Source organism: Callospermophilus lateralis, chromosome 2, assembly GCF_048772815.1.
Source record: "Callospermophilus lateralis isolate mCalLat2 chromosome 2, mCalLat2.hap1, whole genome shotgun sequence".
In the NCBI taxonomy this organism is placed as follows: Eukaryota; Metazoa; Chordata; class Mammalia; order Rodentia; family Sciuridae; genus Callospermophilus; species Callospermophilus lateralis.
In genome coordinates this window covers 109,768,721-109,840,136 of record NC_135306.1, presented here as the reverse complement: position 1 = coordinate 109,840,136, position 71,416 = coordinate 109,768,721, and the positions used below count along the sequence as shown (strand labels likewise).

Sequence of the window (71,416 nt, the reverse complement as noted above, 5' to 3'; positions counted from 1 at the left end):
CAGAGTTGGGAAACCATGGCCATGATCAATTTTAGAACTTTCCCATCACCCTCAGAAGAAACACCCTACTCATTAGCAAAAGAAAGAAAACAAACACAAAAGACCACACACTATCAGATTCTATTTAAAAGAAAGGTCCAGAACAGGCAAATCTATTGACACAGAAGGGTAGGTTAAAGGTTGCCTGTGGCTGGCAGAAGGATATTAGGGGTAAGTGGGAAGTGATTTAATGAGTTCTGTGTCATTTGAGTACAATGAAATTTGCCTTTTTAAAGTATGCAGTTTGATGAGCTTTGATAAACACTTCCAGTTACGTAGCTACTGTGTGGCAAGCACAAGATATATTATTTCCATCGCCCTAAAAAGTCCTCACATGTCTTCTCAGTCAGCCCTCTGTGCACACTCTCAGGCCCTGGCATGGATCCTTCCCGCCCTCCATTTGTAGAATGTTACATGACACATTTATAATCATAAAGATGTATTCCTTGGCGTGTGGCCTCTTTCAGAGGGCACAATGCTTTTGAGATTAATTCATGTTGGTGTATTCCATGGTGTTTTTCATTGCTAATGGCATTTCATTTTATGGATATGTCATCCTCTGTTATGCTCATGTTAGCTGATTGTTTGGGAGGGGGTTATTTCCAGTTTAGGACTATTAGGAATAAAACTTTTATGAATATTCACATATATCTTTGTATGGACATATATGTTCATTTCTCCTTGGGCATACATTCTAGGAGTGAAATTACTGGGCCATATGGTAAGTGTTTGTTCAACTTTAGAAGAAACACTGAATTGTTTTCTAGGGTATTTGGACTATTTGCATACCCACCAGCAGTGTGGGAGAGTTCCGGTAGCTCTATGTCTTCACCAGTACTGAGATTATCATTCTTTTTAATGTTACCTCTTCTAGTGGATGGTTTTTAATGTGCATTTCTCTGATACTTAATGATGTGGAACATCTCTTTCTGTAGGTACGTCATTTCCATATCTCCAGTGATGTGCTAGTTCAAACTTTGCCCTCTTCTTCTTCTCTTTTTTTTTAATTGAGTTCTCTCTTTATTTTTGAGATGTAGAATTCTTTATATATTCTGAATACTCTTTGCACATTCCAAGTGTATGTTTGCAAATATTTTTCCAATTTATGGGTGTTTTTTTAAAATTTTCTTAACAATGCCTTTTAAAGATTTGTTTTCTTTTTGATGAAATCCAAAATATCGAAAATTTCCTTCATGATTTATTGAACTTACCTAAAAATATTTGCTTAACTAAAAGAATTTTCCTTGTTTTATCCCCTGGAATTTTTATAGTTCTAGTTTTTCTTTCTTTCTTTCTTTCTTTCTTTCTTTCTTTCTTTCTTTCTTTCTTTCTTTTTTTTTTTTTTAGTTCTGGGGATTGAATCTAGAGCCTTATGAATGCCAGGCAATCACTCCAATGCTGAGCTACACCTCCAACCCTTTTTCATTTTATTTTGAAAGAGGGTCTCAGTTGCCCATGGCCACTGGCCTTGAAGTCACTCACCCCCAGCAGCTGGGATTACAGGAGTGTGGCACCACTAACATTAGCCTGTATTCTTAGATCTATGATCCATTTCGAGTTCATGTTTATATATGGTGTGAGGTAAGGGTCAATGTCTATGTTTTCATTGTGGACATCCTAATTATTCTAATATCATTTACTGAAGAATGCCTTTTTCCATTGAACCTTACTATCTTTGTCAATCATTAGTTGACCGTATACATGTGGGTCTATTTCTGTATTCCCTATTCTGTTCCATTGATCTATATATCTGTCTGTATGATAACATCACACTAACATGATTATTGTAGGTTCCCCCCACCCCGGTACTGGGGATTGAAAATAGGGTGCTCTATCACCAGGTACATCCCTACCCTTTTAAAAACTTTCTCAAAATTGCAAGATCAGATCTCACTGAGTTGCCCATGCCAGCCCCAAACTTGAGCTTCAGCTTTAGCTTCCCAAGTAGCTGGGATGACAGGTATGTGCCCCCACACCAGACCATTGAATAGTATATTTTAATTTCTATTTTCAATTATTAATTTCCAGAAATACAGTTATACCCGAACTTTGTACATTAACTTTGAATACTGCACGCTTGCCAAAATCACACATTGGATTTTTTTAAATTCCTTGTAGTTTTTTTTTTTTTTTTATGTAGGTGATCATGTTGGTTGTTAATAATAATCGTTTTATGTGTCCTTTCCCATATGCATGCCTTTTTTCTTTATTGTTGCAGTATAATGCTGAATAAAAATGGTGCAAGTAGACATCTTTGCCTTGTTCCTGAGCTTTAAGAGAAAGAATTCAGTCTCTTTTCATTAACATACCAGTTCTAGATTTATTCTAGAAGTCCCTTATTAAGTTGAGGATATTCTTAGTTTTCTAAGAGTTTTTAATCATAAATAGAAGCTACAATACATCAAATGTTTTTTCTGCACCCATTGAGATAATCATGGTTTTTTGTTGTTGTTGTTTTTACTTTTTAGTATGTTGATATGATGAATTACATGGACAGCATGATCTAATTTATGTTGTTAAATATCACTTTTAGGGGTGAATCAGAGAAGAGCAGCGAGACCAGTTTGGAAGTTCCTGTCATTGTCTAGATAAAGGACGAGGCAGTTTGGGCCAAGCTGGTACTAGTGGGTATGTTTTAGAAGGAGCACTGGCTTGATAAAAGATTGCATGTGTGGAGTGAAGTTAATGTTTCTCCACAAAGTTTTCCCTGGATAATTGACTGGATGGAGGTGCCATTTTCGGTCTCATGTAAAGGAGGTCATCAGCCAGGTATGGAAGCTTGGGGGAGGGGGGCCCTGAAGCACTGGGAACATTCTTCCTCACACGGAGCCCCTTTGCCACTAGCACAGAGGTGGTTTACAGACGGTATCCCGGAATGTTGGGTAGAGCCGAAGCTGGCGTGGGTTGGGCCAACCTCCAGGAGTGAGTGAAGCAGGAAGCCGTGTACCAGACTCTGATCCCAGTGCAGGAATGAAAGCAGGGCCTCCAAGCAGCCACTTGGCCCCCGAGTTATCCCAGAACCTACACGGGAGGAGCACATACTGGAAATGAGAAGAGGGACAGGGAGGGACTCCTGGGCACAGCACCTGGCTCTGTCCCCAGAGAGCTGTTTCACCTCCTTTAAATGAGGAGTCAGAGAAGCTGGGGAAGGGGAAACCCAGCCGGAGGCAGGACAGAGGAGGAGATGACATTGATTGATCCAAGTCTAGGAAGCACAGCAGGGGGGAATCAGTGTTAGGCACTCAGGCAGTCACAGGTAGAAAGAACAAGAGAGGGGCAAAGGAGAGAAAGAGGGAGAGAGGAGAAAACTATGCAGGGTCGCCAGTAGGAATAACAGTGTCAAGAAGGGTCAGTCTGGGAGATTGGGGATAAATGAACTAGTGGGTTTATAACAAACCCTGGATGAGCATAAAGAGATCAACTAGAACAATGGTTCTCAGCCTCATGCAGCACCATCTGGGAAGCTTTTAAAATTCACTGACACCTGCCCCAACTAAATCTCTGGGGAGGGAACCTGGGCCTTGGTGCTTTTTAAGAGCCTCCTCAGTGGTTCTCATTTGCAGCCAGGCCTGGGAACCCTGTTCTAGTCCAACTTCATCTTAACAGAGGAGGAAGCTGAGGAAGTTGGGCAGTCACTAGAACAAGGGTGGCTGACTATCCTGGCTTGCTCTGGACTCAGGGGCTTCCCAGGAGGTGAAACTTTCAGTTTTAAAACAAGGACAGCCCCAGAGGATGGGACTTTCAGTGATAAAACTGGGAAAGTCCTGGGAAAATGGGGCCAGTCAGTCACCCTATTTGCCTCTCTCATCACCGTGTTATTATCGGCTCTTGCCACTCAGAATGATGATAGACTGGGTGACTGGTGAGTCCTGCACAGCCAACTGGGTATCTTCCTACTGCATCAAACCCATCACGTGGTAGAGCTCTCTTGTGCAGCCGCCACTCAGGTCACAACAGCCCCCAGATTCAGCTGCAAGCAGTTGGCCAATTCGCCTGTCAGGGGGCAGGAGTCAGGTGACCTCAGAAGAGGCCACATCTGGCCTGGCTTGGATATGTTTCCAGTCTCTATGGGGTAGAGAAGGGACTTTTTTTCTGGCTAAATCCTCCTATGACATGCTCTCATGTCACCATGTACCTCTCTTGTGGAACACATGTTGCAGTGGTAATTTTATATTTGTGAGATCATTTGTTGCCAAGATTTCAAACTCAGCAAGAACAGGGGCTGTGTCTGTTTCAGCTCTTTACTGCATTACGTAGAACAGTAAGGGACACATAGGAAGTGCTCAATAAATGAATGAATGTGTGCTTGTGCCAACGAACGAGAAATGAATATCATTATCCATTATTGTGCCCAGGGGATAATATTGCCTTGTATCCTTCTATCACCAGATTTCAAGCGAGTATGAGATGAGTGTCAAGTCTTTGTTCAGTGGGACCCTCACTGTTATGATAAAATTAGTCTTTTTCACATAAAATATAAAAGCCAGGAATGGTAATGAAGGTAACAATGGCCTTGCTGCGAGGCCTCTCTCTGCCAGGTGCCGCCTGCTATCTGGAGCATGGCTGCTTCTGGCAAGAGAGCTGCTGACTACTTCATGCCCAGCCCAGGCACCTCCCTGCCTCAGTGACCTCTGACATTGTTATTAACCTCTGTGATGCTTGGGGCCTGCCAGGCTGGGCCGGCAGCCTCACGGCAGATGGCCTCTGGATTTATCAAGCTCAGCAGATCTTTACTGAATGTGCCTGTGCTCGGGTACCGTCCTGAATGCTGGGGAGCAGGGGCTGGGTGGAAAGCTGGTGAGATAACAGTATGAATCAGATATGACCGGCATGTGCTACGGTGCAGCAGTTGGGGAGATAAGATACATACTTAGAAAAAGCTTATCAGACTCTAGGGCAGTTTGTAATAAATGCCACAGACATGGTACAGAAATGGTATCTCATTTCAGAGGAGGCAGAGAATGAGAAAGGACTGTGTTCTGGGCCGGGCTGGTTTGGGGTGTTCTCCACGGTGTCATCCATATGGCCCATTTTCTGTGTCCAGATGTCATTCCTTGGCCCTGGTTCCCATCCTCCCACTTCACTGGCCAAACAAAAGGAACAAGGCGGCAGTCTCTGAGGAAATGCTGGCAACATCTCTCTGGACCTGCTGCAGGGCCTCTCACTCCGAGGTCAACTCCTTAGAAAGTTAATCCATGTAGCAGAGTGAGTAAGTAAATCAATGAGTCAAGAAGACTACCCCAACTCTACCCACCACCCTGAGAACAGCACAGCTGGAAAGGGGCGATACAGCACCCTGGGTCTCTGCCACTGATCCTAAAGAAGAACACCCAACTGATGATGACGTCAGCCCGCTGAGTCATTTCCTGAGAAGTGCAGTGAGAAACAGCTCCTTCCCTCTTTGCACACACCCAGCCTTCCAGGGCTTGGCTTAGGGCGCCACCTGGGGACACCTCTAGGAAAGGCTGTCCTGTTCATGCCACCTCCTTCCCCAGGCTGGGTAGCCTCAGATCCCTTCCTACTGGGAACCACCTGTAATCACAGTCCCAAGGTACAGGACAGTGGCACCAACCCTCTTCCAAGTTCCCCTCCCTGTGACTATAATCCCACTATGTGGCCTCAGCCATAAACATCCTCTTGAGGAAAAATGTCACTCATATGTCAGCTTCTTAGATGTCCCCGAGGCATCCAGGTGGTTACCCACTGGCTTACCCAGTGGTTCGCAGCCCAGGTATGGCGGAAGCAGGGTCACTCTCCAATCTCCAAGGACTCTGGAGGGCAGCTGATGCTCCCCAGGGTTGTCTCTAGATCTGCTCCTATTCATGCTGTTTCTTCTCTGGACCATGCACCCTACTGAACCATGCTCCTGACCTTTTACTTCCCAAAGGGCCACCAGCCAAAGGCTGTACCTATGGAACACTTTTTTGTAGATCTGGAGTCAGATGGGAGGGATCAAATGGTGGAGGTGGTGGGGGGACTTGCTGGCAAATAAAGCCAAGGGTCAGACATTCTGCTCAACACTGTCAGGAAGGGGAGCTTAGGCGAACACGATGCCATCTGCATACCTGACCTTTTGGTGGGGAGACTGGCTCCCCCGCAGCTCAGGTCTGTTTAGGGTACAGAGTGCTGGGGTGTGCAGGTGGACAAGAGTCCTGCTCTCAAGAAGTTTGTATTTGGGGAGGCAATAGGCAACTGGCTGCTTTCCTTAGTAATGAGTATTATAAAGACAAGAAAATGAAGTTAAGTGATAGTAAGAGGCCAGTAGGAAAGGAGGGAGATGCCTCAAAAATGACATCAGTGATCAAGAAGGTGACCTAAACCAGCACCCGAAGGGTGTCAAAAGATTCAGAGAGATGCAGGAGAGCATTGAGGGAGGAAGGAAGAGAGGGCAAAGGAGCCAGGAAATGGCTCTTCATTTGTGCAGCAAAGCATCAGCAAGAGACCCCCCAAAAGCAAAGTGACCAACAAAACTTTAAAGGCATCAATATCACTGTGCACAGCCAATTGTGTTTCCAACAAGGGGGCACAGCGTGGCCCCTCCTCTGAGCTCTGCGTGAATTGATCATATGCCTGGGCATTTCACACAAGGGAGTTTTCACTTTTTAGTTTGGTTTCTGTCTTGGTTTTGGTGGAAATCAAAGGAAGAACCGAGATTGTCACCCATGGAGCACAGCAGAAAACACATGTTGAAAAACAGAAGCTGGAGGGAAAGGCAGCGTGAGCTCACATGCTGTCCTGGAAATTCCTCCTGAGCAGGGCTCAGATCATACCAGGTCTGGGGCTTGAGCTCCACTCATCTTATCCAGATCTCAAGGAGCAGAGAGCACACGATTCCTAGGAAGAATCCTCATCTGCATCGGGTATTTCCAAGGATTTGCTTTATGAGACCTCATTTCATTCTCGCCCATAGATACTGCTGTTATTCCCACTTAGATGAGCAGACTAAGACCATGAGAAGTTAAGAAACTTGCAAAGATCAGGTCTGACCTGAAGTCAGGTCTGACCACATCTAAATCACACTCTATGTGAAATATATGGATGAATTTAAAGATGGTTGCTTCCCCTGTCCCCTTGCACCAACATTCAGGTGTGCAAGGAAAAAAGCATTTTCTCACTCCTTCAATTTGCCTTAGTGGTTGTTCTGTGCTGAAACCGAGAAGCTTTGACTACATAAAATGGAGGTTCTCAAGCAGGGCACATTTTGCAGTGCCTGGGGACATATTGAGTTGTCATAACTTATGATGGGGAATGCTGCCAAAATGCTGCTATAGCCACAGTGCACGAGACAGTCACCTGCAGCCAAGAATTACCCAGAGTGTCACGAGTGCTGAGACTGAGAACCCTGATGTACAGGATGTCACCAGGAAGGTCCCTGGCAGGATGGCCTGATATTATCTTGATGATTTAAGCTCGATCTTGGGTCTGTTTCTCAGTTTTTCAAACTCTAAAATTTGATTTTGTGAATTCTTTGAGATGATAAAATCCTCAAGAAATGATTCACATCAAACGGGGGAGGGGGGAGGGAGAAACTGACTTAATTTGTTTCTTTTCTCTTTTTTTTTGGTGCTGGGGGTTGAACCAGGGCCTCACATGTGTTAAGCAAGTGTTCTACCACTAAACTATATCCCCGGCTCTTTTATTTTATCTTGAAACGGTTTTGCTAAGTTGCCCAGGCTGACCTCTAACTTGTGATCCTTTGCCCATAGAAGAAAGGATGGTTGTGTGGTGAGGTGGAGTCAGAGGCCTGGATGCCAACCTTATGAGCTGTTCCACCCAGCAGGTGACTTAACCACTCAGTTTCCTCATCTGTGAAGTGGGGTGGATAGCAACACCTACCTTCTATGCCAGCACCACTCAATGGGAGTGCCACACAAGCCGCAAATGCAAGCCACATATGGAATTTTTAAGAATTCAGTTATACACATTGCAAGAAGTTTTTAAAAATGAAATTAATTTTAATAATATATTTTATTGCAATGATAATATCATTTTGACATGACATCAACTTAAAAAACAAACAAAATGTGTGTGTGTATATATATATATAGTACAGTCTTTGAAATACAGCATGTTTGATACATACTGTGCATTTGCATTCAAACTAGCCATTTGTCAGGTACTAGCAGCCACATGTAAAGTAGCTACCATATTGGACTATGCAGTACAATCGGTTGTCAAAATTAAGTGAACTAATAGAGGTAAACTAGTAGTCCCAATAGGTATGTGGCAAAGGTGGGAATTATGAACATAATGCAGGCCAGACCGAATAGAAAGTGACAATACTTTTTTAAATACTTGTGTTTTCACATTAGGGATATAATATGTAGTATGGTATGGAAGCTAAGCACCAGCCTCTGAAAGCAACCTGCCATGGCTGGGTCCTCCCTCTGCTACCTGCTAGCCATGTAGCCTGGGCTAATGACTCAACATCTCTGTGCCTCAGTTTACTAATCTGTAAAATGGGGTTAAACAGTGCTTACATCATAGGGAGTTGTGAGGATGAAATGAGTTAATTCATTAAAGTGTTTAGTGCCTGGTACATAGTAAGCACACAATAAATGTCAGGTATTATCATTCTGTGTTGTTAAAGAAAGTACAGAATAGTTGGAGGAAATATTGATCTACCAACCCGGGTCTTTTCCATCCAAAAAAACCACAGATGACATTTTTCTTTAGTGGTTACTTGGGCCCCACCTATTTCCTCTCTCGATAACTTATTAAGTACAAATCCCTCCTTCCTTTACTCCTCCCCCACTCTCTTTTCTGCCCTTTTAATCTCTGGCCACAGAACATGACCCAGAAGCCTGGTGAGGGTCCAAGAACATTCCTATGAACCAGAAGAACAAGCAAATCAGTGGGCTTGAACTTGGAACCAGCAGCATTCTCTGGCCTGGTGTCCAGTGGTCACGTCACTGATGATAAGCATGTGAGGTCTTGCTTCTGATGGACGTCCATGGGGCCCAGGGTATGGCACCATCACATGTAATTGGCCCAGGACCCTCTCTCAGTCACACTGGATCATCTCCACATGCCTTGGTGACCCAAATGAGAGCAGGGAATGCCTGTCCCTCATTACAAGCCTGAGTCTGCTGCTCTGACCATTGCCCTTCCTTCTAAGACAATGGTGCTCAAACTTGAGGGTGCCCTTATGAGAATCGCTTGGTGGAATTGTTCAAATGCAGTTTCTGGTTTCAATTCTTAGAAAATATTATTTAATAGTCCTCGAGATACCCAGGAATGCCCATTTTTATACAGGCTACAGGGAACCCTGGTTCATGTCTCAAGCCTATTCTTTCAGAATCTGTTAATAGAGGGGCTGTAATTCTCTTTTAGCCTCACTGGCACCTACAATTACAAGTGCTGAGATATAGATAGTGATAATAATTGCACCCGAGCAAGAAAGAAGGAGAGAGGCCTGAATCAGCTCCCTGGGTGTTTGACCCACAGTTCTTAGATGTGAGGCTCAAAGTCTGTTTCCAACTCTAGCACAGATAGCACCAATCACTATTTTTGAAAATGGTGTGACTTCCATGTCAAAGGATACTATGGTATTGAACATCTCAATGTAATGGGAAGAAATACTGGATCTGGAGTCCAATGAGGACTTTGTGGCTTCAAGTTTCTTTTCCCGTGCTTCTTGATTTACTCATCAGTGAAAATAGAGATAATGAAGCCAATTTCTCATGATTGCTATGGTTATTAAATAAGATAATGGATATAAACAAATGTAGAGCAGGGAATACCTGTCCCTCATTGCAAAGTGGACGATAGATACTCATTTTATTTATTCAGAAATTATGTGCTAAATTCCATATTAGTTGTGGGGATGCAAAGATGAACTGGAGGTGCTGCCTATCTGCAGGATGTTCTCCATGTGCTGAAGGAGGCAGCCACAAGTCTCCACCTTCAGACAAAAGAAAAACAGGGAGGCTGATGACTCCCAGAAATATGGCTTCTTTTTTTTCCCAGAGGATACCCATTACCCATCTAGGAGTTGGGGAGTGGCCAGCTGAAAGCCATTTGTCTTCTCCTTGGGGTTGGCCATGAAAAGGACAGGGTCATATCCCTCAGTTGGATATCTCAAGTAAAGCTGGTCTTCAGCAAAATTTAAACTCATAAGAGGTATGGAGTGAGGAGCTGGTCAGAGTGTAAAATCCTTGCCTTCATGTACATCAAAGCCTTTCAATATACTTGTGACCCATGATAATGTAATTCAGCCTCTGGAAATTTTCTCTAAGAACATGATCTTTAAAAGAGGAGAATTTCACATGCAAAAATGGTATGTTAAAAGCTGTTTAAATTAAATGCATGCCCTTTAACCCAGGTATTCCAAGCTAAAAGCCTATGCTAAGGAAATAATCATAGAGCCACCAAAGGTTATGTTACACAAGGATGTTCATTATAGTGTTTGAAGTAAGAATTTCTAGTCTAATGCTAAACAAGAAAGAAATTTGCTAGGTAAATTATGGTATTTTCAAACATTGAACAACACATACAAATAAAGGTTCTGAGGACCCCTCTTGCACCAGATATTAATCTTTTGGGTACCAGATTGTGGAAGGGTTAGGGAGGAGTGTTCAGGGCACCCTGGAGTGAAAGGCAGATCAGGTGGTCATGCTCTTAGTAACCGAGCTAAAAACTCAACTGAGGACTTAGACGAAAATCATGCTGACAGTAAAAGTGCTTGGAGTGTAAATGCATTCATCAAGACTCACCGAACTAGACACTTAGGATCCACAGTTTTTATTCTATGTAACTATAACACGTTTTTAAAAATTACTGTGGTATACAGTAATTGTCAAAAGCCTATATTCTGAATGCAGATAGATCTGGCCTGGAAATACCAGCTACATCCATTCCTAGAAGGGTTATTCAACCTGTGTAAGCCTCAACTTCCCATCTATAAAGTGAGAATAATGAGAATATCTACCTCATAGGATTGTTGTGAGGATTAAGTAAGATAATAAAAACTATATTAACATAATGCTCAACACTTAGTTTTAATAAATGTTAGCCACCACTTGATAAGATAGAAAAACACATATGATAAAATATGAAATATAAAATTCAAATATTAAATTATATCCATGGTATGATTAAAACCACATTTTTAAAAGCTGTTTAGTCTACATATAAAACAAAGATGGGGAGAAAATACTCATATATAGTAACTGCAGTAGTTATTTTGTGGGACCATGGGAGATTGATTTTTCTTTCTTTACAAACTTTCTGCAACTTCAAATATTCTTTAATAACATACACTGCTTTGTAATGAAAAAAAAAACTTTTTAAAATTTTAAATGTAAGAGATCATTGCAAAATCCCATTTTTGGGACATTAGAGTATTTCGGAGTGCTAGGGTAGATTCCACCTTTCCTTGGAACACTTGGAAGGGCATTGCTATGGTTTAGATATGGTTGAGTTTGTCCCCAGTGTTCTTGTGTCGAGAGTTTGATCCTAGTGTAGCAACATTGGGAGGTGGTGGACCTCTAAGAGGTGAGGCCTAGCAGGGAGTTGTTACTGGTCCCTCAGCATCCTCTGACTTCCTGCTCCGCAATGTGATCTCTCTTTCACCACATTCCTGCCACGATCCATCTGTCATTGGGTGATGCAGCCAGGGGCCCTCACCAGAGCTGTTGCTCCACTCTGGATGCGTTATACAGAGGGGAAGGATTAGGATAAAGATGACAGCAGATCTCCCATCAGACCCAATGCCAGGAAGAAGACTCTGGAGCAACACCTTTAAAGCACTGAAAGGAAAACACAGAAAATCTAGAATCCTCTAAGCAGCCAATATTGCTGAAAAATACAGGTAAAATGAAGACATCTTCAAACACATAAAAGCTAAAAGAATTTTCACAAACAGCACCACACTGCAAGAAATGTTGAAGGAAATTCTTCAGGCAGGAGGAAAATGACACCAGATAGAAATCTGGATCTCATAAAGGAGAATACTTGGGAGAATCATGACTACACTGTAAATATATGGGTTCTTAAAAATCACTTAAATTTCTTTAAAAGATAATGGACTATTAAAGAAAATTACAATATATTGTGTAATAAAGTTTGTATGTAAAATGTGTGATAAAAAATAGCATCAAGACTAGGAGAGGAGAAATGCATGTATGCTTTTGTGAAGTTCTTGTACTATGGATACAGTGGCATACTATCACTTGATGGTAAGCTGTGTTAAAGATACATACCACAAACCCACAAGCAACCACTAACAAACACCACCACAACAAAGGGCTATAGTAATAAACCAACAAAAACATTTTAAAATACTCAATTCATCCAAAGAAGCCCCCCCCCCCAAAAAAAAAGTGGCAGGAGAACACAGAAGAGACAAAAATAAACAAACAAACAAATGATAGAACCCAACCTAAACATATCAATTATCATTTTTAAATGTAAAGTATCCAAATATCCCAATTAAAAGACTGCAGTTGCAAGCCTGGATAAAAAAGCAAGATTCAACTATTCGCTGACAACAAGAAACACACTTTAAATATAAAGATACTTATTGGTAAAAAGTAAAAGGACAGGGGCTGGGGTTGTAGCTCAGTGGTAGAATACTTGCCTAGCATGCATGAGACACTGGGTTTGATCTCCAACACCACATAAAAATAAATAAATAAATAAAGATGTGTCCATCTACAACTAAAAATGATTTTTAAAAAAGTAAAAGGGCAGGAAAAGATAGAGCACACTAACACTAGCCAAAGTAAAACCAGAGCAGCTATGTTAATATTAGGCCATGGAGTTTCAGAGCAAAATATATCATAGGTAGAGGCCATCTTATCATGATAAAGTGATCAATTAATCAAGTGGATATAATAATTCTTAATATTTACCTACCTTCCAAATACAGAAATTAAAAGCTGATAGAACTTCAAGGAGAAATAGAGATATATACCATTATAGTCAGAGATTTCAACACCCTTCTTTCAGAAAGTGAAAGTATAAATATGTGGAAAATCAATAAGAATATAGTACATTTGAATAGCACTGTCAATCAACTTGATCTGATTGACATTCATAGAACAGTCTATCTAATGACAATCACATATACCCTCTTTTCAAGCATACAGAGAATTTGCCAATATATATCATATTCTAGGCTAGAGTGCAATTAAATTAGAAATCAATATCAAAAAGATATCTGGAAAATCCCCAAATGTCTAAAAACTGAATCCTATACTTCTAGATAACCCATTGTAAAATAAGAAACTACAGGGCAATTACAAAGTATTTGAACTGAATGAAAACAAAACAAAACAAAAAGTGTGGCATATGCCTGTAATCCCAGCAGCTCAGGAGGCTGAGGCAGGAGGATTGAGAGTTCAAAGTCAGTCTCAGCAAAAATGATGCACTAAGTAACTCAGTGAGATCCTGTCTTTAAATAAATATACAATATAGGGCTGGGGAAGTGGCTCTGTGAGTTGAATGCCCCTGAGTTCAATCCCTAGTACAGAAGAAGAAGGAGAAGGAGGAGGAGGAGGAGGAGGGGAAGGAGGAGGAGGAGGAAGAAGAGGAGGAGGAGGAGAAAAGAAAGAAAAAGAAAATGAAAAAAAAAATATGTGAAGGTGTAGAATGTTGCTAAGCAGTACTTAAAGGAAAATTCACAATACTAAGTGCCTACACTAGAGAAGATGTATCCATTCATAAGCTCATCTTCTACTTTAATAAGTTAGAAAAAATATAGAACATTAAACCTCAAATAAGCAGCAGAAGAAAACAATAAAAATCAAAGTAGAAACTAATGAAACAGAAAATTCACATTATGATTGATGTATGTACATTCCATGTATATATTATATGTCAAAATACATTCTGCTGTCATGTATGACATAAAAAATAAAAATAAATAAAAAGAAAAAATAAATAAAATAATAATAAAAAAAGAAAAGAAAATTCAACAACAAAAAATAAATGACACCAAAAGTTGATTCCGTGAAAAGATTAATAAAATTGATAAGCTCTGGCTAGACTGATTAGGATGAAGAGAGAGAGAAGATACAGATTTTTTTCAGTATCAGGAATGAGTGAGGTGACATCACTCCACAGATATTAAAAGGATAGTAAAGCAATGCCATGAATAACTGTATATCAAAAAATTTAAAACTTGGATGAAACAAACTAATTCTTGAAAAACAAAAATTACTATGGCTCATTCAAAAAGAAAAAGAAAAACCAAAAACAGCAACAACAAAACACAGATAACTTGAACAGCCCTACATCTGCTCAGTAATTTGGAACTGTTCCTAAAAAACCTTCCTACAAAGAAAACTTCAGGCTCAGATAGCTTCACTGGTGAATGTTACCAAACATTTAATGAAGAAATAATGCCAACTCAAACAAACTCTTTTCAACAATTAGAGAAAATCTTTTTATGAGGTCAAAATTACCGTAAGACTAAAACCAGATAGAGACATTAGCAGGGAAAGAAAATTAAAGACTAAAGAATAAAACCAAGACTTCTGGGGGCTGAGGTGTGGCTCAGCAGTAGAGCGCTCGCCTAGCATGTATGAGGCCCTGGGTTCGATCCTCAGCACCACATAAAAATACATTTTAAAAAAGGTACAATAAAAAAAAAAAAAAAAGTAAAAAAAAAAAAAAAAGGTACAATACCTTTGTGTCCAACTACAACTAAAAAATAAATATTTTGTTTTAAAAAAAGACTAAAACTTCTGATAAACACAGATGCATCCTATAGTTACACAAGTAGAAGCCAACAATATATCAAAAGAAAAATACATCATGATCGAATACATCATGAGGTTTATCCCAGGGATTTGGGTTTGAATTAACATTTGAAAAATTCCTCAATGCCATTCAATTCACCACATTAACAAACTAAAAAGGGAAAATCATAAGATTCTCTCAATAGATGCACAAAAAACCCTGACAAAATTTAACATCCTTTCCTGATTAAAAAATTCTCAGCAATCTGAAAATAGAAGAGAATTTCTTAAATCTTATTTTATTTTTAAAAATCCACAAAACCCTGACAACTATCCTCAGACTTCTTGGCAAGAGACTCAATGTTCCCCCTATGTAAGATCAGGAATAGGGCAAGGCTCACCAATCCTATTCAACATTTTACTGGAGACTCTAGCCAGGATAAACAGTCCAGAAAAAGAAATAAAGAGCATCTAGATTGGATGGAAGACATAAAACTGATTTCATTTTCAGGTAACATGATCACATATGTGGAAAACCAAAACAAACAAACAAACAAACAAAACCTCAAAATACTAGTAGAACTAGTCAGTGGTAATAGGCAAAGTAACAAGTTGCAAGATTCATATACAAAAACCCAGTATATTTTTTATATTAGCAAAAAATCTTCAGAAATAGAAATTTATAAAACAAATATATCAAAATGAGCCATATTCTGAGTCATAAATCAAGCCTCAATGGCTTTCAAAAATTTAAGCCATTTAAGGGTGTTCCACAAATCAATAAACAATGAGAAAGTTAGAAAACCCTCAACTGCCTAGGAAGCAAACAGTGTATTCCCATATAATCCAAGAAATCAAAATGAACATTTAAAGTATTTTTACCAAGGTGATAGACATAACAAAAACCATGGCACAAAGGGAAACTCGTAATCTTAAATATATAAATTAGAAATGAAGGAAAACTGAAAATCAATCATCTAAATTACCATCACAAGATGATAAAAAAAGGCCAGGTGAGGGGATCCATGCCTATAGTTCCAGCTACTGGGGAGGCTGAGGCAGGAGGATTGCAAGTTCAAGGCCAGACTGGGCAATATAGCAAAACCATAAAAAGAAAGAAAGAGAGAGAGAGAAAACTGAACTCTCAATATCATCATCATAAAAAAGCAAATCTTAAATCTTAAGAAAGTAGAAGGGAAGATGTAATAAAAGACAAGAACAAAAGGTTAGGAATTGAAAATATAGAATTAAAAACTCCAAAAACTCATTCTCAAAACATTAATACATTTGATTTAAAAATCTAGCAAGACTGATTTTTATTTTTTGACATAAAGCAATCAGGGTTTTTCTTTTATAGTTACATATAGTAGTTGAGTTCATTTTCACATAATTCGAATCAAGGAATCAGTTTCATCCCCTTTCCCTTCTTTTTAACCTTCCGCCCCGCCCCCATTCTCTCTCCTCTACCTATCTTCCTCTTACTCCTTTATTTATTGTCTAAATTTTTTTTTTAGTTGTAGATGGCACAATACCTTTATATTATTTATTTATTTTTATGCGGTGCTAAGGATGGAACCCAGTGCCTCACACATGCTAGGCAAGTACTCTACTGCTGAGCCACAACCCCAGCCCTTATTTATTTTTGGTTGGTACTTTCTACATATACATAAAGGTGAAATTCCCTTTGGTACATTTATATATGATCATAACATAATCTTCTTAAATTAATTCCATATTCCCTTCCCTCTCCTATCCACCCCCTCTTGCACTCCACCTCCTACTTCACTGACCTTCCCTGTATTTAGGATATTGGATGCCACCTTCCTTGGTCTTTTCTCCCTTATTTTGCTTTAGCTTCCTAATATAAGAGAACACATTTGACCCTTGACTTTCTGAGTCTGGCTTATTTCGTTTAGCATGTTGTTCTCCATTTCCATCCATTTGCCAGCAAATGCCATTATTTCATTCTTCTTTACGGCTAAGTAGAACTCCATTATGGAAAATACACATTTATGCACATTTTCTTGACCTACTCATTTGCTGATGGGCATCTGGGTTAATTCCACAATTTGGCTATTATGAATTGTGCTGCTACAAACATTGAAGAGGCCATATTGCTATAGTTGACTGATTTTAGTTCTTTTGGATAAATACCAAGGAGTAGGATGGCTAGGTCATATGGTGGTTCCATTTCTAGCTTTTGGAGGAATCTACATATTGCTTTCCAGAAATCATTTACTAATATTCAGTCCCACCAATAATGTATGAGTGTACTTTTTCTCTGCATCCTCTTCAGAGTTTATTATTATTTGTGTTCTGGATAATTGCCATTCCTACTGAAGCGAGATGAAATCTTAGTGTAGTTTTGATTTGTGTTTTTCTGATTGTTAGAGATGTTGGACTTTTCCCCATACATTTGTTGGCCATTTATGTTTCCTCCTTTTGAGAAATTTCTGCTTAGTTCTTGTGCTCGTTTATTGACTGGGTTATTGTTATTATATATATTTTTTTTTAGCATTGAGCTTTTTGAGCTCTACTAATTCCCTGTCAGAGGAGCAGCTGGCAAAGATCTTCTGCCATTCCAGAGGCTCTCTCTTCATGTTCTTGTTTTCTTTCCTGTTCAGAAGATTTTTAATTTGACAAATTGGATGGAATGGAAAAATTCTCCAAAAAGGCTATTTAACAAAAATATGAGAAGAAACAGAAAATTGGAATATTCTAATGTCCATCAAAGACATTGAATCTCTGCCTCCCAGTTCCCTGCCAGACTCCTCAGGGTTTGCTGTACACATGTGCAGAACACGAGTTAAAAGATTAAAGAAGAATCTGTATGCGTATTTGGGGCTCCTGATTCTATGGCTCCCTCATTCCGAGATCATTCCTTCTCAACTTCTAGCGGTCTGGCAGCTCTGAACCCCACCTCTGGCCCAGTTCTGAGCTCCTCAGGACACACTCTTCTGTGGACCATAGTTCTGTGAGCCCTCCCCCAAGCTTTGCTTGTTCTCTAGTGACTTCAAAATAGTTGAGTTTGTTCATTTTGTAGGTTACATAACTTTTGGGGAAATGATCTCAAACTGAAAACATTGCAAGAATAATACAAAGAACTCCTGAGTAGACACAGCCTCATCAATTGCCAGCATATTTCCCTGATTGGTTTCCTTTGTTGATAGTAGATAGGTGACATACATCTTTGTGTGTGTGTGTGTGTGTGTGTGTGTGTGTGTGTGTGTGTTTAAATAAAAGTAGATTTTCTAGAACATTTTCAAATTTATTTTTAAAATGAGGAACATATCACATAGAGTTCCCCTATTCCCTGCAGGCCATTTCCTCTATTATTGACATTTTAGGTTAATGTTGTTCACTTCTTATAATTAATGAGTCGATTATCATTAACTACAGACCATACTTTCATCACATTTCCTTAGCTTTTACCTGATGTCTTTTTTTCTGCTCGAGGGTCTCACCCACGCTATCACATTAGGTAAGTTGTCACATCCTCCTTAGGCTCCTCTTGGCTGTGACGGTTTCTCAGACTTTCCTTGTTTTTGATGAGCTTGACAGTTTGAGACTTACTGTTCTGGTATTTTCTAGGGTGCTCCCTCTTGGAATTTGGTGGATGCCTTTCTCATGGCTGTGTGGGATTGTGTGTTTGGGGGAAGAGGAACACAGAGGTGAAATGGCATTCAAATCTCACCACACAAGGGTACAAATGGTCAACTTAAGGAGTGAGGAATTTTTCCCCCATCAACCACTAATGGAATATGGACTTCTTTATAATTAATGGAATTAATATGGAATTCATTACGATTGATTCTTTACTTTGAATTAATCCCATATTATAATAACTTATTTATTTATTTATTATTTTTGCAGTACTGGGGATTGAACCCAGGAGTGCTTTGCCAATAGGCTACATCCTCAGTCCTTTGTTAAATTTTTATTTTGAGACAGGGTCTTGCTAAGTTGCTGAGGCTGACCTTGAACTTCTGATCCTACAGCCCCACTCTCCAGAGTCACTGGGATTACAAGCATGAACCACAGCTCTGGGCTTATATGGAATTCTTGTACATAGGAGACTTGTCACCTCTGAGTCAAAGTGTTATCCAGTAATCGCTTGTATTGGAATAAACTTTTGGCCGATAACAGGTATGAACTCTGAGCTGGATCTCCCCATGTCTATCACTGATCAGACACTCACAGGGTACCATTCTCTGTGCTAAACACTTTCATGTATTTATTTCCTTCAGTCCTTGCAATTACACTGTTAAGTGAGTATTACTGTGCCCATTTCATGCACAAAGAAACTAAGACTCAGAGTCACTCTACTTGTGAGCCCCACTGTATTCCTGAGTGCCTTTCCTGACCCTCTTTGTCCACCAAGCTAGGTGCAACTAAGTGGGCCCTGTCTTGACTCCTCCAGACATTTCTCAGTCTATTCCTTTCTTTTAAACATTTTTTTGCTGCAGATGGACAGAATACTTTTATTTTACTTGTTTATTTTTATGTGGTGCTGAGGATCGAACCCAGTGCCTCCCACATGCTAGGCAAATGCTCTACCACTGAGCCGCAACTCCAGCCCCTCTGCTCTACGGTCTCACCAAGGCTATCATATTAGGTAAGTTGTGGCTATTTCTGAGGTTACCCATCCCCTCTTCCCTGCTGGACCGGATTGTACAGTAACTAGGCATCCCATTTGCTCCAGAGCCCACACAGAATCCAGTCCCAGAATTTTCCATGGGTGCCTGGACACTCAGACGACAAGACGCCAGTCACCATGACAGACCCAGAGAGCAGCAGCCCCACACCTCCAGGCTCATCAAGTGCCTCTGCCACCCAAGGGCAAGAATAGTGCCTCACACTTATGAGGGCCAGAGAGATCTAGAAGCCTGTTTCACACTCTGAACAAAATCCCCCACCCAGACAATAAAGGTGAGAGGACAGGGAGAGAGCTGAATATTCAAAAGCCGTTATGGTTGGAAAAGAAAAGCAAACCTGATCACTCAGGGCGGTTACCCCTCCAGCCCCCACAACTGCCAACAGAGGAGGGAGCATGGGTAAGGAAGGCTCAGCCACCTTAGATATGAGCACTCACTAAGACCTCCCCCGCTCAGCACCTCCCCTGGACCTGGAGCTGGGCACCACAATGGAGTGAAAGCTGGGCTTGGCTACAGAATCTTGCTAAATTTTCTCAAAAGCCCCAGGAAGATTAAGGGAAGGGATTAAGACCCTCACTTTCCTCTGGACACTGAGGCCTAGAGAGGCAGTGGCTTGTCAAACACAGTCCAGTAAATTGGCATGCTGTCTGACTCCTTGGGCTTTTCACATGGGATAATCTGATGAAAAACACTGGAGCCACACCCATTTGGAAAAAAAAAAAAAAAGTCAAGCAGAGGCATCTAATAGCAGTGGTCAATAACAAAGGTGTAGATGGGAAGTGTTGGCCAGAATAGTACTTCCCAAACCTGGAGCACCCTGGGTTAGAATGGCTCATGTTCATCAAGGGAGGTTCTCTGGACAGTACTGAGTATTCTGCAGGAGGGAAGAGAAGGTCAGATGGGTCTCCACTCCTAGGACATGCATCTCCTCTGAATGAAGGCCATCTCCTGGCGAGTTGTGCCTGAGGTGGGGTCCCCATAGGGGACCGGTGCCACGTACCCTGGGAACCCAATCTAGACTAAGCCCTGCAGGCCATGAAGCTGGTGGGGTCCAGGGGAAGAAACAGTCAACCTTAGCATTCTGTTCCCATTCCAATGAAAAAGACTGGCCTACTGTGCCGCACAGTGTGTCCACATTAAATGTTTCGTGACTGGAGTTAGGTGCTCCTGGAAAGAGATAGGGGCATGAAGAGTTGAAGTCATTCTCACAAGATTACAAAGATAGTAAGTGGCAGACGTGCTGCTAAACCTCATGTGCCCCTCTACCTGCTGCCCTTGCCTCCAGACCCAGAATCTCCAACACCAGATCTGCCATGCTTTAGGCTTTTATTAGAAACTCTTGTTGACTGGAGGTTAGATAGAGGTCTGGTCCCAACCCAGAGCTAGGAGAGTTTCATTGCTAAACCACATGCCACACTGGGCAGGAAGTGGAAAGTTGGGCCTCTGTTAGGAGCAGGGAGGAAGGGCCCCTGGATGCAGCATGGTGGCCAAGTGTGAAGACTGGGATGGGGGTGCAGAAGAGACACTCCATAATGATCCCCTCAGGGTCTCGGAAGCCCTACTTCCCACCTCTGGGCCACCCCAAGCCCTGCACAACCTGGCAGGGCCATTCTGTTCCGAGTCTGTCACCTGTCTCGGCTTCCTGTAACTTTCTTCCCTCCTTCTTTATCTGGTTACTCCAACTCATTCCTCAGATTTCAACTCAAAAACACCTCCTCACAGAAGCTTCCTCAGGCCTTTCTCACCAGGGAAAGCCCCCATTGCAGCTCTCCTGGCACTGAACCTGGTTGTGAGTTGCATTTCCTCCAGGTGACTATTTGATTCACATCCATTTCCTCTTCTAGAATGTAAGTTGCATGAGGGCCCTGCTTTGCTCAGAGTGTATTCTCAGCATCCCCCACACTGCTGGCATTGAGTAAAATGTTCAAAGAATGTGTGTTGAATAAATGCATGAATGAATGAGTACAGACATGACTGTTGAAACTTGACCAGCCTCGTTTGTTGGATAAAAAAATGATTCCCAGAGGTATTCACATCTGAACCCCTTGAACCTACCTTATATAGAAACAGGGTCTTTTCAGATGTGATTAAATTAAGGATATTGAGATGGGGAGATTTTCTGGATCCTCGGGGATAGGCAGGTTCTGACCTACCTCCACAGAGAAGACAAGGAATCTGGCAGCCATCAGAAGCTGGAAGATACAAGGAATGGATTCTTCCCTACAGCCCATAGAGGGAGTGCAGCTCTGCCAGTACCTTAATTTTGGCCTAGTGAAACTGATTTCGGACTTCTAACCTCCAGAACTGTGAGATAAGAAGTTACTATCGTTTTTGGATCACCCATTTTGTAATTTTTGTTACAGCAGCCACAGAAAACTAATACGCCTTGACCTCCCTCCTCGGTCTAACCCCAATCCTCTTCCCATCAACCTTCTCCATGACCACACTCTTTGAGGGAAAGAAAAGAAATTAAAATGGGAAGAAGAAAAGGGGAATCAAGGATAAAGAAAGGGAAGGGTGAGGGTAAAAGTGGCTAGATTATGAGTGTATCAGGGTTCTAGGATTTATTCAGATGCCAGAGGCTAGGCCCAAGCTGCAGGAAGGAGCCCTGTGCCCATGCTTTGCCGCAGTCTCTGGCTGGGCACAAATCACGAGTCTCCACACAGCTTGTAGATTCAAACAGCAATTCTTTATTCCTGAACTCACACCGGCCGTCTACAAACACGTTCTGGGGGAATCCACATTCTCTGCCCAAATCCACTTCTTTGCCCAAATCCACTTCTTTGCCCAAATCCACTACTCTGCCCAAATCCACTACTCTGCCCAAATCCACACTCTCCCAAATCCACACTCTGCCCAAATCCACACTCTGACCAAATCCACTCCACATGGGCTTCTGTCTCCCAAAATATACTGTCTGACCCTAAGAACTCAAGAGGAATTCAGCAGCAGGATACGCCCTATTCTAAAGGGGGAACACCCTAATCTCCTATTATGCTAAACCGCCCTGGTCCTTGAGCAAGGTCACCTTTCAGAAGTCCTTCCACTAGACAGCATGGGAGTAAGCTGGCAAGGAGATTGTCATACCTACTTGGCTGATGGCTCCCAGCAATGCTTCCCCCACCCCTCTCCCAAAGAATATTCCTGAGGAGAAGGGGGAGGGACTGAGAGTTCTCCAATCCTCTGTCTGTCTGCCTGTCTGTCAGTCACTGTCTGTCAGCCACTAGTTATGATCCCCATGAAGGAGCCAGGTGAGTCTCTCTCACCTGTGAGTGGAAGGTGTAGCCATTGTGGACTTTGTAATCAAATTGGGACTTCAAAGAACTGTTATTAACTTACACTTTAATATGTGGTGACTTGATCAGAATTGCCCTGGGGAGAAAAAAATGAAGTCCTAAGCTCAGGAACACAGGGCAATAGAAAGAGGCTGGGACAAAGAACCGGAAGAAGTACATCATTTGTGGGTGGACAAGGAGCATGTTCCAGGCCCAGCAGATGAGCAAGAACCTAGTAATCACATGGTAACCTTCTGCAATTTATAAAGCTGACACAAGGAGTGACCACTCATAAGAATTTCATAAATCTCAGAGCATTTGTTGGTTTTAGTTTTTCAAATCAAGGCTTAGAATTAGTATAATTTAAAAAAAAGAAAGAAAGAAAAGAAAAAAGAAAAAAACAACGTGAATTTGTAGAAACATGAAGTATCTTAAACATGAATCATTTCTTGCAAACTTCATACCACACATCAAAATTCTAGATTTCTGAGCATTTATTTACTTAGCAAAGAATTTTTATGGGTTTTGAACACTTGCTTATCCATAAAAGTTGAACATTTTTTAAGAAGTGTAAAAATGACCATATCATATACAAGAACTCTAAAAATTTGCCAAAGACATTTCTAATTTTCAACTTGGGAGGCTGAGGCAGGAGGATTGCAAGTTCCAAGCCAGCCTCAGCAACTTAGTGAGGCCCTAAACAACTTGCACAGACCCTGTCTCAAAACAAAACAAAACAAACAACAACCAAAACCAAAAATCATAAAAAGGGCTGAGAATGTGTCTCAGTGGTTAAGCACCCCGGGTTCAATCCCTGATACCAAAAAAAGAAAAAGAAGGAAATTCTAATTTTTCTAATCTTTTCATGGGTCCTGGTGATTTTTTTCCTTTGAGTTCCTTGGGTGTCCTGAGAAGAGGGGACTGGGGTAGAACCCAAAGAGTGGTTAGTACAGATAGAAAGGGGATTGGCTACTGGCTACCAGAGACACCACTGGGGGCTCCCCCATCAAAATCACCCAGATGTTGGCTTGTTTAAGAATTTGGAAAAAGAAGGTGAGAAGAACATGGGCTGACTTGTTCTTATGTCCCAAAAGGTCAGATCGCCACAGAGTGAATCTGGGGGTGAGGTGTGAACCTGCCATTGTCTTGAGATAGCTCTTCCTCTCTTTCATTTTCTTATAAATTGTAAGAAGTTCAACTCCACCCTGGGACTGTAGCACTTCCCTCTTCTATGTCCCCTTCCCACGCACCCATCTACTGGGCACAAGTGCAAGTACCCAGGGATCTGCCATCCCTGGCTGGCTTCCAGTTACTATTTCTTGTATTGGTCATTAATTCTGTGAAAAAGGAAAGATGGCACTTTTTAAATGTCCTGGAAAGAGTGCTGGAACAGTGTGGGGAGACAGATCAGCTGGCCTCCCGGGGAGGATGCCAGGACTCCAAGGGTGCAGTGAGACCTCATGGAACCAGGGCACAGGGAGGAGACAGCTCCACTGTGAGCTGCTCAAGACATGCTTGGTTTCAGTGAACTCAAAGAAGACACAATCTATAGTGCAAATGACAACAGTAGTACTGACACCTTCCAGGTCTATCCTGGCTGGCCCTCCTCATATCATGTTAAAATTATTTACTGCAGGTCTAAAGCCCCCCAAAGTACATGAACCTGATAATTCCAGCATCTGACTTATTTTTGAATCCTACTGTACTTGCACAATGGTACTTAACAAATATTTGCTCATGTTAATCATCTCTGCAACCCAACAGGTTGGAAGAAGTAGTATCATGCTCATTTTACAGCTAACGAATCTGAAATCTTGGAAATTTACAACGGAATGATGGTAGCCTCTGGGTGATTGTGACGAGATACAAATCTTGCCCATGAACGAGAGAACTGGGTTTTGAACCTCGGTCTTAGGTCTTGCCATTGAGCACTCTCACTATTACAGGAGGTGTTGGAGAACACAGAACTTTATATCTTTGGAGCTAAGGCACTGTAATTCAAGTGTTTACCAACAATTTCTGCATTACAGACTGGAGACTAGCTTCCCACTGTCCTAGGTGAACCTTCTCAGTCATGTCCATATAAACAGATGGTTGCCCTTGGTTTGGAAGAGGTCCTGGGCATCTACAGTGGGTCCTGGGCAGATACCTCAGACTGCAGTGTTACAGGTTTAGTTAAGCAATGCCAATTGTCTCCTTGGAAGAGTCATGTCCCTAGAAATCAGAGAAATGGTTTTCTAAGTCTGAGTTTAGGCTGTTCCATGCCTAAAAATCATTGTTCTTAGTCCAGGTAGGATTCACAGAGGACCAGAGAACCAGACACAGGCAGAAGGAGCAGACTGACTTGTTCTTTTCCCTTCTGTGCAGGAACCACTGAGGGAAAAGACAGGATTGGGCCTCACACGCCACTGAACTGGGCCACACAGCTCCTGTCTCACCGGCATTGTGGTTTAAGGTTGAAAGCAGACTAAGGCAACCAACGTGCATGGACCACTGGAGCCAGACTACAGCTTCATGGTGCAGCTGGGAATTTCTCTTAAAGGGTGGTAGTACTCCTCTCCTGAATCACCTCAAGTGCAACAGAAAAGAAGGAAGAGGAGGAGGGCGGGGGGTGGGGGTGGGGTGCGGCTTTTGTCCAGTGAAGAAAGGCTCCTTCTCTCTGTGGGCTAAAAGGTATTCAGAAAGGCCTGGAGATGTCCAAAAGCAGGGTGTTAGCTGGCCTCTCCCACCACAGAGACCACCAGGCACTCAGCAAGGTTTGCAGACTGGGGTGAACCAATGGATACTCTGAGAGTCTACTTCTGGAAGCAGTTGTAAATGATAAACTTGTAGGTACTTTAGAACAGTGCGGGGAGACAGATGAGCAGTCCTCCCAGGGAGGATGCCAGAATTCTGGGGGTACAGAGTTATATATAAGCCTCCAATAGCATTTTAAAACGTGATGGGCCTGTCTGTGTCCATACTTGAAGCAAGCAGCCGGCACCCAGAGGCCACCATCATTGAATAGGAAGAGATGAGATACAAGCCCACCAGCACAGCTCTGAGAAGGAAACCCAAGAACAGATGGACTTCTTGCATTTGTGGGATGGAGCTCAGACTGTTATTATTTTAGAAGCAAGAGGAAATGACACCCTTAACAACTGGGGAAGTCAAGGCCATCTGGGCTATAGAAGGAAGACACTGCTCTCTGTTTAAATGACCCAGGATATTTCTACCTTGTGTCAGTCATCTCTGGCCTCTCAAGTTTATAAATGATAGTGGGCTAGGTCCAAGTCCTTCCTGCCAAGATAATTTTCTTAAAAATTGCTCTGGTAGAAGGAGTTGTCCCAAGAGCAGTCAAAGGCCCCCTTTGCTCTAGGCTGGTGCCATGGAGCTCAGCTCATCACACAGCCTGGAGAGACGCCAAACAAATCCTGGCAATGGAGAAAGGAACTGGCTCTTCTGGTCAGCACGCTACTCTTCCTCCTGGAACTTCTCCTGACTAACTCCCTCACTACAGAAGCCTTTATCAGTTGTCAGAACACATTTGCCTCTGGCCTTCCAAGAGCCCAGCAAGGTTATAAAGGTTCCAACCTTGCCAATGACTGATAAAAGACAATGGCCTAAGGACACACACACACAGCTGGCAGTGGCCAAGCTGGAGCTAGAACCAGGTTTCCTGTTTCCAAGGCTCATGGCTCCTCCACCTTGGGCACTGGCCGAGAGCAGTATCCTGGGCAGACTGCTGGGGGAAGAGGGTTCTCAGGTCCCCTCTCTACTGGCTCAGGGAGTTAGCACAGGGGGTCAGTCTTCGTCTCCCTTTCCTCTAAGCTGATGGGCAAAACAACCCCACACCCTCTTCATAGCTCCACAAACTTAGCTGCCGTGGCGTGGCAGGCAGGGCTGAACCTCAATCTGGAGACTAGGGTTTTAGCTCTGCCACTAACTAGGTGAGTCATCTTGGCAACTTATCCCCATGATCTGAGGATGCAAATCTGTGGGGTCCCTCTCCTGGTCAGAGCCCCCCTACGGATGTCTGTCACCCACCCAACTGAAGTGCAAGCAACTCCTTATTCAAGCCTGAGCCACTGTCACTTCTGAGCTCTTTTAGACTCAGGGAGTCAGGTAGAGGATGAAAGGATGCGGACATCAATTGGGTTCTGTAGATGGCCACCAGAAGTCCCATGGGGCCTGGCTGGAGTTGGCTCAGCTGTCCCAGCAGGCCCTTCCACTCACACTCGAAATTCTCCTCAACCGCAACATAAGGACCACCAAGCTTCCCCAGGCAGCTTCCTTCTTTCTGTCTCCTTCTCAGGGTCAGTTCCCTCTGGTTTCTCTTCATCATATGTAGCTCCAACACAGTGATCACAAGGCCTGGAACTTCCCTAATCACTAGTCCAGGGACAGAAAACTGAAAGTTGTGCTTGTTACCACATTTGATCACAATTTCCTACCCACTCAGAGGCCCACTTTACCCTCCAGCGATGCCTATTTAGGAGCATCATCCCGGAGTCCTGGATGGAGTGGACTGAAAGGAAAACAACGGCACCTCCAGAGCTCCAAATCTGCTCTAAGAATTTCCCAGGAGGTCACAAGAGTAGGCTGTCCACCCAGCTCTGCCCACAGGTTTCTGGGCTTGCCACATCCCTCTGCCCTCTACAGCACTCTCTCAGGCTTAAGCTGCTCCTTCTTCTCTTTCTTTCCTTCTCTCTCTCTCTCTCTCTCTCTCTCTCTCTCTCAAGTCTTTTTAAATTAGTCTCTCACAAAGAACTCTTCAGAGATTGAAAAGGAGTCTGTACCAACATTGTAGAAATATGGGCTCTGAAATAAAACAGACCCAAACTGACCTCTTAGTCCTACCACTTAGTCCTGAGAGATAAGGGCAAGTGACTTGATCTTACTTGACCTCACTTCCCCATCTACAAAACTCCATTCCACTGGGTGGTTATAAGGAGTAAATGAGACCATGTTTGCAGATTAATCCGGATAGTCAACGGTAACTGCTATAAGGAAAATCTCAAAATCTCAGTGACTTGATACAACAAGGGTTCATCCCCCTCTTGTTTAACAAATTGATGAGGATTAGGTGTCTTTCTTGCACAGCTCTCCTTCAAATGGTGGTTCAGGGACTCAAGACCTTCCATTCCCTTGGGGTCCTCCACTGGAGGCCTTCCAGATAGCTGACAGACTTGCACAGAGTTAAAAAACAGGCTGGACTTGGCACCCACCAGTTCAACTTCACATTGGCTAAAACTCAGCCACATATTCCACCGAACTTCAAGGGAGACAGGGAAATCTAGTTGCCCCACATGTACCCAGGAAGAGGAAATGAGATTGCTAGCTAGACCTCTGGCCAGGTTCTGCTACAACAAGTATTTAATAGCATAGTGCTTGATATACTGTTAAGAACTCAATAAATTCAAGATACTGTTATAATTACTTTCTATCATCTGTCCTAATACTGTTTTGGATACCAGAAATCCCAAAACCTCAAGATAGACTTGTCCAAACACTGAGAATGAGTAAGTGAATATGAAACAAAACAAACTAGTAAGGTTTATAAAAAAAATTTAAGATATAGAAATCATGCTTGATATAACTCTTACTCTGGGTGCTTTCTATGAGGCGGCAGATATGTTGAAATATCCTGCATTCAGAGGCTGGCTCTGCACTCAGGAAGGTGTTAACCTATGTCAGACACTGTAGTTTTCACATTCCAAAACATAAATGCCAACTTACCCATTTTATAGGGCTCTCCAAAAATGTCATATTCTCTCATCTCCAATACCTATCCTCATACACTTACCTGTCTGAAGCACCCTTCCTATCACCTGACAATCCACTGGGTCACTCTGTAAGTGTGATTGAGAGTCTCTGCCCTGTGTCCCAAGTTAGTCTATACTTCCTTTCCCAGAACACTTACAACAGATTATCAAAATCTCTGCTGTTTCTCTCTCTAACTAGATCACTCCCTGGGTAAGAGACTTGGTTTTGATCACCTGTTAATTCCCAGCATCAGCAAATGTCTGGGTCATAAGTGTGCACATGACCATGTGAATGAATGAAGAATCCTGATCAGAAGAGTAACAGAGTAAGATTTTCAAATTCTCACACTCAACAAAAACTAAAGGCAAGATAAGAAAGAAATACCACAGCATTCTCTTCCTTAAAAAGGTTAACAGGAACTAAGAAGTCATTTCAGAAGGTAGCCACACCTCCTGCATCACGCCTGGGTACTCCTGGGCAATCTGTCATCTAAAGTTCTCAGCTGAGCACCAGTAAGTACAAAAACCATTCTTACACTTTAAAATAAAACTGGAGCTCTCCTTCCTGGCTGATCTGAGGGTGTGGTAACAGGAGACGTACCCCAAGAGAGGGCTTAACTGATCATATGTCCTGGTGGGCTAAGTGGATACCACTTTCTATTACCCAGGTAGCTGGGGCACCCTGGCCACTGCTGACCAAGAATGAAATATTTCTAGTCCCAATGTACACCCACAGGCACAGATGGGACCCCCAACTCCTACCCTCAGCCAACTTAGAATACTCTCGGTCCAGACCACTGGGTAACAGAGCTGATCAAAACTGTAATTTGGGGGAAAATAAAACAAAATAATTTAAGAAAAAGCTGTAATGGGGTAAGACTTTCAAATTCTTTCACTCCCACAACAGGGTATCTCCACAAGTCATTCTTATTAACTCAGGTGCCATGCACACCTATCCAAGTTGGGACCCCTTTCTCAAAAGCTACAGATAGGCCTTCAGTGTGGGCTCTGGATACTACCAAGGAAACATCCCAGGAACAGAGAGAGCCTGGTGACCCCAGGCTGAGCCTGGAAATTTCTTCTTTTGTTCCCATGTCCTCTGAGAATAAGAACAGGGTTCCCAGGTCAGCCAGTATAGACACTGGCAAGAAGATCCACAAGTACAGGCTCAACATCACAAATGAATCCAAATCTAGACAGATTCACTACTGCATATGTGAGTGCAAGCACATATGCACACTGCAAGCATATGCATGTATGTAGCAAGTTTCACCCTCCAATAAAAAGTGATGTGACAAAGTTTTTCTCCCACACCCTTACATCTTTAGCACACCGGGAGGGCAGTCTCAGCTGAGTCATGTGACACAAAAGTGTTGGCTCCAATGTTACTGGGTACCCCAGCAGTGAAACTCCAGTGAAACCAAAAGGGGCTGGGAGATGTCGTGGATACCCCTCCAAAAGTATAAGTCAGGTAGGCAACACCTACTCTAGAGTCAGTTTAGCTGAGAAGATTGCACAGAGGTCCTAGGGCAACACTGAGAATCACACGTGTCCTCAGGCATCTGCATTCAGCACCTGGAATAGTCTGCTTCTCCATTTCAGGGCCACCTTGGCCACAGGAACAATTCTGAGCCTGGTAGCCTCATATAATTAGCTGATCTGAACCCAGGTGCTGCCCTTTAGGGCAAAACTGTCTTAGGCCATCTGCACTCCAACACGCGCGCACACACACACACACACACACAGAGTTTCAGTGGCGCTGGAAGCCCAATGGGGAGAAGGGCAGAGTTGGTTGCAGCCTTCTCTGCCTCTGCACAGACTTGCACAGACTTGCACTGCCTCTCTCGCCAGCGGGGCTAGTGCACGGAACACTGTCAAACGAACGTCACGGGGCCGAAAGGGCGGGGCGCATAGAGGCCCCGCCCCGCCTTCACTGACGTCAGCCCCCCAGCCCCGGGCGCGGGCTAGGCGATCGGCTAGAGCCGTCAGTCTCAGCCCAGCGGAGTAGCGGCAGGAGGCATTCAGGCGGCTCCGGACGATGCGGCGCGCCCAGAATGCTGTCGCGCCTGGTAGTGCCTCTGGCGGCGCTCCTCAGCCTGTGCCTTGGCTCCAGTGCGCACGGTAAGGCTCCGGGTCCCCGGAGCAGTGCTATCACCAGCTCTAACCATGCGATTTCAGGCAAGCAAGGGAAACCAAGAGGGACTGGGAGATGTCGCGGACATAACTCCAGAAGTATTAAGTCAGTAGAAGAACGCCTCGACCTCTTCGCAGCTGCCCCGCTGGGCTGTATGGATGGCCAGATCCCACTCCCATCCGTCCTCGGCCCTCCTTTATGTTCTGCTTCCCACAGGGAACTCGATTTAGCTACCCTCTCGGAGAGGGATGCTCATAACCTCCCTGTCCCTGCCGGGGCTCCTTCACTCTGGAAAGACTGAGTCTCAGGCTCACCTGTTGTGGAAGTGGAAGATATTGAGATTGAGGGGTGTGGGGGATCAATAGCCCCTCCCCACTCCAAAACTCATCCACCCACTTTTTTTTTTTTTTAATGCACTTCTTGAGAAAGCAAAATTTTAGTCATGGTTTTTCTTCTCTTCTGGTGCCATGATGGGACTGCTTCTTCCCGTGGGGAGTGATTTTCATATTTTGATCCCCTTCTGACTCTCCTCTCCCTTTGCCTTCTGGTCTCACCTCCATCTCTGCCCTTTCCCCACCCTATGGATTACTCCTATGTGACCATCAGAGATGGTCTTCAGCCCTCCAGCTCACTCCCATTGCTCCCTGCCTCCCTCCTGCCTTACCCCTATCTCTTAACTCAGTCTGAGTTTCTGCAACCAAGAAGCCCCAGAAAGAGAGAATGGAAGGGCCCAGAGTTGGAGGGACCAAAAGCAGATGCAAGGAGAGCAGGGACCCAAATATCTTCCACATGATGTCAAAATACAAAGTAAAACACTTTCACATGATCGGGGGCTGAGGTGGGGATATGCAGCCCAAACCCTGCAAAGACTTGCTGCGTTTTTCACTTTCCATCTAATGTTTTGCAACGAAACAGAATTAATGCTCAAAGACAGTAATTGAAAGGAAGTAAGAGACAGGAAGGTCTGAGGCAAGAGGATCAAAAGTTCAAGGTTAGCCGAGGCAGTTTAGCTAGACCCCATATGTGTGTGTGTGTGTGTGAGTGGGGGTATATTTTCTAAATGAAAATGGCAGAGTCAGAAAGAAAGCAAGATTTGAGAGATGTTGAGAAGTTAGAGAACTGGGCAAGTCGGGGCAGAGCCACTGTCAAAGGAGACGCCCTAGGGGAACCCACTTGCTATTGACCTTCACTGTACTTTGTGCTTAGCACCACACTGGCAAGGGCTAGTTTGAGGTTCCTGGAACCAGTGCTGCCTGTGGTGAATGGTGTGTTGGGGCTGAGAGGATGTGTATCAAATCTCACCTTAGATCCAGAGGTGCTAGTTCTCTGAGGAGAGGTCCTCAGCACAGTCTAAAACAAGGGCTGACTCTTGGCTGTCCTCACCTAGCCTCAGATGGGTATCTGACTATAGGTGAAGCCCTTCTAGGATTCAGGGAATGGAACCAGCCCTCAGTTTGAGTGGCCCAAGAGACCATCTGCCCAGACAGATGTCAATAAGTAAGATGTCTGTGTAGCCAGAAAAGTGGCCTTGGACTGGGATTGGGTGGGGACCAGGTGTAGGGGTGGGGGACAGGCCTTAGGATGATACTGGAGCAAAGACAGTGTTCAGGCAGAGCCAGAAACTAGCTCATCTGAGCTTGCTGCTGACATGCCTCAGGCCTCCCCCTGTCTTTTCCCCTGGGCTGTGTGGGACCCAGCTCTGTCTTCTCATCCACCACTGAGCTTCTGGTCACCAACAGTGCAGGACCCAACCCTAGCTCTGGAATCAGACACATCTGGGGGCAAGTTCACACTCTGCCTCTTACCAGCTCCATTGGCCTTGAGAAAGTCACTTACCCTCTCTGAGCTTCCATTTCTTCTTTAGTAAAATGGGGGCAATAAATGTTCTCCATGCAGTGCTGATGTGACATGGAACATAGCAAAACACTTAGCACAGTGCTCAGCTTACTGCAGAGAACCCAGCAAATGAATTCTAATTCTTGTCACCATCACCCCCTGGAAGTAGAAATAGAAGAGGTTGAGATTGATGGTGTGGGGGATCAATAGCCCCTCCCCACTCAAAAACTCACCCACCTACTTTTTTTATTTTTTATTTTTTTTAGACATTGATGGACTTTTAAAAATTCATTTATTTGTATTTGGTGCTGAGAATCAAACCCAGTGCCTCACACATGCTAGGCACACCTCCAGCTCCCCACTTTTTTTTTTTTTTAATTCAAATGTACTTCTTGACAAAGCAAAAATTTAGCCATGGCTTTTCTGCTTTTCTGGTGCTATGATGGGACTGCTTCTTCCTGTAGGGAGTGATTTGGGTCCTCCTAGTCCCAGGGGATGGATTCTACAAGTTATTGACATCTCTTCTCCCCAGGAACGGAACTGCCTAGCCCTCCATCTGTGTGGTTTGAAGCAGAATTTTTCCAGCATATCCTCCACTGGACACCCATCCCTAATCAGACCGAAAGCACCTACTATGAAGTGGCACTCCTGAAGTAAGAAAAGGGGAGGATGGAGGGAGGAGAAGGGTGGTGAGGGATGGGCCAGTTGGTCTCCATCTGCTCCCCTTTCACAGGAAGGTGCCTGCCTCGTTATGGAGGCAACACACAGGGGACCCTGAAACATACCTACCCAGCTGACATCCCCATGTATACTAAGCAGCATGCTGGGATCTCTGGTGTGAGAAGGCCAAGATTGGCTTTCCCCCACCAGGTTTCTCCGTCTTGCGGGGAAAGCCTCCACAGTATTATTGGAGAACAGGGAAACCGTGTGTCTGCAAATGTAGCTGGGAGAAGTTAGAAAGAAGGCTGAGGGACAGGGCCCGAAGGTCTTTCTGGAGGTTTAGCACTTGAGCTACTCCTATTCCCTCTGTTGAGTCTTCTACACCACAGAGAAGCTGATATGAGGTCCCAAAACCATGAGAGACCCCTTGCAATTAGATGCCCTGAACTATAGGAAATATCCCGAGCGTGTTCCCCTTTCTTCCATGATGGAAGCTCTCTGCCCAGACCTCTGGATGCCCTCTTAAAGGAGTAGACTTGAGCATAGTTCCTGCCCTAGTGCCTACCCTGATGTCTCTTCAGGTACGGAAGACAGCCCTGGGAAAACGTCACCAGCTGTAGGGGTGCCCTGGAGTTCTGTGATCTCACCGCAGCCACCCTGGACCTGTACCACAACAACGGTTACCGGGCCAAGGTCCGGGCAGTGGATGGCAGGCGGCACTCCAATTGGACTATCACCCAAACCCGCTTTTCTGTGGATGAAGGTGCTTTACTTCCCCCTGGAACTAGTGCACGGCTTTGGCTCCTTTCCAGCCAGAAATTCTAGCCTAAGGCTTTTCTTTCTGTTCCCATATCTCCCCCGTCATCAGACCTTCTAGCCGGGAACTAGTTACCCAAACAGGCCTGAGTCAGGTCTTTGGAGAGGTTAGATGAAAATAGCCAAGTTTTCTGAGATTTAAAAGGGAACTGGAGTTATTTATCCTACAGAAGGGAGGTCTTGGGTGTACTGGAGCCGCTGAGTCATGAGGGCCAGGCCTGTGAACTTGTGGAGTTTGGGGAAAGGAAGCTAATCCATTAGCACCCACCTCGAGCAGTGGGCGTATTTGGTCCTCCCACCCGTAGGGGAGAATTCCCAGGGGTCATCGTTTGGAGCAGGAAAGTCTCCCTGGAAGGTAACAGAAATGATGAAGCCTCAAGCCCAGTGGAATTCTTCTATTCCACAAATTGGGACAGAGCTTGGTCTGTGTGCAAGTCCTGCTCTGCAGGATTCCGGTTGGAGTCGATGGTCTAGAAGGCTCCCAAATGCCTGCTCACATACCAGTGCTCAGCCAGCTGCAGAAACATTTTCTAGGGAGTGTTTTTAAAAATATATTTCTAGCCAGACAAGGTGGCGCATGCCTGTAATCCCAGCATCTTGGGAGGCTGAGACAGGAGGATTGTAAGTTCAAGGCCAGCCTCAATAACTCAGAGGGGCCCAAGGAACTTAGTGAGACCCTGTCTCAAAATTTTAAAAAATAATAAAAAGGGTTGGGGATATAGCTCAGCAGTAAAGCACCCTGGGTTAAATTCTCAGTTAAAAATAAACAAACAAATATATATACATATGTATAATACATATGTATATATGTACATTTATGTGTACATATATAATTGTGTGTGTGTGTGTGTGTGTGTGTGTGTGTATTTCCAGGGTCCAGCCTGCAAAATTCAGGTTCCCTATGTCTGTAGAGGGCCTAGGGCATCTGTATTTCAAACATTTCCCAAGAAGTTTACATGTTCTGTGGGATTGGAAACCTGTGGCCTAGGTTTTGGGGGAGGTAAACTTGACCCTGGAGGAAAGTCATGGGTGGGATCTCCAGGCCCTCTCCATGCCTCAGCCTCATGGCTTTGTCCCTTCCCCATTCAGTGACACTGACGGTTGGAAGCGTGAAGCTAGAGGTGCACGAGGACTCCATTCTTGGGACAATCCAGCCCCCCAGGCCCCAGATGGCCCCTGAAGGTGATACGTATGAAAACATCTTCAGTCACTTCCGCCAGTATGAGATTGCCATCCGCAAGGTGCCAGAAAACTTTCCGGTACGGGGTCCCCAAGGCTTCCCTGTCCCCTGGGCTAGAATCACCTTTGTGCAGAGTAGAAAGAACCTGGGTACTGAGGAAGGAGTTGAAATGATCTCAGCCCTCAAACACACACTCCTACGGGGAAGGCACTGCCTGCCAGGTGTCAGCAGCTCTCAAAACATGTGATGGATCTTGTTTCTGACGCCCTCGGCGTGGGTACTTTATTTCATTTTACAGATGAGGCTGTGGAACTTTCCAAGGGCACCCCTGCGGGTGGGAAATCTGGAATGGGCAAAATCCATCCTCTTTCCTCTTCACCACAATTGATTCAGGTTCCTTCTAGAGAGATCCTCAGCTTCTAGAAAAGACTCCCTTTTCTCTATTAATGCAAAATTGGTTGTGGTAATTGCAGAGATGCTGGGCTGCACTGATAATCACAATTGATTATCTTAGGAATAGACTGAAGGGGTTCTCGAAGGCCCCTCCAGGGTCAGGGATATTTGGGGCTCAGTGGTAGAGCACTCGCCTAGCATGCAGGAGGCCTGGCTCCATCCTCTGTATCACACACCAAAAAGGGGGGCCTCCAGCTCTTTTAGGTACCATGGCATAAGAGGATTTTGTTCATTGTTGTTCTTGTTTTGGTTCCAGTTGAGAACGAAGAAGGTCAATCATGAAAACTTCAACCTCACAGCCTCAGGAGAGGTGGGAAAGTTCTGTGTCATAGTGAGGCCATCTGTGGCCTCCCGGACGAACAGAGGGGTCTGGTCGGAGGAGCAGTGCATCGTCCTCACCAAGCAGTGTGAGTGGGCCCAGATTGGCATCCGGGTGGAGAAGGCCTGGAAGGGCTGGCACAATCCATAAAGCCTCACTCAGGCTGCTGGTGCCAGGCACTGTACTGGCCCTGCCCTGTGTAGCCAGTTATCCCTGCACAGCCCATCAGAGAGGTCCTGTTGTCCCATATTAGAAAAGCTCCATGAAGACAACTTTCAAGGAAGGGGTGGGCCCATAGAACCAAGTCCCCTGATTCCGGGGTCCTGCCACTTACATACAGCTGTGCTTTCCAGGAACCGCCTCAGGACCCCCCACACCCTCCACCTCCCAGTCAGCTGTGCTAGTTCCTGTTTGTTACAGTCTGTACTGTCCTTCCTCAGAGCTGGGGTACAGAGGGCTTCTCCTTGCCCCCTCTCTCTCCCCTGAGAGGAAGCAGAACTGAGCTGTCTCCTGGGAAGAGCTGCTAAAGTCAGCAGTAGTGGGGGAGAGATGTCAGTGTGGAGCCAAGTCCTGCCCACTAAGATCCTGCCATCTGGCTAGGGGGCAGAGTGTGCCCTGCCCAGCAAAGACGGCAGTGACTCTACTTCACAGTAGGGCCTGTTGTATGAAGAACACTCAACAACTCATCGTCATTGAAGTGCCAGGGCAGACTAAGGCACCAAGGATGCATCAGGCAGGGTTAAAAGATTTTTAAGGCCAGGTGTGGTGGCACATGCCTGTCATCCCAGAAACTCAGGAGGCCAACGCAGGATTGCAAGTTCGAGGGAGGTTTCAGCAACTTAGCATGGCCCTAAGCAACTTAGTGAGACCCTGGGGATGTGACTCAGTGGTAAAGTGCCCTTAGGTTCAATACCAAGTATCAGAGAGACAGAGAGAGAATGAGAGAAATTTTTTAGAAGAAATAGTTTTGTTCTGGTCTTAGCTTGTAACCTTGGGCAAGTGACTTGGCTTCTCTGAGCCTCAGTATCCTAATCTGTGAAATGGGGGTGATGATAATATTTATCTCCCCAGGTTGTTAGAAGGGCCTGATGAAGTAAGTAAAATTCTTGGGACAAGATTATACTTTACAACCATATTATAAGGTATAATTTTTTCTCATTTTGTAGATGAACAAACTGAGGCTCAGAGAGATTAAGTACTGTGTCTACAGTCCAACAGCTAGCAAGTGGTGCAGCTGGGATTTGAACCCAGGTCTGGCTGCCCCCAGAAGCCTCTGTTCTTGCCTGCTCTGCCATCCTGCCCTATTGTTCTGTTTGCCTTGGGTGCAGAGAGCTGGAAGCAGAATTGGTGTGCCCAGCGAGGGGACCCCACACAGAGGTTGGAAGACTGGCAGAGATTCACTATGGCTAAGAAGTTGCCTGTAGGGGTGGCCTGGGTCACTCACTGAGTAGTTCCTCAGAGTGGCCAAGGGACCTCTGGGGACTGTCCCTTAGTGCCCCATGGTGCCAGGCTACTAATGCATCTGTCTGCCTGCAGATTTCACTGCAACCAACCTCAGCATCTTCTTCTCCTGTGTCCTGCTGCTCTGTGGAGCCCTGGTCTACTGTCTGACCCTCCAGCTGTATGTGCGGCGCCGGAGGAAGCTGCCTTCGGTCCTGGTGAGTCTCACAGGGAGGCCATTGCTCCATTTCCCAGGCTCTCCGGAGCTCCCTCCCTCCCAGGCTGTCCATTCCCTTGGCTAACCTCGGCTTTCAGCCCTGACATTATCATGGGCACTCTCATCAAGCACTATGGGGACAGAGGGAGGAAGTAAACACAAAACCCTGTCCTGAGAACACTGTCGTCTAGTAGCCCAGATACCACAGGTACATGCTGAGCAATCACAAACCCCAGTGACCACAAGTCTTGTCATTTCTATTAATAATTGGCCATTGACCAGCCCCTCTACATTAGTACCAGTTACTATCCTCATTTTAGAAGTGAGGACAGAGAGATTGTTCCATGCACAGATTTGTACAGCCAGGAAAAGTCATGAAAGGAGCCCATCTTCCTACACATAGTGGCCAAGAGCAATGACGCCCAACAAGACAGGAAGAAAGATGGGCTCAAGCTGTCAGAGAGGGAGGGGGCAGAGTAGAGAGGTGACAGTGGAGAGGAAGATTCTTGAAGGAGGCTAGGACCTCCCACCTCTCCCAGTGGGCCACATCTGGGCCACATCTGGGAGTGGCATGTCAGCCTCCAAAAGTTATCGTGTAAGAACTGTGCAGCAGTTCCGAAGTTCAGCCCACCCCCACCTGGGCTCAGGCTGCATGGAGGGTCACCACAACCGCCCCCTGAGCTGGCCTTGCTGTGTGCCAAAGGACCCAGCTTGGGCAGGGAGGCAGGAGCCCCAGGGAAGCTCACATTGGCGGTGGAAAACCCCAGAGGGATCCCAGGCTCTCGTACCCTGGGTAGACAGATATGAGGAGGAGACTGGGGCAGGCACACAGCCCTCGGGGGTTTTATAGTATCTCCTTGTGTCCAGCTGAAGTGTCTACTCATCATCCTTTCTCTGTCCCTGGAAGAGTCAGCTCCTCGGCCTGTGTCCCATGCTCTGAGCATATACTCAAGACAGGGCCTGGAGCTAGGGTGGTAGCTTAGGAATGCACTGGGAGACTGGGACAAGATGGCCAGAAGAAAGTTGGGGTGGGAGGAGGGTGGTCCTGAGACCCAGGATGGGAGATTCTACTTAGGGGTCAGGAGAGGCATCTAGAATGTGTGAGGTGGTGCTTGAGCTGGTTACTGAACATCTGTCACATGCCCGGTTCTGTCTGGGAAGGAGCTGATTCATGTGGCCTCTGGTCCCAAGGGACTTGATTACAACCAATATGTAAACTGTGAGCTTAGTCCAAAGCAGGGAAATAACATCCGAGCAGCAGAGATGACAAGAAATTTCTGGGGTTTTGTTCCTTCTCTACATTTGATCACAGAATTCACTTGTCCTGGAGGGTTTTTTCCTCCTTGGGTTAAATACAGCCCAATTTCCTTCCCCTAATAATCCGAGTCATCACTAATGTATCATGCTGAGAGCACTTTCACATTCTCTCGTTTGTCCCTGTTCATTAGCTGGCTTGATCTGCTCTTTCAACTGTCCATCCAGGGAAGTTTGATTGGAAATCAGGGGATCTCACAGGACAATTGAGTATAAATTTCAGGTTTGCTATTCACTGCTGTGTGACTTTGGGAAAGCCATTTAACTTCTCTGAGCTTCAGTTTTCTCCTCTAAGAAATAGAGGTCAAAATACTTCCCTTGAAAAATTACTGGAGGATGAAATTCAATTGAGCACATATTTCCTGAGTTTCTTCTTGGTATGACTACACGCCTTAATGACACAAGTAGGCATGTGCCGTTATTGTTTTCACTCTGCAGATGAGGAACCAAAGCACAGAGAAGATAAGTATTTTGGTTCAACTGACAAAGTTTATAGGAGGCAGAGCTGGGTTTTGAACTTGGGAAGTCTGGCTCCTGAGTGTACGTCTTTAACACTAAGCAATGGTTTTAAAGTAAAAGAGACTATAATAGAGACTCAGCCAGTGAGAGTTACATTTGCATCATTGTGTACTAAGGAAGTGAGGGCAGTTGTGTGATGGTGAGTCAGTAAGTCAGTCAACAAACCTATGAGTGTCTACTTGTGCCAGCTCAATTCAGGCTCTGGGGACAGAGTGGCAAAAAGACTAGTTCTGGCCTTCACAGAACTTAGGTTCTTTGGGGAATGGGGAGTGAATGAGTGTGTATAATTTCCAGGAACTAAGTACTAGGAAGAAGTAAACAAGGCTAATGTGGAAAGCATGGCTGGGAAGGGCTTGATGAAGAGGTGACATCCAAGCTGAGACCTGAATGATGAGGGGACCCAGCGATGCAAAGTGCAGACAGAAGAGTATTCCAAGCAGAAGTATTAACATGTGCAAAGGCCCTGAGATGTTTGTTCTGGGACAGAAAGAACACAACTGCAGCTAGGGCAGAGGAGAGCCAGAGAGAGGGGTCAAATGACTTCCCTGGGACCCTTGGCCATTGATGGGGAGCAGGTCTTTGGCTGCTAGTTCTTCACTTATTCCACCACCCCACACAGTAGCCACCCTGTTTGTGGAGATCACAACTCAGAAAGTGGAGAGATTAATTTGATGTTTCACACACAGAAATTTTTCTAAAAATGGGTGGGATGGGATAGAGTAGACTAGACGGATCCGTCGCGGCGCCCAGGGAGTAGGTATTATTTTGTGAAGCTGCTTCCATTTGCTTCTATATGAGTTATAGGAACAGGTTGTCTTGTAATATTTGCATCTTATTTGAGGTCATGGTCAGGAAGTTTGAAGCACACTTCTAGATGGGTGGGTGCAGCCTGCTGTCAGGTTTGAGAAGCCCAGAGGGTGGAGCCGCCTGGGGGCTGGGGGTTCCCTGCAGGCTCCCATTCCGCCTGGCCTCCCTTTCCAACTGGCGTCAAGAATTGCAGCTTCTTGTGCATCTGGCCTGGGCAGAGAATGCCTCAGGAGAAAAGCTGATTCCAAAGAGCGCCCTGCAGTGTCATCCAGGCCTTGTGGTCCCCTTCTGTTGATGCTCCCTTCCTGGGCCTCTGGCTTTCCTTGTGGCTCTGGGGAGGGCTCCGGCAGGTGGCCCCAACCAATCTCACTCTGTCCTCTCCTCCCAGGTCTTCGAGAAGCCCAGCCCCATTGGCCCTGTCAACCAGCCTCCCTGCCCAGAGATGCAAGACATCCTCTACCTGCTTGATGAGGAGGCCTTCCCGAAGGTGTCCCCAGAGCTAAGGAACTCAGACCTGCATGGCAGCACAGACAGTGGCTTTGGCAGTGCCAAGCCATCCCTGCAGACTGAAGAGCCCCAGTTTCTTCTCCCTACTCCCCACCCCCAGGCCTGTGGGGCTCTGGGAACGGAGGTCCCCACAGAGCTACAGGACAGCTGCAGTAGTGGCAGCAGCAGTAGCACAGACAGTGGGATCTGCTTGCAGGAGCCCTGCCTGTGCCCTGGCAGGGGGCCCACCTGGGAGCAGCAGGTGGAGAAAGCCAGCCAGGATGACAGTGGCATTGGCCTTGTTCACAGCTCTGAGGGGCAGCCAGGGGATGCACAGGACGGCTCTGCCTTGGGCCCTGTCAGTCTCCTGAGGCCTGAGGTGCCTGAGGAGGAAGACCCAGCCGTGGTGGCATTCCAGGGCTACCTGAAACAGACCAAATGCACAGAAGAGAACGCAGCCACAGCAGGTGGCCTGGAGGAAGAGGCGCCCTTGACAGACAGTCTTGGCCCCCAGTTCAGGACGTGCCTGGATGCCGAGGCAGACTGGCCTCCGCCAGCCTTGGCCAAGGGCTATGTGAAACAGGATCCTCCAGGAGTGACCGTGGCTCCCTCGGATGGCCCCGCCGGACAGTGGAACCAACTGCCTGAGGAATGGCCACTCCTGGGCTTGACCAGCTGTGGTGACCTGGGAACAGCTGACTGGAGTTTTATCCATGACCTTGCCCCTCTGGACTGTGTGGCAGCCTCAGGGGGTCCCCTGGGCTGCTTTGACTCAGACATGGTCACCTTGCCGCTGATCTCCAGCCTGCACTCGAATGAGTGACCTGGGCTCAGGGCGGCTTTTGGTTTCAGTCATGCCTGTGCCTCTGCCCGGATCAGGCAGGCCAGGCTGGGCATTTTTCTGCAAGCCTATCGGGGCCAGCCCTGGACAGGAGGAGACTGTCTCGCTGGAGTAGTGCAGGGCACGAGGATGGCATTGGCCTGTTCAGCTCAATGGGGCCCTGCAGACTCTAGCAGCATAAGGGCGGGACAAAGACCTCCCCTCCTTGGGACTCCTTCCTGTGCTGTAAAGGGTTCTGTGCTCAGGGGAACCTCGGGGTTCTGGAGTCGTAGTGAGGCTGCCAGGTTGCAGTCTGCTCAGACCCTGATGCCTCCTTCAGGCTAGTGAGGCATCAGAGCCTCCTGCAGGTTGGAGTGCTAAGAAAATGGAGTTTCAGGGCCTCGCTGGAGGGGTCATTCCTGGGGAGAGAAGGCAGGAGCAGAGGCTGAGCGTGATCTCTAGTGTGGTGGCAGGGAGAGGCTCCCCCACAGGGAGGTGTCTGGACTGGTCAGAGCACCAGCCTTCAGGTGACCTCTGGGCTTGGGCACCAACTCAGGAGATCACCAGAGAGACAGGGCTGGGACTTGCACCTGTGCTTGCTGCTCATGTCTAGCCACAGACCCAGAGGTCAGGGCCCTGGGCTGGGATCCTGCATGCTTGGTGTTCAGTCATGTGATCCTGGGCCAGTCACCTCTCAGAGGGCTTCAGTTTCCCCATCTGCAAAATAAGGACTCAGTCTTTAGAGGGTCTCTGTGCTGGATGTTATCCAAGCTGGCCCTGGGGGTGACATTTCAGACCCTGTCCAACTCAGTGCTGGGAGGAAATCGACTCTGGAACAAATCTTCCCAGTGAGCTTCCTGCTCACTGCAAGGGCTAATAGTTCTAGCATCGGTCTGTGGGATCATCCTTGGAGAACTGCCCATCTCTGAGGTCCAGAGGGGTAGGTGTGGGCCCTGCATCCCCACTATCCATTTGAAATCTGTCTTCAAATAAAGGCCGTTGACAGTCCCCAGACAGGATGCTGCAAAGAAGGGCATGCCTTCCCAAGCTACCTCTTGGCCCTGAATTTCTCTGTGGAATTTTGAAAACAGGCCTTCTGGCCCAGGGAACCACCCATGGCCCCTGCCACTCTGCCAAGAAGCTCCTGGGTACCAGCCTGATAAGTGAAGCCCCTCTGGCCACATGCTCAGGAGAGGATTCCTCAGGGTTTCCTTGACAGCTTATTTATTCATTTTGTTCCTTTATTTATTGAAGAGGCAGCATAAGACAGGAAAAGAATTCTGTTTCTAGCCATGTGACCATGGCCAAGTCACCTTTCCTCTTTGAGCCTTGGTTTTCTTGTCTGTAAAACTGTAGAAGAATGTCTGGCTTGTCTAATTCCCAGGGACACGAAGTTCCCCTGAGAAAATGGAAACGCGCCTTGAACATGGAGCGCTATGAATGATGGATGTATTGTTATTCCAATAAATGTCTAGACCATGGAAATCTTGCGAAACCAGTCAGATTTCTGGTGACGCAGTGGCTGACTTGGTTGATGATACTTGGGATGCTAATGAAGAGGGTGTTGCTCAGACAGAGCCCTCACCGAGAGCCTGTGCTCACATGTATTGCTGTGACCTTGAAAAAAACGATTTATCTTCTCAGAGCTTCCAATTTCCCATCTGTAACGTGGGGATGGCAAGTCCCCACAGGGATGTTGTGAGTTTAAATGAGATTATGTGTCAAAGGAGTTTAACATGGAGCCAGGCATGTGGGGTTCCCATGTGAAAATAGCTGTCCTTGGTTATGAAGGCTGTAAAGGAGATTTTTTTCTTGGAAATAGGTGAAAATGAGAGAAGGAGTTTGCACAAGGATTCTTTCACAAGATGAGAAAAGGAACCGGTGGAAAGTGCACTGCAGCATTTCAGACGTGGATTCTGACAACCTGGAAAGGAAACCCACCACCTGTCAGGAAGGTGATAGCCCCGCCCTCCTGGAGCCTCACCTGCTCGCCTTGCCCGGGAGATGTCCCGGGGAGTTCTCATAACTGCGGAAGCTTTCTGCACTCTGTTCCGAAAGCAGCCTTCTCTTTCCTCGAAAAGCCACACGTGGGTTTGACTGTCCCTGAGCTCAGCCCAGTGGGTGGAGCAAACCACAGTCCCGTGGCCTGAGCCTCTGGTGTGCTATACTCTGCCCCAGCCTGGATCCCCCTGGAGGTGACACCTCGTCTCTTTTACCCTGTATCATCTCCACCATGTCTCTCCCTGCTTTTGCTCTGAGAAAGTAAGTTCTGGAAAAGTGCCCATCTTATGTCCTTCCATGAACTTGACCATTTGGAGTCTGCTCGTACTTTCATCTGGAATTGTCAGGATGGAAAGGGGAGTGGAGGGTTGGAGGTGGCGCCTTCCCCATGGAAAAGGCCTCTGGGCAGGTGGGATGAAGCGGACCACAGGGTGGAGAAAAGGTTCAGAAAATAAGAAAAATTCTCAGAAGAAATTGGGGCCAGTTTGGTGGAAGAAGGCAGCGTGAGCAGCGCCCTGCAGGGCAGAATGGAGTCAGATGATGTGGCTCTCAGGGCAGCCCCCGGCTTGCTCCAGTGGAAGGAGTGGGAGTTTGCTCTAGCTCCTGGGCCTCAGGGCTGCTCTCTGAGCGCCCAGCAGGGCAGGGCTGTGGGAGGGGCTGAGAGCTCTCCCAGGCCGCAGGGTGGATGGGACACTTGCCTACTTCTCTGGAATTGGAATTAAAGTCCCCAAGAGAAGGCCCTAATGGTTCTTAATCTGAGCAACTGTCTTTCTAGGGCTTTTCCAGGCTGAGGAATGTGTGTGATGCTGTGTTTCTGTGAGCTAACGGAACTTCCTCTTTAGAAAGGCGAGGGGTGAAATGGGCCCATATTGACGGAAGAGGAAATTCTATTGAACTGTGTTTTCCCAACTTTGCTAACAGCTGTAGTCAAGGGATTGCCTGTCCTCCCAAAATATCTCTATCCACCACCCCCATGTTCACAGTCTCACAGAGTACACCCAATCCATGAGCCTGGGTCCCACCCACAGACTCCCTGCGGCCCCTACACGGCCCTGGCAGAAGTTCTCAGAGCCCCTCCTGTGAATGGCAGATAAAGGGGAGTCATGGGCTGTGCCCACCTGAGACAGCAGCCTGGTAATTGTGAAAGCCAGGTCCAGGAGTCAGGGTTGATTGTATCAGGCCCGAGCTAGAGGCCACTGGGTACTGGGAAGCTTGACTCATTCATTTCCTGCAGTGCTCATGGGTTTGAGGGTTTCTTTCGAAGCAAACCCACAGTTTAAAGGCATTGTTATTAATGGTCTTCATCACCTTTCTTCACTATCATATTGATCTTAACTTTTCTTAATTTCCCATAAACCTCAAAAAAAGGAGATGGGGCTCAACACTGATGAGGAAGGGCTGACTGGGATGAAATTAATATCTTAAGAACATAACCCTGGCCGAAACACAAGGCTCGAGTCAGAGGGGGTGAGGCAGGAGGCAGGGAGACCTGCTTGGGAGGTTTTATTGTAGTCAGCACTTCATTTCTTCCACAAACACCTACTATGTGCTGGACATGATGTTCAGCCCCGGGTATGAAAGGGGCTTGGCTTCGTGGAGGGTGCCATCTGCTTATAAAGGCAAACAGCCAGCAGACGAGCACAGCAACAAACATACCGTGATGAGTGCCATGGACGAAATGGTACTCCACCCGAGGGATGAGGCAGGAAGCAGAGAAGCAGGGTAGGGGGCTCTTGGCTCCGCTATGACAATAGTGTAATCTGGGGGGCTTTCACAACAGACATTTACTTCTCACAGTTCTGAAAGCTAGAAAGCCCAGGACCAAGGTGCCAGCTGAGTCAGTTCCTGTGAGGCCCCTGTTCCTGGCTTGCAGTTGCTCTATGGACTGTGTCCTCACGGGGCGGAGAGGACTCCGGCCCCTCTCCCCTTCTTCTAAGAACACTGACCCCATCAAGGGCTCCCACCCTCCTGACTTCATCTACACCTAATCACCTCCCAAGGGACCCGCCTCCAATGCCATCTCATTGGGGGTCAGGGCTGCAACTGATGAGTTTGGGCATGAGGGTTGGGGACACCAATAATCACTTCATTACAGAGGCTTATACAACAGCCCAATTGAATGACAGTATTGACCAGGGGCAGCAAAAGGGACAGATTCAAAGGACATTTTAAAGAAAGAGTTGGCAAGACAAGATGACAGGGCAGAGTTAGAGGTGCTCAATACACTTGAGGTCCATGAGAAACATGAATATGGACATGGAAGGGAGACGGGTGCACGGGGAGAGAGTGAGCTCTGGCTTAATAACGGTGTCCTCCAAAGAAAAGGCCTTTCAGCAGCTGGCCTGCCAGGCCTGGCCCCAGGTGAGAGCTCAGGATGGAGGATTCCAATGAGAGCTCTGTGCTCTCTGTGATCTGCTTCATGTATGAGCACACAGTCCTTGGTGTGGAGATGAGGAGGCAGGCCTGCAGCAGATCCCTGGGCCCCCTGCAGCCAATATGCAGTTAGGATATCCACCTGGTGACCTCCCGTCTTGAGATAAAGCATCCTGCCATCCTTTTGACTTGCCGAGCAAAGTGAGCCATGCTTGTGCTTGACATCTGCCTGCAGACCCCAGCCCAGAGTCGCAACCTACCACTGAGGGCGTAACAGCTGAGGGCTCTCATTAGTGAATTGTCCCATCTGCAGAGCTGATAGACTCTGGAGTGGGCATGAGCAGGGGAAGGGTACAGATAGGTGTGTGATCAGCAAAATCCTGGGTGGAGGATGTCACACCTGTACACCTGCCTGCTCAGAAAGGAGAGGGTGGTGGAGCTTAAGGCCTCGCAATGACCCTGGAGAGCATGGAACATTCTTTAGAATCCTGCTGCCTGCTCGTCCCAGCCCTGGCAGAATCCCTTGCCCTCTGTTTCCCCATATCGCCTCTACCCACCCCTCAGGGCACTCTCACCATGTCACTGCATGGGAATCACCTGGGGCGTTGGCTTCCTAGGCTTCTCCCCAAGGCCAGGACTTTCTGAGTGCTGGCTTCCAGGACTTGCTCAGGAAACAAATCACAGGTGATCCAGCTACATGTGATTCCAGCACACAGCGAAGTTTTGTTGTGTGTCACTGCTTTAGGGAACAACTTGATGATTTGCCATTCTCTCCCTAGACGGTATCATCCAGTCCATAATTTAGAGGGCCAACTGGATGCTGATGAGTCCAAGTGGCCAGGCAGGATTTCTCCCCCAAACTCTATTCAGCTGGCTCAGCAGCCCCACCTGGATGCCTAGCACAGATCTCAGAATTATACTGTCTGTGACTGCATCCTTGATACCGCACATCCATGCTTCTTCCTCCCAGAGTCTTCCTCACCTAAGTAAATGGCCTCACTCTCCCCACAGTTCAGGCCTAAAACCCAGGAGTCATCCCTTCCCACCCCACCCCACCCCATCAGGTGAGTTCTACCAATTCTACCTTCAGGACAGATGGTGAATCCAATCACTTGTCACCACCCCTACCACCGGCATTTTGGTCAAGTTCATTATCACCTCTCCCCTGGACCAGCTGAACCTATCCTTTCCCTCTGCTTCCACTCCTGCTCCCTTGATCTTCTCTGGGCCATCATCAGCCTGGTGTGGTGCACAGGGCTGCCTAGGCTCCCTAGAACTGCAGGTGCCGAGGGCAGAAGGCAAATGACTGCAATGGGCGTGGAGATGCGTCTCTGTCTGCACAGAGGCAGTTACAGCCCTCTCAGAACTGCACTTTCCAGGTGAGGAATCAGAGGGTGCTGAGAGGAGGTGATGTGGGCCTGAGCGGCATCTGCTGTGTGTGCTGTGTTGGACATGTGCATGGGGTCTACAGCAGGTGCAGAAGGGACATTTGGCCCAACTGGAGTGTTTTAGGGGACTGTTTGGAGAGTACAGGCCAAGGGCTCTGAAAACTTCCTGTCCAGTACCAGCTTCTTACTCTTCCTACACAGTCAACTCTTTGAAAGAGCACTCGCCACTCACTGGCGACTTCCAAATGCTTCTGTTGCATGGACAACTCCAGAGACACCACGTACTTCTATTCTATAGGCTATCACAGAACCCCCTGCAGTTGTGAAGCCTAGAGGCCCTGCTCACAGCACTCCTCAGACACCAGGACCATATTTTTGTCCCCACCAACTCCTTCATGTTGATAACCCCCAGGGCAGATTCCCTCCTCCAAAGCCTAGTTATGCAGTTAAAGGGCTCCATGTTCCTTCAACGTGTCCAAGCCTGAGCCACCTTTTCCCCAAGTTTGGATTTTCTCTAGTGTCTCCCATCCTGACCAATGCCACTCCCACCCACATGGCTATGGGGACATGGAGATCATGCATTTCCTTCCATACCTTCACTTTTCCCCTAATGGGAAAGGTGACCATGAGGTGGCCTATCAGCCTTACCTCTTCAATAGTCCTCCAGCTGTCCCCTCCATCTCCACCCAGATCCCCCATCAGGACAGTTTGACACCATGTCCTGGGCAGTTTCTTTTTCTCCAGCATCCCTCACTCCCTCCAAATAACCTTCCCTGCTACTCACTGGGTTCAGGGATCTCAAATGCAAATTTGAGCTTTTAATTCACTTGCCAGTGGCTCCCACCACCTACAAGACAACACTCACAGCCTTAGCCTAAACGAGAAGGTTCTTCTGGATCTCACCCCTGCCTCCTGCGTCAGTCCCTTTCCTTCCCTTCCACATCCTCCCTCCTTCTCCCCTCCTGCCCTCACGTCCCCTGCTGTCCCCAACATGTCACACCTTGCCACGTCTCCGGACTTCTGTCCACGCTGGTTCCTCATCCCCAAATGCTCTTCTCTCTCTTCATTCTTTCAAGGCAGCTCACGTGTCCTCCTCTACAAAGCTTCTCTGGGCCCCTCAGAACCTGTGCGTGCTTCTAATAGGTAACCTGCACTGGACAGCAGCGTTCCAGGGTCTCTTGTGTACAAGAATGAAAGGGTAAGAGTGACATGTGCCTCTTGGTGCCTCTGTGCTTGGAACAGTGCCAAGTACCTAGTCCTGGATGCATCAAAGTAAAAGGAGTGAAATTCATGAATTATTATATTACACTTCTTGGAGGTGAAGACGCAGAAATTGAGTTCTACAGCAGGTACTGTAAGATCTGAGCTCATGATTCAAGGCTGGGCCCAAGAGAACAGGCACATGTAATGCAGCGATCACTATGCAGCCATATGCCAGAGGGCAGAGAGAACAGGGCAGTCACACCAATGGGGTTGCTGCTAGTCCACTCAGGCTAAAGGACTCCCAGGGGCGAGGTTGTTGGGCTAGAGATGTCCCAAGGACAAAAAGGAAGAGGCAGAAGGTCCAAGGATTAGAGTGGAAAATATGCTATGCCTGACTGACCCTCGGAAGGTCTGGGTTCTAGGCTCGCCCAGCTCAGGCACTGTGTGTTCTCTGGACAAGTCCATCAGTTCAACTCTGGGTCTCGGTCTTCTCGTCTGTCAAACGGAGATAGTCCTCTTCAAGCTGATTTCATTCATTAACGCCCTGGGTCTATCCCTCTCATTAACATAGTACAGTCAGTACTCATTTCATTGCGAGGTCTTTGAGAGCAGAAGTCCTCTTGATTTATCTCTGTATCCCCTGCACCCAGAAAATGCCTAACAGACAGTAATGGGTGCTCAATAAATTTTTGGTGAGTAAACGAATGCATACATGAATAGTTTTCTTCTGTTCATGTAACAGAGGCATTTGAAAGCCATTGAAAGGAGTGGAAGAAGCATAATATCCACCGTGAGGGGCAATGTGGTAATGGTGGACTGAGGCTAAGCAGATGCTTGGATGACATTAGACTGAGCCTTAAAAAGGAGGCAGCACCTAGCTTTGATTGAAGTTCACACTCAGGCCTGCCATCTGCTTAGCTTAGTCATGTGATAATATGATTTTTTTTCCTGCCCTGCTATTCTCACCCTACAACTCCTGAGTGCTGTAGGAACTCAGGGCCACAGCCAAACAGGAAGCCTGAAGTGAGGGGATATGGCCAGGAAGACAGGCAAAGGATCATGAAAACATCTGGCACACAGTCATTCACTCTGAGCAAACTGGCACTGAATATCTAGCCTGGGTGCACCCTCTGGGAATACAACGGGCAACCAGATGTGCTGTTTTTCCTCCTCGGCGCAGTTCTACATTACACATACACATACAAACATGCAAATACACAGACACACACACACACAACACATACACACAAATACAAACACACAAACACATACATAAGCACACACATACACACACATTACAAACACACGCATACATACACAAAAACCACACACACATACACAGGAACACAGGACTATGGTCTTCTCAGCCCCAGGACATCCCACTAATGCCCTGGGGAGCACCCCTGGCAGATCAGTGCATGCACACACCTGTGACCTCCCTGTTTCTCTCAGAGCACATCAGCCCTGCTGTGACCCTCTCAGCCACCCTTCACAATGAAGCAGACCCAGGGGAGCCTCCACAGAAGGCCAGAAGGGCTACTCCAGAGTGGGAGGCAGCCCCTTGTGTCTGGGGCCTCCCCGTGCTGACGATCCCAATGCACTGTGTCCTCAATTTGGGCACAGATGACCTTATTGGGGGCCTCCTGGGGGCCCTGCCACCTTGAGTTTCGAGTCCTCCTCCTCCAGCAGGCGCTGTGTCTCCTTCTTGTGCTCCAGCTGCTCCAGGGGGGGCTCTCCTACTCCTCCTCCTCCTCCTCCTCCTCCCTCTCCTCCTCCTCCTCCTCCTCCTCCTGTGGGGACGGGTGTCAGGCTGAGGAAGCTACCTTACCCACCCTGCTGGCACTGGGGGTTCTGGTTTTTATCTCAGCCAACCTGCACCGATGCCTTGCTGTGTGTCAGGCTCTGTGCTGGGCGCAGGGACACAGCGAGAGCAAGAAGGGCCCAGGGTCTGCCCTAGCAAAAGGCTCCCATCCCTCAGGAGTGTGGGCAACAGGGGAGCCAGGCCAGGACAAGCAGCAGCCCTTGGAGCAGTGACCCGGGATGGGAAGAAGGGTGACCAAAGTAGAGCCCCTCCTTGGTGGAGGGTGTGGCAGGTACAAAGGACTATGGCAAGATGGCTTTGGAGGCTGGTGTGGCTGGAGTGGGCAGCTAATGGGACTGTGGAGAGAGAAAGGCCGGAGGATGGAGGGCTGGGCCACAGAAGGGTCTGCTCTGGATTCCAAGAGCCATGGAGGTTGGGGTCCCCTTGTCATCTGGGGGACATACTGCCCATCTATTAGTGAGGGTGGGGTAGGTCCCACCCTGGCCCCCAGGGAGGTCCTGATGCCAGCTGGGTGAGGGACAGCTGGTCTGTGGGACTACCTTGACTCCTGCCACCCACCTACCCACAGGGGAAGGGGGCATTCCGGTCCACTCATAGCACAACTGCAGGCTCACCATGACCCCCTGCCGCCTGACCTCAGACACCCCACCTGCCTGCTCACTGCCTGGGACTCTGCCATCTCTTAAACCAAGTTCCCCCAGGGACAGCCTCCACACCTGCAGCAAGCCCGGAGCAGACAGGTGACCTCTGGACTGCGTTGCTCACAGTCCCCAACCCTGCAGGTGCCCTGCAAGTGCTTGATAGAAGTGTGCTAAAAGAATGGATGGATTCTGGAAGGTTCCAATAACTCAAGAAGGACACGTAGCATGCGGTCATTAGTGCACAGGACTGAGCAGGAATGGGAGGTGTGCATCTACTTTGGTAGGGTGAGATTGATGGTGGCCTGCCTGTGACCCCCAGCTGCGTGGGATGCTGAGGCAGCAGGGACACTTGAACACAGGAGTTCAAGACCAGCCTGGGCAGCACACGGAGACACTGCTTCAAAACCAAGGTATCCTTTTAAGAAAGGGCTAGGGGTGTAGCTCACTTGCACATATAATTACGCAATAGTCATACATTTACACACATACACTTATGCACACTCAATAATTACGCAATAGTCATACATTCACACACAGGTACACTCAGGCACACATACTCCCACACACATGCACACATTCATGCACATACACACTCAATACGCAATAGTCATACATATACATGTACACACTGACACATATATACCCTCGCCCTCACATGCTTTCACACACATATACACTGTATCAAACACTCACAAATTCATGCACTCACACTTCCACACACATACACACTCACACATTTGCACATACACTCACAAACATACATACACACCAATACTCATACAAACACACTCACTGACACACACACCCATACACTCACATACACATATGTACACTCACACCACATACACACTCACACATTTATCCACACTCACACCACATACACATGTACACAGACACACCCACACATATTCACAACACACTCACAAAGATACACACTTTAACATTTACACTCACACAAGCACACACACACACACACACACACACACACACCTTCTCCACTTGCTCCTTCCCAGATCCCAGCACTGTGGAGCTGAGGTTATCCATACTCTGAAATAGCCTCAGAGCTGGAAGGGAGCTTGAGACCCTCAGGTTCAATGGCAGCTATATGCACAGCAGATATATGGGACCCCGAGAGCCTGAGCCCAGCCACTACAAGAGGAAGAACTAGGATTAGAACAGAAGATGAGGCTTCCTAGTTTCCCACCCATCCTTCTCCCACGGCTCCTGCTTGGATTGGATATGAGAAACTTCACCCAGCTTTGGGAGAGCCACCCCCACCTCTGCAGGGCCCACCCAGTGGGCCTCCGGTGCTGCCCCACCTGTTGTTTTGTTGTTCTGCTGATACTCTGGGCACAGAACATTTTCACTTCTGGTCCCCTAGTGTGAGAATTCACCAGGCCACTGGCTTCCTGTTTTGTACCAAATCTGCTTAAATATCAACAATTCTAGATGGTTTTTGATCACTAAGCAAATTTTTAAAAATATAATATTGACACTCCCTTGCGCTCCTACTTGGAGTTTCCCAGACCCTGGGAGCAGAGAGAGGGCACCATACACGCTGCCCTCCTGGTTCCCATCATCTGGTCCATGGGGCAAGGCCATGAAGACTCGAAGGAGAACCCAGAGTAAAGAGCCCGTCCTCAGCTGCCAGGATCCTCACGGTTTTAATCATCCCTTGGGTTGTCCCTTAGGTAGAAGACCTCACCGTCTGTGAGTGCCCTTCTCTAGAAGTTTATCTGCTCATGAGCACAGAGTTGGATGTGGGTGAAGATGTGGAGAGGAGATCAAATTGAACACCTAAGATTGGGCCAGGCAAAAAGCCCCATGTAAGATGCCCTGAAGAAACTGAGCAGCCTTTCCACCTGATTTCCTGAGAAGTTGCTGCCCAGGGCCAGGACCAAGCAAGGCTCCAGAGAGAGCTCAGAAGGGCTATCAGGCCTGAGTCTGTCTCTAAGAAGTGGCCCCCAAATAGGAGAGAGCAAGAATGAATGAGGGCAAGAAAATAATCACGTTATGGAAGCCAGAGAGTGTTTGTAATTCAAATCACAAGAGAACAAGAGCTGTAGGTTTTTGAGGCAGCTCCCTGGAGAAGCAAAACTTGAGCTGGCGTGAAGGATGGGCAGAAGGTGGTGCCTCGGGGTCAAGGAGGGTATGGATAACCAAAGGAAGAAGGAGGAGTGGCCAGTGAGATGCTCAGAGCTGAGATGGGGCCAGGAGGCCTGGGAGTCCTGCTCATGGTAGCAGTGGACACAGAAAGGAGACCTGCTGGAGACAGGGGCTGGTTTCTTGGGGACCAAGGACCTCAGGGTCACTGCTGGCTTGGACTGAGGGTACAGGTGGGCAACAAAGGGTTATAAGGAAAGTCAATTCTCTCCAGGCCTCGAGCAGACCACTTCACTGTACTCTCAGCCTATTTCCTCACCCCTGGGGTTGGCAGGCTACAGTGAGGAGGTGTGAACGGAGACCCCACCCCGCACCAACATGTGCCCGCCCCACAGAGGTTGGTGTTTTCCTTCCAGGGAAAGAGTGGCTTGGTTGGGAACGGTCTAGTCTTCAATCCTGGGCAGATCTTAGCAAAGTCCAGGCAATGCCCAAGTAGCAGTTAGAATCTTGGCCCATTGGGGTCTAGAGCTACTACAACTCATAAATGAGAGCATTAGGACTATACTTTGTGTTTGCATCTTTTGTTTATTGAGCATCCACTGTGTGACAGCACCTATGCTAAGCATGAATACAGAGAATTTTTAAAAAGCAAGACAAGGTAAGAGCCAGGAGGAGCCTTGAAGAAATAATCCAGTCTTTTGATTTCCTGATGCTGAAATAGATAACCAGAGAGGTGGAGTGACTAACCCAGGGACACATAGCATGGCAGGGCAATGTCAGAATCAAACTCTATTCTCCAGGGCTCCATCCTTACCTCACTAAGCCCCGAGGCCAGGCTGCATCCAGGAGGCCACAGACTCTGCTCAGGCTCCAGTGCAGACAGTAGTGAGCACCTGTGGAGCTTTAGGCAAAGCATGCTACCTTTTGGAACCTCTCAGCTCCCATATGTAAAGTGGGGCCAGTCATAATTCCTGTGTCACAGGGTTGCCACAACTTCCAAAATGCAATAACAAGTCGGGGGAAAAAGTTCCCTCTTCTAGGACAAGGCCGCCTTTCAAGGTTATATTCGCTGTTTCCTCTTTACTCCACAAGCACTTATCAAGCACCTCCATGTGCTTCAGTTTTAGGGGCCCCTGGAGACCTATAGGACCTAACCTTGCCCGCAAAGGGCTCAGCTTGGTTGGGGAACAAGACAAATGGAGCAAACACGGCCCTCTACAACCAGGATCAAGAGGGGTGGCATCTGGTCTCGAGTCCTAAGAGTTGCAGGAAAAATGGGACTTGAGCCACACTGTGCAGGGGCGCGGTGGGGGATAAGAGGGCACTCCGGGCTGGGGAACAGCCCTGACCAGGAGAGGACCCAGGAATGGGCAGCCCACAGAACCGCAGGATGCATCTCGGCTCATCTGCTATGACCTGAAGGAGTGAAGAGGGAGGGAGATGGTGCAGCAGAGCCCCTGGCACAGCAAGGGCTGGGCGCCCAGCCAGGGCCCAGCCCACAGACCTGCAGCCTTGATTTCTAGGAAGTTCTCCTCTCTTATTTATGAGCAAGTGGGAATCTGGCCCTTCAGAGTCCTCAACAGAAACATGTGGAGTCCTAGGGTGGGGCGGGGGGGGGGGGCAAGAAAGCCCTGCTGGGCCTGCGGAAGTAAGGAAAATGATGGGGGAGGAGAGGGGACAAGGAGCACGTCAGAGGGCCCCAAAAGAGGAAGCAGCCCACTCTCAGTTCCGCTCCCAAGGATGGGAAATACCCTCCATTCTCCCAGTCCTCAGCAGCTGTTCCTGCATCCTCTCCTGAAGCCACCAGACCTGGGACCAGGACCACTGGGTTGAGCCCCAACCTCCTTCCAAGTGTCCCTGAAGCTGGTGGGCCCCGAGCACTTTCAGGGACCCTTGAGCAGCCCTGCAGGGACTGCAGACCCCGGATTCACACTGAGAAGGGCATGATTGAAAGCGTCATTGGGAATGGACACCCTATAGGTTAAACTGTGGGTCTAAGCCAGGTGCCGTGGCGCATGCCTGTGATCCCAGCAGCTTGGGAAGCTGAGGCAGGAGGATTGCAAGTTCAAAGCCAGCCTCAGCAAGTAAGTGAGACCCTGTCTCTAAATAAAATACAAAAAGAACTGGGGACATGGCTAAGTGGTTAAGCATCCTTGGGTTCAATGCCTGGTACTAAAGTGGGTAGGGGGACCTGTGGGTCTAGTTCTCAGAGCTGAGATCCAAGGAAGAAGGAAGCCAAAGTCAATCCGTCTCCTTTTCTCCATTTCTCCCAAGAGACCTTCAAGGAAGAGAGGGAATCCAAAGCCATTAGGGCTCTTCTCCACTCCCACCTAGTCAGAGGTAGAAGACCCAGTAAAGTCTTCCAAAAAGACTCTGTTTATAAAGTCAGGGCTTGGTTACGAGGAGGGCAGCAGGAATCCCCTGACAGGAAGGGAGGGGGGAGGGGTTGGCAAGGCCACTCTCCTTCCTTCTGCTCTGCTAGATCCCAAAACCAGAAAGAAACAAGGCCTCAGGAAAAGAAAGATAGGAAGATAAATCACATGACCCCTCTCCCCCTCCCAGTCAGCTGCCTGGGGCTCCTGGTGGCCTTGGTGCTAGACAATGGCAGAGAAGCCAGGGCTGTAGTTGTGTCAGCAGGTTTCAACAGCCACCGCTGCTGATGTGAGGATCCCCTCTCATGTCCTGCTCCATCCACAGCTGCCTGGGGACTCAGCCCCTCTGGATAGAACAACAGCATCATCAAGGACCGACTAAGTCAACACCCCAGGGCCAGCTCCGCCTCTGGCCCAGTAGGTCCCTCTACCCGAAGGAGTGATGACTAGCAAGGCACATTGTCCTGCTGTCCTTCAGGCGACAGCTGTTTCTTCCTTTCTCTTGTTCTTATCTGCTTCTCTCAGCCTTGCCTGGGTTCCTCTTTCTGCTTTCTCCACTCCACCACTCCACCACTTTCTGCTTCCCAGGGCCGGCTTGGCTCAGGAAACCCAGGGCACTGGGAGATCCTGTCCCCTGTGCCCCATGCCCACCCTGGCGCAGGAGCCCAGGCAACTGGGACATTTCTAGTCTATTCTCAGAACCACCAATCTAAATTGAGAGCTAACCACATTCGGGAGGCACTGAGGCCTGTCACGGAGGGAGAGCAGTCCCAGGGCAGGGAGTAGAGCCAGGTAGAGGGCAGCAATTCCAGGGGAAGAATGGAAAGTGCCAGAACCAAGCACAGAGGGAGGCAGGGCAGAGTAAAGGCTGAACTCTGTCTTCAGAGAAGTTGTCCTCTGATGGGAAGGTTAAAAACCCTGTCTGGAGTCCCACCTCTATTTCCATAGAACTTTGCCCAGTGAAGATATGACTGTCTTTCCAGCCCCTGGTGTCAACCCTGTAAGAGGAAGTGATGGGACACGCCACCTGAGGCGCTCCCTCTGGAGTCTGGGGGCTCCTCCCACACTGTAGGGTGTGGCTTGGCTGCTCAGGATGCCTCAGCAACTCCTGCAGGCTCAGGGCCTCCTGGAGTCCGGTCCTTCTCCCTGCGTGGCCGCCTCGCTGGTTCCTGTGAGAAGGCTGCTGCCACCTGGCCAGTCCCTCCCCAGAGGCCTGACTCTCCCCAGGACTCTCAGGTCACAGGCTAGTGAAGTATCCAAAGAAGACCCCTCATCCTCCACATGCAGAGGCCAGGCCAGGTCTTGAGGACCCAGAAGAGGGAGAGCAGTCCAGTAGAGCCCAGGATGGTCAGGAGCTAAGCCAAGAGTCTGTTCCTAGAAAAGAAAAGGGAGCAGGGAAGAGAAGAGGTGTGAGAAGGTTCTTCTAAACCATGTTACCTAGTGACGCTTCTTCCCAGCAAGAAAGAAGGCACTAAATCATCTCTGAATTTTGAGTGGTCCTTGGCGCTAGGCGTGGGTGCCTGGACCCCCTTAGGACTTTATTTGGACTTGAGATTCACTCAGGAGTTCTGCAGCTTTTCACTCACCTCTCCCAGGCTCTAGAAGCCAGGTGCTGCCCCCGTCAGACTAGCCCGTTGGAGAACTTCATGTAGCCGCCATCTGGACTGCTGATATGGCCACTGATGGTGAAGGGTGGCCCCACTTCCAGATCCTTAAGGCTCCTGAGAAAGGTTATCTTATTAAGCTCCTAGAGCTGAGAACCCAGCCTCTCCCTGGGGCTGCGTATCCCTGGTCTAGACATAGAAGACATTCCTGGCTGTGGGGCCCTCTCCAGGTAGCTGACTCACTGACTTATCTTCCAGAATAGGACTAGTCCCATTTCTCAGGAGGAGCAGGACTGCAGGAAATAGGTGAGATGACTCAGCCCAAGAGGACCTTCTGACTCCAGCTCCCCTCCTCCCTTTCTTTCATTGCCCCTGTTTTAACACCATACTGTGCCAAAGATGGCATTGTTCATGATCACACCAGTCTCCGGCATAGACAGTGAAATGCTCGAGGACAGAGAGAATACCTAGCCACCTTTGTCCCCTTAGGAATGCATAAAACAATACCGGCCACACTAGAATCTTACCAAATAAATGATGAATGGATGGGTGGATGGATAGATGGATGGGTGGATGGATAGAGGGATGGACGTTCCCTGCCTGAGAATGATCCCTGCTAAGAGGATCACTGTCATTAGGATCTCACATGGTTCTCTCTATGCTCAAGTTTTTCATGGAACTTTTCCAAATGGATTCTATTTGGTTTGTGTAGGGGTACGGAAAGGAGATGGGAAGGGAAACAGTAAGTTCTGGCTCCATCTTTGAGTCTTTCTTCATCATACTTAACCCCCAGTGCACACCCCACCCAGATCGGCTCTGTACTACTCACCGGATTTGGTACAAGTTGAAGACAAAATTAGGCCCTGGGAAAACAACCAAAAAGAGAGTTAGTGCCTCCAGGGAAACTGCCAGGACCCTTCCAGAATGATCTGGTGCTCCCTCACCCCTGTCTGGAGGAGCAGATGACTAGGCCTTGGGATGCCGTGTGAGGGTCCGAGGCTTCTCAGGGCCCTGCCCCTGTTGGGAGGGAGGCAGTACCAGCCTAGAGAACCAGGCCTCCTTGGTTTCAATCCCACTCCATTCTTTTCCACCCCTGTGACTTTAGCCTCACATCCTCTTCTACTTCAAAATGGAAGCTATAATAACTTTGTCCTCGTGTGGAATTTTTTAAAAAGAATAATATTAGGCAAAACATTGTAGGTGCTTAACAAGTATTTGTAGACACCAGTTAAAGTTTACTATAGATCTAAGAAATTTTCACTACCTCTCGTCATTCCATCATGTCCCTCCCACTTTCCCAGAATCCTATGAAAAGCACAGATTTGTCCCCAGATTTGAGAACACCACAGTGAATTCCAGGAGACTCCCAGGGAAGCCAGAACGTCGGCACGCTTCGGAGAGGACCCAGGACCCACGGATGGGGCAGGGTCTCCCAGGAGCCAGACAGGACCACTTGGAACTTGGCCTGCCAGTCCCTTGCCCTTGGCCTTGAGGGCCCACACAGGCCCCTGGGAGAGACCCCTGTGGGCCATGAAGAAAGGGGAAGCTGGCTGTTTGCTGGGGTGGGAGGAGCCCCCATTCTTTCAATAAAGGTCACACTGCCCCACCCCAGCCACTTCAACTCTCAGCTACGCAGTCAAGGCTTCACCACGGAACTGCCACAGGAAAGACTTTTGCATCCCGCAGTGCTTCAGGGCTGGCAGTTCCGCCGCCTTGGCAACCGCTACAGGACAGGTGGGGCCGGGCAGAGCTGGGGTGACGGGGGCCAGTGCTCACTTACCCTCCCAGCAGTACCCACGCTGGTACCACTTGGCCAGGCTGTAGCCGAGGATGGACACGAGCAGCAGTGACAGCCCCACGCTGAGGATCAGGCCCAAGGTGCTAATGGAGTCCTCCCCTGCAGAGGGACACAGCAGCCTCAAGTCCTCTCACAGCCCCTTGCACTGGCTGACCTGCACCGTGGGCCACTGCCCATCAAAGTCACTGTCCCCTGGAAGTCTCAATCAGAGCTAGTTCACTCAGCCCGGCCACACTACCACATAAAACTCAGATACTTAAATTGCTAGAGTGAGACATGCAATAGTTAATCCAAAGGAAGTGATAACAGCTTGGAGCTGGGAGGCCTTCCTGAATCCACAGGCATTCTGCTGATGGAAAAGTCATTGCTCTTGGGGGATGAGCCCGGGACATCCAGCCTTGGTGTGAGTGAGGTGGCTGGGAGGGGCAGGCTGGAAACACCCAAGAGCTCAGACCCGAGGAGGAGCTGCTTCCCCTGCCCGCTCTTCAAAGCCCATGTGCCCAGCAGCAGGGTGAACCCTGGGCTCTGTCTGCTGCTGGTACTTGCCCCTTCTTCCCTTTTTGTGGTATGAGCACTTGGCTAAATTTATATTTTGTTTGTAAAGCTTCACCAAGAGAAGGAAACAGACGGGGCCAGAGACGAGAGAAGCAGAAGCAGAGGGAGACAAGGTTCTCAGGAGAGGCTGAGGGTAGGCGCACCATGGGGCAACCCACCTGGAGTCAGGGTGCTCATGAAGGGGAGAGCAGACCCCTCCAGCCCCATGAGGCACAGGACTGTGGCAGAGCACGATGATTTGCCTCCTTGACCTAATAATGACTTGAGGGGTGTTGCCAAGAGATCAAGAGGTGCACTGGTCAGGCCCAGGCCCTGGGTGCTGGCTAGCATATGAAGTCCAGCTCTGTCATTTGCCAACTCTGGGGCCCATGTCGCTCCCCACACCTTGCTAACAGTTAATTGCCGTGATGCGAAGTGAGACTAAAATAAGTACACATAGAGTTATTGTGATGATGAAGGGAGATGTTGAGGAAGGAACGCTGAGAAGAGGGCCTGGCACACACTAAGTGCTTAATAGATGCTGGTCGTATCATTGTTGTTGCTGTCATTTACATTATCAATAATGCAAATACATTTTTATTGGCTTTTTATTTATCCTGGTGGTGGGGATTGAGCCCAGGGGCACTTTATCATTAAGACACATCCACCAACCCTTTTAATTTTTTTATTCTGAGATAGGGTCTCACTCAGTTGCTAAGGCTGGCTTTGAACTTTCGATCCTGCTGCCTCAGCCCCCCAGGTGGCTGGGATTACAGGTGTGTACCACTGCACCCACTTGCGAGTACATTTTTAAATACTTCACAGTTCTCCCCACCCACACCTTTCTGTCTTTCATGCCCCTTGGTCCTTGCTGTTAAAGCAGCCATGTGAAAAGAACATGACCACCAGATGCAGAGAAAAGGGAGTCTCTCCTCTGTCTTTAAGGGATCTGTCCCCTGGAAATCTCAATCAGAGCTAGTTCACTCAGTCCAGGCCCTTAGAGAAACACAAAGAATTCACAGTATAGACAAAAAATAAGTGAGCCTAAGATTTACCTTCTTGGTCAAGCTGTTATTGCAGTTTAGCCTACCTGGCCAATATAATTACTAATATTATTTCCTCCCCTGGGATCCTCCAGCAGCTCAAGAGCTGGATAAAAAGAGGAAGCAAGACATGACACAGTCTAAGGAAAAAAGGTATAGGGAGCGACCACCAGTTTCTCACTGGGGGGTTCTTCTTCCTGCGGAGGAGGGTGTAAGCCACCTGAGAACTTAAAGTCTGAAATAATTAGTGAAGAACAAAAGACAAAGAGTCAGAAATGTATTTACAAAAGCAGAGCCCCCTGATAGGTCCATTCCACACGAGAGCTGGAACTAGACAAAGGAAAGACGCTCTGGTGGTTTATTTAAGGGGGTACATTAAAGGCAGGGATAAGGTTTAGGGGCAGAGTCTTGCTTCAGGATATCTTGTAGTTAGCAGGTTGATTGGCGTCTTGGCAGGTCATACCTGTCTCAGGTGCTGAATGGGACTTGGCAGAGCGGGGTAGGAATTCACAATGTGTCAGGGCAGTTAACCAGAGGAAGGGTCCACTGGTCATTCCCAGACAGATGCTCCTACCACTAGGCTTGATGCTCAGTGGCCCACATGAAGCCCATGGATGGCTCCCCACAGAAAGGCTTAGCCCATGCCAATACTGGAGTCCAGCACAGGAGCCCGCCACAGTGCCCCAACCCAGAACCCAAGAACAGCTTAGAAGCGGCTGCGATGGTCTGAACTCATCCTCCAAAATTCATGTTTAAATGTAATTGCTAATGTGATGCCATGTAAGGACAGAGCAGTCACAGGATGCCTTGTTGAAACAGACAGCAGCCCTTACCAGACACCAAACCTGCCGGAACCTTGATCTTGGACTTCCCAGCCTCCAGAACTGTGAGAAATAAATTTCTATTCTTTACAAATTAGCCCCAGTCTCAGGTATTTTGTTATAGCAGTAGGAATGGAGGAGAAGCAGAGCAGTGGCCTGTTGAACTAGAAGGTGCCTGAGGGGAAGCAGCTGCAGGCGGGTGGGGAGGGGATTGGACCATGAAGCAGCCCTTTTGAGGCCAAGCAGTTCTTCTTTTAATATTTATTTTTTAGGTGTAGATAGACACAACACAATGCCTTTATTTTTATGTGGTGTGAGGATCGAACCCGGGTCCCCTCTGTGCTAGGCGAGCGCTCTACTGCTGAGCCACAGTCCCAGCCTCTCTGGAAGTATTTGATCTCATCTTCTCTGCGCCAGGCACTGTTGCAAGCACCTGAATTACAGCAATAAGTAGAGCCAATAAAAATCCTTGTCTTTATGGAGCGTGCATACCAGTGGAGGAAACAGGCAAAGCACAAAGGAATAAATTACATGGCACCCGAGAAGGAGGTGCCTGCTAGGAGTGGGGAAGCAGAGAGAGTACTGTGAGGGTGGAGGGGACATTTTAAATAAAGCGGTCAGGGAAGGCCTTGTGGAGAAGGCACAACTGAAGAGCAGAGATGTAAAGTAGGTGAGAGAGAGAAAGAGAGAGAGACGGGGGGTGGGGGGCCATGCAGATACCAGGTAGGAACGTGCTAGGCCGCAGAAGCAGTAGGTACAAGGGAGGCAGGAGCAGGCCCCGCAGGCCCAGGAGCACAGGGCAGCCCTAGTGGTGAACCAGAGAGCAGTAGAGGAGGTGGTTACAGGAACCACTCCTGGGGTTCCTGGAAGGCAATGAGGGGAACTTGGCTTTTCCTCCTAACATGATGGGGAGTCCTAGAGGACTTAGAGAAAGGACATGACCTGAAGTTTTGAAAAGATGTCACCAGCTTGCTACTGTGTGTTAAGAATAGACAGGGCGGAGATGACTGAAGACGTGTTACTGAGGCAACTGAATAACCCCTGCAGCTTCACCTGCTATAAATTAACTTAAAAATCATTAATTTGGGAGGTCACACCACTGGACGATACGTTATTAGTCTCCTACTGGCTTTGCTGTAGGCAGCACTTCTAATGTGGGTTTTGATGGGAACGGTTGCCTAGGTTACTGTGCAGGGACCTGAAGGCCACTTTTGCTGAAAACACTGACTCTTCCCTTGGGCCTGCCGAGGTCCCGTGGGTGGCTGCAGCAGGATGAAAAGCTTGTCACCTCTGCCTTCATATTGTGTCTGTTGCCTTTGCTGCCTTAACCTTTGGGTCAGATTTTACTCATCTCTGCATGTAGATGGGGACGTTCTTTCCAATGTTGATCAGCTGAGAAATGTTTTGTCCAGAACTATAATATAGGGTTAAGTTGACCTAGACTTACCAAGTCTCTTTTTTTCCCTCTTCAAGACAAAAACCATCTATCACCTGCCATGTCCAGAAACACCAGACCATGAAAGAAGCAAAAAGAGGTAGAACCCTAGTTCCTAGAAGATCTCAGCCTGTTTCCAAAAAAGACATGAATATTCCTCCCCTTCCTTAGCCTCTCTCCCTCATTATTCCTGACCTGTATCTGTAACCCTTCAACTCCTTGGAGTTGAGAAGTTGATTTGCAAGCACAGCTCCTGCTTCTTTATTCTTTGGACACTATTTGAATAAAGTTCTTTCCTTTCCCATCACCTCTTGAGTCTCTGGCTTTATCAAGTGGCAGCAGAATCAGATTTTTTTTTTCTGTTATAGAAAATCAGAAAAGGGGGGCTAACTGCAAACATCTAAGCAAGCAATGATCTTTGCAAGAAAGTAGGGCAAGAACTAAGATGAGGTCAAAGAAAGGTCATCTATGTGGGTGATCAAGAGAGGGAGAGTGACCTAAAAGTTCAGGTCTTTAAGAACTAGGGAGTAGTGACCCAGTGGGCCGGGCCCGTGACTCAGCACAGTGTGATAAATATACTGGTAGTGTTTGTGGAAGTTGGGGTTTTGAAGGGTTTCATCAGAGGAATGTCAACCAGGGGTTGAAAGTACCAGAGGAAAGCACCAGCAGGGGAGTCCCGGGCCTTCCTGACATCCAGAGGAGAGGCAAGGGAGCAGCTATCTCTGTTTGCTGCTCTTTGACCACCCCTCCTCCTCCCAGGAGCGCCTTTGGCCTACAGGAGCTGGCCTTTAGAGGATGTTCCCTTAAGTAACATTCCTAGTCGCCCTTTATCTACCCTTTCACTTTTATTATAAAATGTTTCATGCATGTAAGTACATAGAATACCATAATTAACATCCATGTAGTTATTACCAATTTTAAAAAGGTTCTAAAATTTGCCATTCTTTCTCCTAAAGCATCTCAATCTCAGAGTAGTCCTTTCTTCTCACTCCCTTTAAGTAACTGGTCTCCCAAATTTGTTTATCTTTCCTATGCACATTTTTAATTCTGTCGCTTCATAGTTTTTTCCATAAATCCTATAAAAATGATAGTAGAAATACTTCTGCTTCCAGCCATCATGGAATAATAGGGACCCAATTTACACTCCCATCTTCAATAACTAGAAAACCAAGCAAAATGTGTAAAACAAGTTCAAGGTAGTAAAGGACGGTGGTCCTGAGGAAGAAAATGAAGTGAGCCATCCTCTGAGATTGCCCAGTTTACTGTCCAGGTGAATTTCCAAAACCTAGTACAGGGAGGAGGAACCCACAGAAAGCCCAGCTCAGTCTGAAGTTGAGGAGACAAAATTTGGAAATCAAGGCAGTTAGCCAAAACCCCAGAGAGGAGGGAGCTGGACAGAGAGAATGATTTCCAGAAACCTATCAGCAAAGGGGACCTCAGAGTCTTAGGCTGTGGCTTGTCTTTTAGTTTTACTTTTTTTTTTTTTTTTTTTGGAGCAGATTTTTAACTTTTATTTTGGTCCAATTTGTCCATATTTATATTTCTTATAAATCTTAGAAAACTCATCACTAGTTGGATATATACCCAAGTTTTAAAGTTTGTTTTTAATAGTTATACTTTACCCAGCGTTCATTTGTTATTATATCCATTCCATAATTTTTATATGGAAAATTCATTTTCTTTCTTTTCCCTAATACTCTTTATTGCTGCTGCATTCAAGTTTAACACAAATGTACGCTTCTTTTTCTGGACTTAATACTATCTTCTGCTGCCATAAGTGTCTATCATTTACCATTCCTACATTGTTTTACTTATCTATGGGCTCATAATATATCTTGATAGCTGGTAAAATTAACCACTTCAACTTATCCTCCCTCAAAAGCATATTAGTTATTTCGCTACTTTGTTCTTTCTTGCAAATTTTGACATTAGTTTTCAAGGTTAATGAAACTATGTATAGAATTTTGGTTAGAATGGTAATGGACATATAGGTTCATTTGGGTAAAGCTAATATATTTATTATACTTAATCTTCAAATCTATGAATATAACACATTTTTCATTTATTTGGGCCATTTTTTAAGAGAGAGTGAGAGAGGAGGGAGAGAGAGAGAGAGAGAGAGAGAGAGAGAGAGAGAGAGAGAGAGAATTTTTAATATTTATTTTTTTAGTTATTGGCGGATACAACATCTTTGTATGTGGTGCTGAGGATCGAACCCGGGCCGCACGCATGCCAGGAGAGCACACTACCGCTTGAGCCACATCCCCAGCCCCTGGGCCATTTTTAATATAATGTGTAATTTCTCCTTTAAATGTTTGTTCCTCCTTTTTAAAAAATGTGTTTCTATATATTTATGGTGTTGTTGCAACTATAAATGGGAGCTTGCCTTGTATATATATTGGTCTTACATGTAGCAATGTTATGAACTCTCATTCTGATAGTCTTGGATACAAAGATTATACTGTCCACAAATAAAAGGTAATTTGGTCTCTTAGTGTATGTTATTATATGTTTAAATTCACTTTTTGTTTTATTGTATTTATTAGAATTTTCAGTGGAATGCATTTTAAAATCTCCAAATTCCCCCCAAGTATCACTTTAGTTTCATACCTTAAGGAATGAAGACATGTAGTATTTTTACCTTTATCTGACCTAAATGTTTTGGAATATCTTCTTAGACATCCTCTATAACCCATGAGTTCTCTGGCAGTGACTTTTTAGTTTCCAAATAGATATAGTAGAGTGAGTATCTTTAGGTGGTTTATTAAGATAGATGTTGACTATATTGTCATGCCTATTACTCTTCATAAGAAAAGAGAGTAACAATTTAATCTCATAAGGCTCAATGCTTTCCTGTAATTTGTGAAATCAAAAGAGTTTTTGAAAACTCATTCTGTAGAAGGTAAAACATCTGAAATTATTATAAATGCTATTGAAGATTCATATTAAAGATTTAACATTAATAATTAAAGTGTTTTTTTGCATTTTTCATACTTTAGTCTTAGATATTTATTTCTGACCTATCTTGTAGTTGACTGGTTCTTTTCCAGTCATTTCTAAATCTGCTATTGAACCATCCTTTCTGTTCTTAATTTCAATTATTATATTTTTCATTTCCAGAATTTCTATTTAATTCTTTTTAATAATTTTCAATTATTTCTCACAATTTCCTGTCATATCTCTTAATTTCATATTATTTGATATGCCTCTTTCCTATATTTTTATTGGTAGTTCTAGGGTTGATGTCTCTATCTTATCAGAGCCATGTGTAAGTTAAAAGAAAAGAATAAATAAAGGTATACCATGTAAAATACTAATCAAAAGAAACCAAAGTGACATATTTATATCAAAGTCGATTTTAGAGCAAGAAATATTACCAAGAATACAGAAGGATGTCTTATGATAAAAGTACCAATTCCTCAAGAGGACATAGCAATCCTAAATGTGCAAGTATCTTCACTATATGACTTTAAAATTCAAGAAGAAAAATTGATAGAATTGAAATAAATGCTAGAAAAGTCCATTATAATTATAAGAGAAGTCAACTCTTCTCTCCGTAATTACTGAACAGGAAATCAGTGAAGTTATAGAAGATACAAACAATTCTACAACCCAACTCAATCTTGTAGACATTTACAGACCATTATATCAAACACCTGCTGAAAATACATTGTTTTCAAGGACACATGAAACATTCATCAAAATAGATCATATGTTAAAACATAAAACTGGTTTCAATACATTTTAAAAGACTGAAATCATACACAGCACATTCCTTGACCACTGCATTATATTGAAAATAGACAACAAAAAGATATCAGGAGAATTTCCCAACATTTAGAAATTAAACAACACATTTCTGAATACCTCAGAGGTAAAAGAAATATCACAGAGAATATTGGAAATACTTAAACCGAATGATATTGAAAACACAACAGTCTGAAAAATACGAGCAGGCAGTCCAAAGCAGCTGGAATTCATAGGACAGAGGTGAGATTTGTGCAGATAAGAAACCCCAGAAAGTACAGAAGGGCCCTCAAGGAGTGGCTCAGTGCACGTGTGTTCTCAAACTACCCGCGGCCAGAGAGGAGATCACGTAAAGGAAGAGTTAAGAACCGTATCTAGAATAGACATCATTAAAAACTTTGGGGAACAAGGCCTGTTCCCAAAACCAGACTGGAAAGACTTATATTCACAGGGGATTTGATAGAGAGTGAATAATATTTTGCCACAGGATGGTCCTAGGCCAAACATTGCTCTGCACCCACCTAACAGATCACAAAACAAAAGGGGTCAAACTGTTTCCAAATAAACTTAACTGCTTCCCAGAATATTTATAGGGAAACAAAAATACCCAGTACTCAGGCAAGCTAAAATCCACAAGATCTGCCTCCAATCAAACCAATTTGTCAGACAAATAAAAGGTCTAGATTTAGTCACCCCAACAAATGGCATAGCAACCACACAAGCAAACACAAAGTAGATAAAACCCAGAGGAACAAAGACACTGGCCAAGAACAAACACCACTCCAGTAACAGAGGAATTTTCTAAAAATGGTTTCTTCTCTAGAATCCACTTAACAAAAACATAATTAAAACAAAGGAAATGAGATGTTAAGGAAACAAATTAAGAACAAAATAATGTCAGTATAGAGATAATACGTTCAATAGAAATAACAAGAACTAAAATAGAGAACAATAGGGTAGGGTAGAATAGACATCATTAAAAACTAAATTACTAACAGAAGGAGCTTGAGATAAGCATAAAGGATGGGGAAGAAAAACACCAAGAAATCAAAGCAATTAGAGAAAAAGCTAGCAGTTATGGAAGACACAGATAATCTAGGCTAAGGAATATGGGCAACCCTGAGATAGAGAACTCAAAAAATTAAATAGAAAGCGCTTTCCAAGCTATAAAAGAATTTCCCTGAAATGAGAGGAGAAAGAGAATCTGTAAACAAAGAATGTAAAAAGTTCTAAGAAAATCTGCTTCAGAACACTCAAGATACAGCCTAATTAAAGTGCTTTCCCAGGTGTTCAGCTGGTTTGCTCAACACCATACCCACTGTCTGTATTCAGCCTGACGCTGCTGCTGGGACCCTGCTGCTGGGACCCTGCAGGCATTCCTTCTGGTAAGCTGACTGACGCCTGCTAACAGCCGGTGACAGAGACAGGACTACTTTTGCCTGTTTGCTTCCTGTTGTCTTCCTGTGGATTTCATGCTACCATCAGCATTCCCTAATGCTGACATTCCAGCATTTCTTCTAGCATCAGTCTATTTTGCAGTTTTTCCAAATTCATAGAACCAATTTCATGACTTCCTACCTCTGCCCCAGAAATAGTGCACCAGTCTGCCTAAGCCTCCTCCTCTCAGAGTTGTGAGGGTGTCCTCCAGGCTCTGTGTTTTAACACTCCCAAGCTCTTCCCTTTATTCCCCAGACCTAAAGCTGGTAGCTCCTGCCTGTGATTGCTACCCATAATACTTAGCGTTCTCTAGCTACCTTTTCAGTTCCCTAGTTAATAATTCTCCATAATAAATTATCTCTGTTCCAATAACTAATACGGTTTCTTTTTTCGTACTAGATCCTGACTGTCTGGAAGAAATATGAAAATATCTTGGGAAACCGGCAGGGGGATGCAGCATAATTTAGGTTGGCCTCAGATTTCTTCACAGAAACTTAATGTTAGGAGATAATGGAGCAGAGTCTATAAGGTTTTAGGGGAGAAAAAAAAAAGGTGAAACTCCAAAAGATTTTACAAAGGCAAGAGGTTGTTAAAATATAAAAGCAGCAGACAGATATTCCCAAATATGAAGGAACTTAATAGAATAGGTACATGCTTTCCTTGCACCCAGCTTCTACTGGTTGGTGGGCAGCACCAGGTCAGTTCTTAGCAAGTAAGAAGGATGACCGTGGAGAAGTGCTGCTCCACACAAGGTGTCTGATTCCAAGTTGGGAGGACGGTGGCCACGAGGAGGGACAGACCAGTGTGGGAGTCAAGGCTGAGCAAGAAGAAGTGGGCATCTATGTAGAGAGCAAGGGAAGCCTGTGGGGTGCCGGGTTTCTGTTCTCGCGACTAAAAGGCTCAGGGGTCACTCTAGTTGAACTGGGCTGACTGGGCTGCACGAAATAACCACACAAGAGACACAAATACCTTTTTCTTTGGGGTCGCTGTGACGGCTCCTCTGACCTTAAGGGTCCGCAGAAAGAGAGAGAGAGAAAGCACTCGCTGACCCCTTTTATTGAGGAGAAGCTATTCAAATGAGGCAAGGGGTCAGGTTTCAGGGGGCTGAGTCTATCTTCATGATGTCCACTGTCAGCAGGTTGACTGACACCTGGGTAGGCCACACCCCAGGGCACAGTAAGAGAAGGGGACACACCAAGGCACTCCCATGGAAGATTCTATCCCAAACAGGGCAAGGGGTGATATTACAAAGGAACAGGTGAGCGTAGCTTCACCCATGGGGCTGTAGCAAGACACACCCATTTCTGTGACTGAGCGCCTCAGCACCCAGCTGGGGAGTGTAGCTCAGTCACCCGGAAGGTTGGCCTCCCACAGTGGGGCATGAGAGCCCAGGCAGGGTGAAGAGGGCATCCCTGGAAAAGCCATCTGGCCCGTGAAGTCAGGACCTGAATGAGATGAAGAGGAGGACATCCATGGCCAGGCTGGGGAAGGTGGCCCAGAAAGCGGAGTCAAAGACCACACGGGGTGAGGCCATGACTGGGCTTCCCAGTAGGAGGTGACTGCCTGAGCAGAGGGAGATGGGCATCAGTGCTGGAGGGGAGATGGCGGCAGAAACAGGGCATTGATTACGTGCAGGGGATTAATTAAATGAATAAATATATTGAGAATAATGAAAGCCAGATTTCATACGCTGGGGAAAAAAGAATTATAAATACAAAAAGAGAAACTTAGAATAAACCCTGTGGTGTTGGATTAGAACTGAAGTCGCTGGTGTGGATAAAGGCTTTCCACCTATAAAAATAGAAATAAATGTAGATGTGTACGTATGTGTGTTTGTGTGCCTCGGTTCACCAAGAGGCTTGGGAGCAGCAATTTCCCAATATCACTGAGCACGTCCACCACCAACATTTTGGCTTCCAAAAGCCATTTTACACTCAAAGAGACCAAGGCTCCTTGGAGAAATAACTGCTTTCAGGGCAGGCAGGGAGAGATCAGGGAAAACCTGACTCCTCTTCCTGCACTAAAACAAGAAGAAAGGGCACAGAGAGTAATAAAAATGTGTCCAAAAGATACATAAGCCAGCTATTTGGCAAATCATTTATCATTTGAGCATCAAAATAAATAACAGTAGTAACAATCCACTGAATAAAACAGAAGCTTTAAGTCCATGCAGACATTAATCACTCAGTTGATTAAAAGTATAACGCACACAGTGACGTTTACAGAGTTTTCAAGTATTCCACACAAGATGTTTATTAGTTATAAAGAGGACAAAAAGCTGTAACTTCACAGAGGGGCAAAATCCCCCTTCATCATCAGTGATAACACTCAATGATGTCCCCGGGAGGATGCAAGAACCCGGACCACATCGTGGGCATTCCTCCAAAGATGTCACCTGAATATGACCATGGAGAAGCAGCCTACAGACTCACATAAGCAGAGGGGCAGATGATAGCTGCAGTGTGATATAGAATAGGGGTCATAAAAGTCAAGAGAGGAGGGAGGAACGTTCCTCACTGAAGCCCACTGAAAAGACATGGAGACTCAATCAACTCTGAACCGGATCCTTTCACTACACAAAACCTTAATTGGGCAAAAGACTTGAAGCAGTGAGGGTTAGATGGAAGCAGTGAACTGATGTTCATTTCCTGACTTTGATCATTGGATCGTGGTTATGTAGGGAATGAGTCTTTATGGGAAACTGGTTCTGGAGTATTCTGAAGTGATGGGACATTGGGTGAGTAACTGACTCTCGGACCACTCAGGAAAAAAAATTAGGGGTGGTTTTCTGTTTGCTTTTATATGTATTTTATATATATTTTATATATACAATATTATATAATTGTATGTTTACAATTATTTAACAATGAAAAACCATGATTTTTAAATGTATTTTGCTATATTTTGGATTTTAAGTGTCCCCCGAAGGCCCTTGTGTGATAGACTTGGTCCCCATTGTGGTGCCACTGTGCTGGAAACGTTCTGAGGTGACAGATTTTCAGGTCACTGGGGAGGTGTCCCTGAAGGGGATGGTGACATCCCAGCCCCCTCCTCTTCCTTTTATTTTCATTTCCTAGCCACGAGATAAGTGTTTTTGCTCTACCTCATGCTCCCACCACAAGATGCCACCACAGACTCGAAGCAGCAGCACCAGGACTGACACCTCTAATGTTATGAGCAAAATAACCTTTTCTCTTTCTAAGTGCATTATCTCAGGTATTTGCTACAGTAACGGAAAGCTGACTAACACACAGTTGGTCTCTCTTTACTGGCTAAGTCCCTAAGACAATACATATATGAAAAACAAGTGAACATAGACAAATTATCATATATATATATATATATATATATATATATATATATATATATATATTTTTTTTTTTTTTTTTTTTCTGGACACATGTAGAAGAAAAATAATGTTATGACCTTGGAAAGGAATCGGACTGTGGTTGGAAAGAGCTTTTATTTTTCATTTTACATCTTCCTACAAGGTATTACCAGGCATGCATATTATTCTAACAACAAAACAAAAAGTACCCCAAAAAATCAAGAGTTTTCTAGAAAGTGGGATTATGTGCCATTTTAATTTTTCTTAATCTCTTGCATTCAAAATCTAATAAATAATAAAAACTGTTCAACATTTGGATGTGTACACACTGATTTCTTTTTAGTTTTCTCTCTTTAATATGGTAAAAA

The 71,416-nt window shown here is 46.2% G+C and overlaps 2 protein-coding genes across 2 annotated transcripts; one reads left to right on the top strand and one right to left on the bottom strand.

Moving 5' to 3' along the window:
* The first annotated feature begins 30,401 nt into the window (after positions 1–30,401).
* On the top strand, positions 30,402–42,972 carry Il10ra (interleukin 10 receptor subunit alpha). The gene is made up of 7 exons (XM_076843724.2): positions 30,402–30,518; positions 32,900–33,020; positions 33,609–33,790; positions 34,933–35,102; positions 35,733–35,883; positions 37,332–37,453; positions 40,481–42,972. Exons 1-7 carry the CDS (start codon positions 30,452–30,454, stop codon positions 41,399–41,401), a joined length of 1,734 nt encoding a protein of 577 aa, XP_076699839.2. The 5' UTR covers positions 30,402–30,451; the 3' UTR covers positions 41,402–42,972.
* Positions 42,973–56,887: 13,915 nt separating this feature from the next.
* Smim35 (small integral membrane protein 35) lies at positions 56,888–59,465 on the bottom strand. Its single transcript, XM_076841842.2, has 4 exons — positions 59,417–59,465; positions 58,686–58,832; positions 57,735–57,768; positions 56,888–57,022 (listed from the first exon to the last, which is right to left on the bottom strand). Exons 1-4 carry the CDS (start codon positions 59,463–59,465, stop codon positions 56,923–56,925), a joined length of 330 nt encoding a protein of 109 aa, XP_076697957.2. The 3' UTR covers positions 56,888–56,922.
* Between the last annotated feature and the right edge of the window lie 11,951 nt (positions 59,466–71,416).

Bases quoted from the DNA above. Each gene is read 5' to 3' on its own strand.
- Smim35 (XM_076841842.2), bottom strand. From the start codon at position 59,465: ATGGGGCTGGAGGGGTCTGCTCTCCCCTTCATGAGCACCCTGACTCCA. The intron at 57,769-58,685 runs GTAAGTGAGCAC...TTGTTTTCCCAG, and splicing joins GCGTGGGTACTGCTGGGAGG to GGCCTAATTTTGTCTTCAAC. The intron at 57,023-57,734 runs GTGAGTAGTACA...AACCTTTCTCAG, and splicing joins TTCAACTTGTACCAAATCCG to GAGCCTTAAGGATCTGGAAG.
- Il10ra (XM_076843724.2), top strand. From the start codon at position 30,452: ATGCTGTCGCGCCTGGTAGTGCCTCTGGCGGCGCTCCTCAGCCTGTGC. The intron at 35,103-35,732 runs GTACGGGGTCCC...TTTTGGTTCCAG, and splicing joins AGGTGCCAGAAAACTTTCCG to TTGAGAACGAAGAAGGTCAA. The intron at 35,884-37,331 runs GTGAGTGGGCCC...GTCTGCCTGCAG, and splicing joins CATCGTCCTCACCAAGCAGT to ATTTCACTGCAACCAACCTC.